Source organism: Chlamydotis macqueenii, chromosome 3 (genome assembly GCF_036417535.1).
Source record: "Chlamydotis macqueenii isolate bChlMac1 chromosome 3, bChlMac1.mat, whole genome shotgun sequence".
NCBI lineage: Eukaryota > Metazoa > Chordata > Aves > Otidiformes > Otididae > Chlamydotis > Chlamydotis macqueenii.
Window position 1 is genome coordinate 62,063,029 of NC_141558.1, and position 72,089 is coordinate 62,135,117.

General features: G+C 42.6%; 1 protein-coding gene across 10 annotated transcripts; it reads left to right on the forward strand.

Annotated features, from left to right (window-relative positions):
- Nucleotides 1-18,398: 18,398 nt before the first annotated feature.
- Nucleotides 18,399-45,732, forward strand: MYB (MYB proto-oncogene, transcription factor). 10 transcript variants are annotated; one of them, XM_086744460.1, is made up of 16 exons: nt 18,414-18,436; nt 22,083-22,200; nt 23,779-23,850; nt 24,505-24,597; nt 25,002-25,222; nt 26,756-26,990; nt 27,758-27,838; nt 28,236-28,340; nt 29,655-29,912; nt 30,962-31,327; nt 32,912-33,054; nt 33,455-33,569; nt 33,656-33,781; nt 34,469-34,579; nt 35,235-35,342; nt 45,468-45,732. In XM_086744460.1, exons 1-16 carry the CDS (start codon nt 18,414-18,416, stop codon nt 45,582-45,584), a joined length of 2,292 nt encoding a protein of 763 aa, XP_086600586.1. In that variant the 3' UTR covers nt 45,585-45,732. The 10 variants fall into 10 exon arrangements, with proteins under 10 accessions (XP_086600595.1, XP_086600586.1, XP_086600589.1 ...); XM_086744463.1 differs by having other exon boundaries at nt 31,172-31,327; XM_086744462.1 differs by having other exon boundaries at nt 29,655-29,864.
- The last annotated feature ends 26,357 nt before the right edge of the window (nt 45,733-72,089 follow it).

Consider the following 72,089-nt stretch of genomic DNA (forward strand, 5'->3'; position numbering starts at 1 on the left):
ATTTATTCAAAAGAAAATTAAGTTCCTAGCCATCATCCTATTTCACTTAATGGCAAAATTTCCACCAACTTCAACAAGACAATGGGCTGGCAAGTCACGTGCATGACTAAAGAAAGTGGGCCACTCCTGTGCAACGTAGAGCTGTCACCCCCTGTGAGCTCTGAGATGCCAATGTTTTGTTTCATCCTAAATCAGCAGGAAAATTTAAATATTGGATTTCTTTTTAAAAAAAATGAAATATGCTGTGAGTATTTGTTTTGATTAAGTCACAACATTTATTTTAGGCCTTGAGGTTTTGGCTAATGCTATAATCGTTAGTATAGAATCCCCTGTATATATATCAATGTATAGAATATGAAAACTGAAATAATGGACCATTCTGGTAATTTCTTGCAAAAGTTTTACAAATATCAGTACATTCCCATGATTTTTTTTTTATTTAATTGAACAAGCACTTCAAGATTTCCACCCAGCTTTCTGTTCATAACTTTTTACAGGCTGTACTTGCATGAATAGGAATTTTGATCTCAAAACATAAAGCTTGAGTTTTTAAAACTCAAGCAAGCTACCATATTAAAAATCTTGCTCCTCCTCATGGAGGAGCCTTGTCAATTAGTTTTAACAAAACTGTGATAGCACCTATTACCTTTCACAAGCTTTGGATCAGGCCTTTGGGAAAAAAAATCTTTCATTCTATGTTTCACCATAGTAAAAAATCTAAAGAGATGGAAATTAATAACAAATAATTAATAGATTTTTTTCACAAGGCCTGTTCTAACTTGTTGTTTAGTTCACTTTAGTGAAATATTTCATTTGTAATACTTTATTTACTGAATGTAAAACACAGTGAAAAACAAGAATAGTGAAAAATAACTTAAAATTAATAGAATATTTTTCTCTGTATTCATAATAAGCTCTTTAACAATTTGCATTTTCTAATTACAGTGCCAGAAGAATAAGCTGTATATTTTTATTGCACATGCACAAGTAGCAGTGTATATGTGAATTGCTACCAAATATTATGATGTATACATTTTTTCATGGTATGTTTGCAAAATTAATACAACATCTCACTGAGTTATTCATCTCCCATTCTGTCCCTTGTACTAATAAATAATGAATAATAAGACAGCATCTCACCAAAATTGTATGGAGTGAGATGTGACCCTGTTTCTTTCCAACTATCTAGGTATTTTTATCAGGCTCCCAGAGCCTGAGCTCCTACAGGAGGGGAAAAATGTCTCAACTCCAGTCACAGGAGGTTGGGTGAGTGCACAGGGAAGAGGACTTGTCTTGGTTTTACGGCTGTAGCATTAGGATGGGAGTGAGTAGGGTAAGAGGAAAAAAAAAACAAGAAACAAGAAGAATGTCTGATGTCATATGTATCTCATGAAAACTGAGACAAGAATGGTGCTGATTATCAGCTTAATGCCAGGTAAGAAGAAATTGCATTTCCAAATTTGGGGCAAAGAGTCAAAATATTGAGATTTGCTGTATAAAACTAATTCCAAAAGGTCCTGGGGAAACATCAAAACAAGTGTATCAAAACACTAGATGTTGGAATATTTCTGCTACATTATGTCAGTTTGGCAATACAAATTGTTATTATTCTTTCTAATGTTTAACAGAATACAGACATCATATTAGCACTAATGTAGAGGTTTTAAAAAATAAAAACATGAATGAAATAACAATGAAGTGGCACAAGAAAGCTAAAATAACATATAGAAGCTGATATTGCTGCTAAGTTTCAAAATATTTTAAAAATTAAATGTCTTGTAAAATATTTGTATATTGACAGCAGAATGGCATTTTCTGATAAAAAATTTCCAATATTTTGAGGGAATCTGATAATTAAGATCATAAGGCAGTGATACATTAGGATTATGCTCATCCTTTGCATTTTTGGGGGTCATTTTGGGTTTTGGACAATAAAATGTGCAACTGGAGATATTAATATCTAGTTCTTTTTGCATAATGGAGAAAGGATATGATAGGATACAGTTTTAAAGGTATTTTTCCCTGTGAATGATCTTTATTCTAAAACAATATAAAACAAATGCCCATCCCACTGACAGTCAGCACTTCTCTACTAAAATGCAGCACCACGTAACATGGTTCTTATTTTAAGAGTAAAGTAAGCTTCGTTGAGAAGTGTGGGAGAAAGTATTTGGAGGAAGGCCAAGCCACAGCTAACAGCTTAAGCTGGACCCTGCTCTGCTAAATGTTTCCTTACACAGGGCTGCCGGTGTCCCTCCAGAACCATACTGCCAGTGATGCTGTGCGAGCTCATACAGTTTCATCCATGTGCCAAAATCTGCAGGGTCTTAATTCCCGTTGTCTCACTGTGGCTTGAAAAGCAGAAGAAAAGGACAGCGGGTAGGAAGTTGCTTACAATCATTCTGCTACATTTTATGAGATTAAATGAGGGAATTTCCCATCAAGGTGAAGGAGAAAGCACACCTGTAAAGACTGAACATCAGCAATAATTTGGCATAGTCTCCTTCCTGTTCCGAAACTTGCTGGAACATTTTTAACTTTTTTCAAGCTCTCTTTTGTGTTACAGCTGAAAAACAATATACAATTTTAAAGCTGTGAAGCTGTACTTTCCCACCTGCTCACGTCTTAACATGACTGGGCTATTTTTGGTTCAGAAATCCTGAAGAACTGTTTTAATACCTCCCTACTTCTTTACCTTCCAATCTTGCTCTGTGATTTATTTCCCTTCGCTCTGTCTTTCTCTCCCATGTGTCATTGTGTTGAGACTTTAAAAACTGCCACACCCTCCGTACTTCGCTACTGGGACAGCCTGGGCTTTTCTCGTGTTTGGATCACTTGCTTGGATGTCACTCTGCTGATAGAAGCCCAGAGTGCAGAAGGGAGATAAAACCCATTTCTCCTATATGAAATAACGGTTGGACAAGAGTTGACCAAAATACGTTCTGAAAGGGCCTGATCAAATATCCCTTGCAATCAATGGAAGGCCTTTAACTGTCTTCAGCGGGTCTCAGATAAGGACCCACATTAATATTATTACTATTATCATTTGTAACGGAGGCTCTGAGCATTGCTGTACAGTATGTTTTGTAAGAAAAATAAATAAATATGGGATGGTATGTTTCTCTCTGCTGTTTTAAACGAACATTAATTTCACGCAAATTTTTGCTTGCTTTGTTTTCTTTGCTGTTTTTATATATCAGATGTTCCCTTGTTAGAGGTCCTCCATGTGTTTTGAGATCTCTCAAGCCTCAACAGAAAGATAAGAATATTAAACATCAACAAGGAAGTTTTTCTCACAAATACTTTGGGCATTTGTGGCGATTAAGTGTTAAAGAAAAAGGACTTGGAAATAATTCAGATGAAAGAAGAAGTTCCACCTTATTTAATTGAATCTCACTTGTATGGGTGACACTGATACCATTATCCCTCATGTTGCATTGTGTTCCAGGAAGAAACAGACCTAAATATCTGATATAAAAACCCAAGCTGAATTTTCTCAGGCTGGAGATGTTGAAGTCTTAAAAAGGCATAAATACTGCTCCCCTTTTAGAAAATTGCCTAAATACTATGTAATAAAAATCTGTAGAGATCAGAAAAATTAATAGGACTGTCTCTGCCCCTCTTGACCTCCACTGCGTGGAAAGGAGGAAGTGGAGCAGGAGAAACTTCTAAAAGAAAGATCGCTTTCAGAGAGTTTTTTGCTTCGATAACTTTCCATTTGATTTATGTCATGATCGTTTCAGTGACTCTCATGAACTTCAATGGATTAACTTTTGCAACGTGATCTAAGGAACAGAACTGTTTTATTACCCCTTGTAACAGTCCTTAAGCTGGACCTGCTGAAGCTAGATTATAGGCTTTGGGTCCTGCAATGGATCAATGGCAGCATGTAGTCCTCTTCTCTTAAGCTCTTTGTCTGACAAGTGAGCTCAGCAACTCCAAGATCACACTTGAGCACTTAAGGAAGTTGTACCTGTGTGATTTGCTGCTGGCCATTGCTTTTGAAGTCATCGTATCTAGAACTTAGCTTCATGTGTTACATTCTGGGCTTTGTCCTACTCTCATTTAGATGATTAGAAAAATTCTTTTAATTCTGCTATTAAAAAAAAGCAGGCATACAACATCATGCAAAGAGCCTGTTCAAGAACTAACAACTAAATTCAGAGTTGCATCTGAGTCTGAATTCCGTCTAAACTAATGTATATGTACTTACAGATCCACGTATGTACACATCTTTTTCTATCAGTAACTAACAACCTGTTTCTTACACCACTTTACTCTTTCACGTCCTCTCCTTGATTTGCTACATGCCCTCACCCACTACCTCTGCCACTCTAAATTTAAGAGAGCTTTTAAAATTGTAGTTTGTGTGCCCAAACCTCAATACAGGAATGAAGCAACTAATCGGTAAACACTTAAATCAGCCACTTCTTATCTCTAAGAAGTATCTAGTAACTCGTCCAAGTACTTTGGCTGGTAGGTTTTACTAACTCAGTACATTGAGAAATGTATGTAACTAGGGAGTTTAAATGAATGTAAATAGTATTATTTATATATCACCAGTGAGGCTTGTCTGTACTAAAAGTAACATAGTTTTTAAATTACACTTTCAGTTAAACAAGTGCAGTAAAATTAATTCAAATCTGTGATTCATATAAATTTTATCTCAAATATATGGTTAAAGCTAAATTAGTTTGAGTCAGGCTGAACAAAAAGAATATCATTTATACCATGTTTTGCACTGTTTTAACCAACTTGCTTTCCAGTGTGATTTCAAGCTGAACAACTTTTACTTTGCTAAAGATGAAAAGCTAAGTCTGACCTTAGTACTCTGAAGCACTAAAATGCTGACTAAGTTCCAGAATAGAGAGAACAGAAGGAATTCTTACAGGTGGCTACCGAGTTTTAATGCAAGGACAGTTAAAGATAGGAGAGAGATTCCTCAGTTTGCAATAGGGCAGGAAAGGGAGAACATTGGTTTGCCAGTCACAGCTTTCCTGATCAAGGAGGGGAAAAAAAAAAAAAAAAAGATCAAAGCCTTGAAAGCCTAAGCCTCGGGAAGCTTATCTATAACTTTATGTCCAAATAAAGCTTGATGAGATGGTAATACAGCCAAAGGGAAACTGTGAAGTAGTTGCCAAGATGTAACTCTATGAGAATAATTAAATTTGAGGCAACCTGGTAACTGTTATTTCTGAAAAGGATCGATGGATTGCTTTCTAGTCCTATGCCACTGGCACTCTAAAGAACACCACTGAGATGACCCTAAGAAATAAGAAGTCAGTCATTTAACAAAGTATTTGAGACAGACATTATGGAAGTATTTCCAGCTAATGAAAGGAGACAGAAAAGCATAGCAGGCATATGTCATCAAAGCAGTAGGCAGTCCTGAAAGACCATTCTTGATTACAGACATGCTAGAAATGCAAAATGCAGGAAAAGCCAGAGGAAGGGTCATTTTTCAGTCATGTGGTGAACAAAAGGCACCCAGGAGAGGCATGCAGAGCCATTCTTCTCAGGCACTATTACTTGTGTCAGTAAGTCTGATGAACCCTGGAAAGTGGATTTCCTACTTCATGGTAAGCATACACGCTTTAAAACAGGCCTGGTGTTTCTATTGTCGGAGCTGGTATACAGTGAACTTTATGACCAATCCAAGCTAAAATTCACCATTGTTGCCCTAGGTTGCTCAGCAGGAGAACTGGACTTGACAGGGCAGATTACAGACGAGACAACTCACAGTGGCTGTTTGCTGAGACCCAGTGTATAGGAAGGGTACAGGTTAGCAGTCTGTTTGAGCTGTAGCACAGTACCAATGCAGCTGATATGGAAATTCAAAGGGAGAGTCTGAAGAATGTGGGTCTCTTGAAATGTGAGGCAAGGAGGATGAAAAGCTGGAGAGGCAATTCCCTTGTAGCAGTGATCTCATTTCCTGACAATATCTGGAAGATCAAGTGCCACAGTAACAGATCCTACAAGATGAAACACAGCATACATCTAGATCAAAACCAAACTGACAAAATCCTGATAGGACAGCAATATATTCAGGTAACTGCTCTCCCAAAGCCAACAGGCAGGCAGATATGTTTCCCCAAGATATGGTATTTCACATGGACTTGAGTAGATCTTCCTTCTTGTAAATAGTGCTTATTTTCTGGTTTCTCCATTTGGCCAATACTTTTAATGTTGAAATTATTCCTTTGGTACTGGCAGTATTCTCCTCCCTGCCCTTTACAACACAAGAGGCTAATTCAGGAAGGCCTGAGCCTTTCATACTTCTGTACTCAGTACCAAAACGTGATTAATCAAAAGGAGGCTGACAAGGTTTGAGTGTTTCCTTAAGGTTCATAAGCAGACAAGTGTTTCCCTGAATCAGGGCCTCCATCACCATTACTAATTCAGAGAATGCAGGAGATAGCTGCAAGTGGAGAGCATCTTCCTCATGCAAAGGGAAGTGGCTGGTGTGTTTCGTGCTGCTCTCCTGTGAAATGAGACCAGTGGAAGACACTCATTCTACAAATGAATCTTTTGTGAGTTTCACTGTTGTCTGCAATAACCCTGAGGTCATTCTCCGCAGTCAGCTCATCTGTATCAGAAAGGAAAGAAATACAGAATGATGGGGCCTTTCCAACACCCATTAAAAAAACATTATGTAATGTACCAAATTGCCTGAAAATGTTTCATGTAACTCAAAGAATATTCTCGGTATTGCTACTTTCCACATAAAACAGTCCTCTTTCTTTCCTCCCTCATATGAAACCATGTGAAGCTTTTATGAATAGTCCCTTACACAAGATTTCTGCTAATAGAGTATTGGGGTAAATTGCTCCAAAGCCAGGCATGACCTTGTCCTATGGAAAGTTTTGATAGCAGTGGATATCCTAACCTGCCATTGAGTTACAGAAACAAAAATCTCAATATATTTATGCTGAGGAGGAAAGCACAGACACCGCAAGGTCAGGGAAATCCACAGGCCACTGCTCTTTGGGAAAGTCAAAACCAACAAAACTACATTTGCCTGACCTGAATCTTACAGAGTAGAGTAAGTAGTGACAAAATACCCCGTCTTTTCAAACAGTAGTGAATCACTAGCTACAAGTGAAACAAAGCATATTCTTTTGTAGGTTTAGAGTAATCCCTAAAACCTGGAGAGGAAACTGAAAATAGAAGACAGGATGGCCCTGAGGCTTTTAGAAACTGCTGAAAAACCCCACTATTTCTAGGGTAGCCTACAGCATGTAAAAAAGCCAGAGAATCTCTGAATTCTGACACTTTAGTAAGGCATTAAAAAAAAAAAAGAGTGATTTTCTGATAATACCAGCTTTGTCTGAGGAAGACCAGAAGAGTGGATATCAATCTTTGTGCACTAGAAGGAGAGAAATAGCCAGCTGGGCTAGAATATTAGCCAAAATCCTTATGAACTGTGTGGTTGCCAAGTACAACTAAAATGTCACTGGGAAGGTTAAGAGTATGTTTTCTTACTGGGGAATTCCAGAGGAACTATTACGGGGGAAAAAAAAAAAAAAAAAGGACCGTGGTTCATAGAGCAAGGTTTCAAAGCTTTTTTGGCAAGATATAATTTATATCGCATTATCACCAGCCCTCAAATTCCTCAAGCAAAGGCAGAGACTTGAAGAAACGTGCAGACAAGATGATCCTTCCTTGGCACAGTTATGTACAGATCAGCTCCTGTCATGTCAGCTAAGTAAAACAGACTTTACAGAGAAGCACTTGACATCTCAGTGACTGATGCTAGAAGCAGCTCTGTCTGTCTGTCTATTTACCTATCTATTTACAGAAGATAGAGGTTGTACAGACTCTGTTATGACAATGCCCAGCTGTCTTTGAAACATTTAGATTTAAATGGGAATTTAGGTGAGGAGCAAAGGTGAAAACTGTCTGCAAAATCACAGGAAAATTTGTCTCAGCCAAATTGTGTGAGTGCTTTTCTACAAATGATGCTAAAGTATTACCAGGAGTACCTAAAACTCGGCATTTAAACAGAATCAGTAAGATTGTCTCTATTGCTTGCAAAGCCGAGAGGTATCTGAGGTTAAAAAATCACATGATTTGCCACAGAAACAACCTCTGGTAGTGTGAAAATAGGTTTAATACATATCTGCTTCAGTTGAACATTTTTATCCCCTACAGTTGCGTAGTCACAGGAACTTGGGCAGTATGAGCTGGTACGGGATTTATGCCTGTGTTTAAAGCAGCCTGAAGATGCAGTTCCTGTAGTCAGCTCATGACACTCATTTGGCCAAGTCTGAAAACTAGAGATGGACCATTTAGACATTGTCATTGACTACTTCATCATTTATATTAGAAGATTAAAAATGTTCCTCAGTTCTGTCCAAACTTCTCCAGAATTATATTTCTTCTAACCCACAGTAAATGCCTTCAGCTTCATTCTTGACCTCTAGAAGGCACTGGCACCTCAGAGGAGAGAATTTGTGGGGTGCGTGTGTTAGCTTACTCCATTGAGATTTAGAGCATCTGAGGTTAATTTTAATGCCCCTTCCTGCGTAATCAGATAGCTTCTACATGTCTGTCAATAAGACATTTGTCACAGCTCCATAATGGCGCTTAGCTGGTGTGTTGCCACTGTTGACTTCTAGTAGCTCACCCTAAGAGTCGAGTCCTGCTCTCCAGTTACATTTGGGCAGATAGTGGGGCTATAAGCAGACATTGGCCTCCTCATCAAATTAAAACAACATCTGACAAGTGATAGATTGGTAAGGATGGATGCTTTACTTATTCATATGCACCCCCCAGCAATTTAGCTGGTTCCCTAATTGTCTTATTTAAGAAAATTGAGTTGCCTCTACTTGTCTTATATTTCTACCCACAAAGCACTAAGGATCCATCTCGTTTTATCATTCTCAGAGCTACTAAAGGTACTTTTATCTACTTTCTTTTTCCTTCTCTTTTGCACAGCAATCACATCCAGTGCAAGACTGCCTCTCTGTTGGTGACCAGTTTAAAGTCAGATACTCAAGAGGATGGAATTGTTCTGTAATTTTGCCTATGTAAAATAGGTGAATTTTAAAAAATCACCCCCCAGAGTAGCTATGATCATACCTGTATTTCTAATTGAGAAAAGGGAATATCCCTGAAAAATTGCAATTTACCTAAAACTGGAATAAAAAAAAAAATGATGAAACTTCTATGTGAAAACATAGAGAGGCAAGGCACTAACAAGTCATATATGATTGCAAGTGAATAAAAAATGAACTGAACATGGTTTATTCTTAATGAATCCAGTAGTAAATATTTTATTACAGACTTAAGACTAATAGGTGACTAAGTAAAGGAAAAGTTTTCCAATAATAATGTTGCATGACAAGTCCTTCAGCCAGTTTTCACAGGAAGGAAAGGAAGAAATATCCAACTTTGACCTAAAAGTACAGACCAGAAAAGCTGTCTTTGGCTGCATCTGATTCTAATCTAGCAAAAATATCCCCATCAAACTGAAGTCCAAACAATCGCCCCCACAGCGAGTTCACCTCCAACAAGAAGTTAAGTTCTTTAAATGCTCAGTTTCTGTAGCATCTCCAAAAATAACTGAGGAATCAGAACCCAACCGCTGACCTGGTGGTAGAACAGGCAGATGAAGGGCCAGCTCCCTTTTCACGGCTCTCTGTGTTTTACAGTGCTGACAACACTAGAGCTTGTTTTCGTCAGTGTACTATCCAGATATGACTCAGAAGACATATGGAGAATAGATATGTGCTCTGCTAAGATTCAATTTTTAAAGTCACTTTTCTGTTCATAACCACACTGCAAAAAAAAATCCCAAAACAAACCAACAACCACCATACAACAAGAATGTGCTAAACTGACAAAAACTGTCACTAATAGCTGTCTAAATCATTAGCTGGTCATCTCCTGTCCTCTAACTTCAGTGAGGATGAGAAGGGAGAAAGGTGCTTGATGTATAACTGTGAGAAATGTCTGTTTGGGGAAGACTCTTAGATTAACAAACCTGAACACTGTTTTACAAAATGAAAAACTGTAGGTTTATGGCAGCTGAGCACATGACCCAAATATATTGGTTACTATTCAAAAGAAGGAAAACAAGAAATAAGATTACAGTTTGCTACGGAGACTTTTGCATCGCAGTACACCTGGAAAATAAGAAGTGCCTATAAACAGGAGATTAGGCACTTGTGAGGTCCACCTTTAAAGCTATATGCATAAAATGGCCATTTGCTGGGCGATCTGTAATCCATACTAGAAAGCAACAGTAGATGGCCTACTTTTCACAAAAAGTGAGAGCTAGAGAAAACCACATTGTGCCATAGGGAGGGGAAGCACAGGCATAGCCTTCATTATTAATTGGCATACACAGAAAGAGCAAGCAGAAACAAGACTCGTGAAAGAAAGAAGGGAATTCTCCCCGGAAACATATGGGAAGCACGGAACAAAAGTAATAAAACATTAAAGAACAGGGATACAAACACCAGCATGTCCAGAAAGTGCAATCATTAGTAATGAACGTAATGAAAGCACTGGAAGTGTGAATGCAAAAGTTAATGGCTGCTTTTTACTCGTGTGAGAGAGTGCATGGCAAGAGACTAGAGCATCTAAATAAGAAATGTATGAGAGAGTCTTCCAAGTATCATTTTCTATATAACTCACCAGCCTTCACTAAAGGGAGAAGTAAAGGAAAGCACAGAAAATTCCACTTTGACACCTGTCTTTTAAAGCTGTTTTCATTTTCACAGTTTGTCTTTGTAGTTCCTGTAGAGCTGAGCTCCCAAAGCTGAGCACTGTCAGCAAGTCACTCTGGCCACAGACTTGGTTTTCTACTCACTTATGTCACCAGTCCACTGGACCAACGCCTTTTTATAATTAGCCACCAAGGCTAATTTTTTCAGGCTAACCTTGCCATGTAAACCCAATACAGGCTCAAATCCCTAGAGAAAACTAAGCACCCAGCCACTGCTGATGTGCCCTCTGCTCAGGAAGATGAGCATAAGCCTTCTCAATACTTTTGACTGTCCTTTTCCTATCTGGTTGAGCTCTCAAACCACAAGTTTCTGAATGCTGTCAATCATCATTTGCAAGGTACCTCAGGAAATATTTTTGCAGGTCCGCAAAGCATTTCCAACCCTGGAAAACCATTGCATGTAAATGAATGCAGACGCAACGTTACACGCAATTTGAAGAGTTACTGCTAAAAAACATTTGGTGAATGCATTTTCAAACAGGATACATGAAGTTTGTTGGACACGAATACGCAGTAATAACATAGAGATTGCTTTGGAGTTGTCTAAGTGAAAGCAATCACCTATTTGACCACTTAGGCTTCTAGTTAGGATCCAGCAAATTTATTTCAAAAGTAAGGGTGTGATGTAGGACTAGCTTAATTGCATTAAATGGTGGCACTTGGGGCACAAGGAAGACAGGAAGGAGCACAGCATTATTTGTATACACGACCTTACTGCAAACATAATTTGACTAGCTTTTGGACAGCAGTGGGTAACAAGGGTTGCAAGGTATAAAATAGAGGTGATTAATTCTGTCTTGGCCTGAAAAAATTACTTTTCTTGCCAATCTGTTGGCACCTCCTACTGACTAATACAGATAGGAGTGACATAGGGCCTGAGGACATAAGACAAATATAGTGAGAAATGAAAAGTTTTACCATCTACTAGCCTACATTAGGCTACCACAGTGATGGGGTAAGTTTGAAGGAAAATTAAAAAAGAAAGGAGATATTGATTCCAACTTTACAATATTCAGTTAGTCCAATGCTGGGAGAAAGTTTGAGAGGGGGAAGGTTATAAGCTTATAAAATATTGGATTTTAATAAGATGATTATGGACCAAGTGGGAAATAGGGTTTTGTGTGTGAAGTGTAAGTGTCCATGATGAATCTGCAAGAGGGGATTAATAACAGTTAACCTATAAAAGGAAATCTGTAAGACAAGTCTGCAACCAGTGATTTAGGACCACAGAAGGCAACATGTCTCCTTTACGTATGTTCCAGTACAAGGAGAAATTAAGGAATTTTACAGACAATGGGCTTGACAAGATGAGAGTCTGCCCACCCTTTTATTTAAACCGGTGTAAATCAAATTTATTTCCTTCCAATGTACCAAGTCAATAAAACAAGAGGGGAGGAAGACTGCTGCAAGGGGGAACTAGGCCTCCCCAGTGGCATGACAGTGAAAAAAGGGTAAACGTAAGCAGCTGGTGTTTATGGGAAGCTGCTATGTTCTGCATCACACAAGTAAGTGGCTAAACTCACTCACACGTGTTTACCCTCAACTACACTGCTATGGTTTCTCAATTAAGCTCTGCTTTTAGGTACAGCCGGGCATACCAACAGCCCCTGAAGAAACATCACTGGAGTCACATTGGACCTACAAGAGGAAAACCAGGAGAGAAGCAGCAAGCTGAATCCTCTGTTAAACCAGTACAAAGGTGCACCTCTGACAGAGGACACTTTTAAAAGCAGCTACAGAACAAAAGCCTCTCTGCTTGCCAGCCAGGCATACATTATAGTAACCACACCCTTCTAGGTAAACCATGTACACAGAGCAAATCACTTCTTTTGTGAATAGGGTTTACTTTATCATTTTGAAAGGCATATTGCTATTTCTTGACATATTAGTATGCTTAAATGAATCACTTAAGAAAATAAACTTATTTGCCTATGTTTACATTTATTTGTCCTATCCTCTGTTATTAATCAAATTTGTCTAATATTTTTATCACATTGTGTTTTAAATAAATAAATAAACACTACAATTGCCTTTGAAATACTAGTTGCTAGCAATAAAGTAAAGGCAAGAAATCACACAGTCTCCTGTGTGACCAGAGTAGGTGGAAAGGATGTATTGCTCCAGGTATGCTGATAACATACAATGTCAATACCCCACCATATTGTTATTTTTCTATTGCTTTGAATCTCGGTGCCCTGCTACAGGTTAAAAAGATGGAACTGCATATGCAATGAATGCTTCTTATTGTTAGTACTGTGCTTTAAAAAGAGAAAAAAATCTGTGTGATGATGTAGGTTTTTACATGGAAAGGGGCTAGTTTCCAAGGGGGACACTGCGACCGGAGCACCACGAAGCCCACCGCGCTTGGGCAGCCCACTCGATGCGTGGTTCTGCTGGTGTCCAAGAAACGGGTGCCACTTGCCACAAGCCTCATTTTGCACCTACTATACCGTGCCTTTTCAGAACAAATGAAGTAACTGCTTTTGTACAACATATATTCAGTTCCTATAGCACTCTCATTTTTGCAGTTGGAAGGCCTCAGGCATTGCTCTCCTTCCAAGCCAGACACAAACAAAGAGGGTTTACCACAAAAAAAGAGCCTCTGCTGAAGACTGTAAGGTTTACCTTTGCTCCCTCACTCAAGATCCTAATTTCATCAAGTTATGTCCCTTCCTTTCACTCTGTATGATACAGCGGTAACCTACAGCTTTCTCCCAGCAGCAGCACAGATCCCTCTTGATTTTCCCTCACCATTTAAACTGATGGGATCATCCAAGACTTTGCCATCAGGAAAACCTAGATGTTACACCAGAAAGGAAACAGATCTCTTATTCTGTTGGTAATCCCCTTCATACAAAATTTCAATTGATTCAGTCTAACCTTGTAACTGGATTTTTATTGCTACCAGATCTGGGCTAAGGCCAACTCTACTTTAAAAACAAATAAACAAAAAGAAATAACACACTCAACTGCTAAATCTGAATCATTGCTCTTATTCCAGAACATGCTGCAGTGTAGGTTCTCTGGTACAGTCACAGGGTAACACTGGTCTGGCAGCCTCTGGAACTCCATGTGCTGAAACCAGATGTGCAAACCTGAAGACCTAGGCTGTGCCATCTGCACAGCTGGAGCAGGAGCCAGCAGAGCATCTCCTCCTTTCTCTAAACACATGCATGCACTGCAAAGCCTGACAGGGAATGGCAGTCTAATCCCGCAGCCAGTGCAGGAGAGGTCCCAGCCCATGCTCTTGCTGTCCGTATGGTTCAGCCAGGAGGGGCTCTGTGCAGCCTTGCGGGGATCTTGTTTCCAGCTGCTGAGACAGTTTCCTCTTGGCTTGTTGCCCTTTCTCTGGCTTTTCATCCTGGCTGCAAGAAAACGTGGGTATGGTGGCGTGGAGGTAGCCACATCTCCGGCTGCCCCCCAGTTTGCCATCTCTTTTGGCCCTAACCAGGGCCACACAACGTCCATTTTCAGAGGGGCAGGTGGTTGCCACTCACAGCTACGTGTTTGCTGTTATCAGAGTCCCGGCGCACATGCAAATCCGCGTGGCAGCAGGTCCAGCTACCTTTGAGGCAGGTTCCCCTCAGGAAGGCAGCAGAGCAGCCACCAGGCTGGCCCCTCACGCGCACTGCCTTTTACTGGAACAAAAATGTCGATGCACATTGTTGGACATAATTTGTATCTATGGGTAGGGGAACTTGGCTAAATAGGTGGCTCTAAGTGACTTGGCATGTGAAACAAGCGGCATTAAACCCCAGTCTCCTGCCTCCCTCTCCAGAGTTTTTAATCAACCTTCTTATCTTCTTTTATGAGGAACTTACACTAGGAAGTCTACATTAAAGGAAAATATACATTTTTATTTTGCTTCAAGGGTGTTAATACTATTTATTGAAAATATTTCTGGCCAAGATATATTAAAAAAATCTGATTTTCAATGATAAAAATGCCACAATTGCATTTGAAACTTTACAGTAACTACAGTCTAAAAGTGAAACTAAAAAAGTGAAAGTTGCTTGTTGTTTTTCGCTGCACAGGCTGAGAGAAATGCAGAAAGTAAACAAAAAAGCCCATCTTAACGTGCATTTATAAAAATCCTTCTGGCATTCTAAGCTGCCTTCAGACCGGAGGGAAAGAAAGGTGGCTCTTTATAACACTTGTGATAGAAAAAAACACGTGTGTGTGTTCATGCAAGTAGTTAGACACTGATTTCACAGTATTCCTTGCAGATTCTGTGACAAACTCAGCAAAAGCAGGAACAACAGATAGGTAGAGATTGCTGATGGGATTTTCCAAAGTCTAAAAAGAATTTATGCAACTACATCCTATCCATTTGGAAAATCCCAGTGTCCAGGCTTTTGCTGTTCTTCTTCTCCCAGCTAAATTTCCTTCACGATCCCTTTTCTGTTTGGTTATGCCTAGTTAACTAACGTTGGCAATACTCAGCCCAAGTCACGCCAGCTAAACAGCAGATCGCAACAGGAAAACATTGAGGATGAAGACAACGCGTCCCGGATTTGATGTTTGACTAGGATTCTTGAAACTTTTTTCACATGCTTTTAACTCCATTTTGAGGTTTGTGTTTGTAGTGGAGGTGCAGGAAATAAAGTAATTCAACGTGTATTTACCATTTATATAATTACTTTTATGAAACTTCTTATATAATTTGTGTAAGTAAAAGATCACCAGAACATGCACTTACACTGTTTACAATTACTCTGTCAGTTGATGCAATTACTATAAATAGGCTCAGAGACATCACTAATTAATGAACTTGGAAGGGGTAATACAAGAAGTCATCTGCTACTGCCCGTCTAGGGCATATGATCTGTAAGTTCAGCCGCAGAAGGGTGATTTCTTTTTCTTTAGGGCTTTGGCAAGGATATATCATAAAGAACCCTCACACCCAAATGTCCTCAGGCTACAGATGGTCGGGAAATAAAATAACGTAGTAGAGTCATGGCTTATTTTTAGCTAGATTTTAAACATTAAGAATGAAGCAACACCAGTGGAGTCTATGCACACACCTTACTGATTTTAGTGGGTTTTGTACACGCAGGGTTGGGGAAGACTGATCTTTAAACCTGGAGTGGAAGTGTCATTTCCCTCTTTATTTTGAACACAGTGAAAATACATTTTATTTGCAATTTTAAATATTCTTATAAACCAAATGTGGAGGGTTTTTTTTATCTGGGAAGAAAAAAAGTATTTATTCAGAGTCACTGGAGAAGAAATGTAGTCTCACACAAAACCTTCAGATGGAAATTGTGCATATTAACAGTTCTCTTGAGAGCAGTAATAGACATTCTTTGCATTTATTCAGCAAATTTACATCCAAATGGGGAAGATGTTGGATTCGTCTCAGTTAACATTGAAATATTTGCAAAAATCAACAAGGGAGAATGTTTCCCGCAGAAGCAGGAAGAGATAACCTTGCAGTTTCGTTTATACCTCTGTGGGAAACTATAGGCAACATGACCACACCGCTTCAGTGAAATGTACATTTTCGGTCGCAGAGCATGCAGTTACTGCCCTTGACAGCAGATCCAGGGAACCCTGCCATAGCCTTACAGCTGCAGGGGCTACAGGCCCAGCTTCAGGCCTCCTGCCTGCTTGAGCAACACTCACTGGCAGAGCAGCATTCAGAAATCTCTCTCTTAAGTACCTTTCTGTAAAGGATTCACCATCGGATCCTAACAGAGCTATAGGAGTATCATTCCTGTTACTGTAATGAAAGCAACATTTACACACATAAAAAATTATATTGTTGTGGACTATTACCGGGTTTGATTCTGCATCACTTACTGTCCTTTTCAAAGGAATTAAATGTAACGTCCCCAACACCCGGCCACAGTGGCTAGCTACGCTGTGGACATGGAGGTCTCTTCCCATCTTTTCTCTGGCCTTCTGATTTCCTTCATTCCCAAAATACACCTTTACCAGAAAAAAAAACCCTCAAAAATCTGATGGATCTGAGTAGCCTTGTTCTCTGCTGATGCCAGACGGCACTTTATAAAGTTGACCGGGTGTAGAGCAGAGCTGGATTAGTCTTTGCTTTTCCAGTTCTCCCAGTGCCAGTAGCACTAAAGCCTACCCTTCCTAGCAGGGAAATGCTCTGCAAAAATGCGAAGACGTCACCCCCACCCTGCACTAGTGCCGGTCCCCCGCGCCGCTGACCCATTTTACAGGTAGGCAAATAGAAGCCGGGAGGGAGGGCAGCTCCTGTCGCAGGCGTGGGTAGGGTGAAGCAGGAACGACGCGCACCCTCTGGCTAATTTGAGACAAGGTGTGAGCCCAAGAAGCGATGCAGAGCTCGGGGAGACGGCCCCAGCTGCCAGCGCATCCCGGCGCTGCCAGTGCCGGTGAATCCCGTTACAGGACCTACGGAGTCTACGGGACACGAGAAATTCGACGGGGCGGTGGCGGGGCGGTGGCGGGGCAGCCCGCGGGCCGCACCGCGCCCCACGCACGGTCCCCGGCCGCGCGGGCCGCTCTGCCTCTGGGGGGGGGGGGGGGGGGGGCGGGGGCAGCGGGCCCCGACATCGCCCCGGCCCTGCAGGAGCGGCGCCGAGGGCTGGGGAGCGGCCCCGCGGCCCCGCCCCGGCCCGGCCCGCCCCGTCGGCGGCTCATTGATGAGCCGCGGCCCTTTGAGGAAAGGGCGAGTGCACCGACAGCCCTGCAAAGCCCCCTTTTTTTTTTAATATATATGTATATTTTTTTTAAGCGGCAGCGCAGCCTGGGAACTTTGCATGTTTCGCCATTTTTTCACATCCTGACTCATTTCGGTATCAAAAAACGTGTTCTCTGGAGCTCGTCGGACACCCGCCGCGACGGCGGCAGGCACCATCCACCGCCCGGCAGCGGCAAGGGGAACTATAGCAAAAATCCCCCGCGCCGCGGCAGCCGCAGCGACGCACCCAGCCCCCTCCCCCGCCCCCCCCGGAGTCCCGCCGGCATCCCCTGGTCTCCCGCCATCCCTTTTTATTTCCCACGGGAGGGAGTCGGGGCGGGGTCGTCGCCTCCCGAGGGCTGCTGCCGCTGGCAGCCCGCACGCCACGCGGGAAGCGGAGCAGGTGCACCCGGAAAGGGCCCCCGCCCCGTCGGTGGGAGGCACCTACGCGGCCCGGTGGCGGTCACCGAGACCCCCGGGAGGGCCGCGCCGCCCCACGGCGGGGCTCCCCCTTTCCCCACGCGCCGTGTACAGAGGGGAGGGTTGACCCCCCGGACCCCGACGGCTTCACCGGTGAAAGCCTGGCGCCGCGGGGAGGCGGGGGCTGCGGCCAAGCCGTCTAGGGGCCCCGGGGCTGACGCGGGGGGACGGGAAGGAGGGTGTCCCGCCGTGGAGGGGCGGGGCAGGAGGGCCCCCCCGTTGGGCTCGCGGCCGCGGTCCGCCCGCCCCGCGCCCCGCCGCCGCGGCACGGGGCCCGCCGCGCGGCGCTCAGGCGCCTGCGCACTGCAGGGGCGCCAGATTTGGCGGGAGGGGAGTGTCCAAGGGCCCTTTGTTTGATGGCATCTCTGTTTACAGAGTTTACTCTTTAATCTCAACCTGTTTCCTCCTCCTCCTCCCGCGGCTCCTCGGCACTCCCGTGCGCGGCGGCGGAGCGCCTGGGCGCAGCCCGGCAGCAGGGCACGGGCTCCCCCCCCCCCAACCCCCTGTCCTCCTCCCCCAGCGGCCGGTGCGAGGATGGCCCGGAGACCCCGGCACAGGTAACCCGCTGTCTGCGGGCGGGGGGCGGGCGGACCCACTCCGCGCCTGTCAGGCGGGGCGGTGGAGAAGGGGAGGCAGCGGCGGGAGGGTGGCGGGCAGCCACCCGCCCCGAGTCTTCCGCGCACCTGGGCTACTCCGCCCCCGGCCCGCCGGCGCAGGGCGAAGCGGCCCCGCTTCGCTCCGGAGGCGCCGGGGGAGCGGCAGCCCGGCGGGACGCGCGGCAGAGCCGTCGCTGACGGGGCGCCTGCCGGACTCCGCGTCTGGAGGGGAGCCGGGGCTCGCTGCCCGCAAGGAGCCGGCGCGGAGCCCGGCGGGGGCTGCGCGCCCCGCAGCTGCAGGGCAGGACGATGCCGGGCTGGCTGGGCGGCGACAGGTAGCGCGTCCCGTCCCATTCATTCATTCATTCCCGGCGGGGTGGGACGGCAGGTGGGCGGCGGGCGCGGGGGCTGGGCTCGCTCCCTCGTCTTTTTTCTTTTTCTTTTTCTTTCTCCAATTTATTCTTGCACTGGCGGCCCTTTGGCCCTCGGGAGCGCGGCTCTCCCCCGCGGGGCTTGGCTTTTTCCCTGCACACGCCGGAACGCGGCAGGGCGGCCAGCTGCGGGGAGAGGAGGGGGCTGCGGCTCGGACGGGGCGGTCGGCCGGAGCTGTCACCCGTGCCCGCCCGCCCGCCGCTCTCCCGGGCGAGGGCGATCCCCGCCGGGCCGGGGGCCGGGGGCGGCGGGCGGGACGGGAGCGGGACGGGGCTGTGGCAGCGCCGCGTGGCCGCGTCCGTGCCGCCGCTGCCGGGCGGGCGCAGAGAGCGAGGGGGTTGTTGTCTAATTAGCCGGGGACGGCGGGTCGGACACGTGGAGGCTTTTTTTTTCTCTTTCTCTTTCCAGCCCGGCATCCTCCCCTCTTCCCCTCCCCTTCGGCTGGGCTGTGACAGAGCAGAAAGTCGCAGCTCTGCCTTTCCCCTGCCCGGCTGCCGGCTCTGTCCGGCGGGACCGGGGACTTTGTGTGGGGGGGTCTTTTTTTAAGGAAGAGGGGCTCGCCGTGCGGGAAGAGGCAGCGGGGCGAGAGCTGGGCTGTACTTGCAGTGCGGGAGCCGGGGTGCCGCTTGGGGCTGGCGGTGAATCACCCGCCCCGTCTCTCCCGAAAGAGAGGGACAGCAGCCGCCTGCCTCGCGGGCGCCTCCCGCAGGGACGCGGCGCTCCGCCGCCCCGCGCCCGGCCGCCCGCTCCCGCCGCGGCCGTCCGGTGTCCGCCTGCTCCGCGGGGCGCGGCCGGCGAGCGGGGCCGCCCCGGCGGGAGCGGGCGCGGGCGCGGGCTCTGCCCGGCGGGGCTGGCGCCCGAATTCCTTCAATCACGGTAGCAGCAGCGAGTCATTTCCTCTCCACCCCCTCCTTTTTTTTTTTCCCTCTCTCTCCCTTTTTTTTTCCCGATTCCCCCGTGTTCCGTCGCACAAGTCGGTTGTCCAGACGAAAAGCGCGGGGGCGAGCGGGAGGCTCCCACCGGCTGCCCCAGCCGGTCGAATCGCCGAGCTGTGCCGTGCCGCTCGTGGGGCGGGGGGACTGGGGGCTTCGGGGCCGCGGCCGGGGGTGCACGATAGTAAAAAGTTCTAGAGCAGCGCCGAGGGCCCGGTTGGTTGAAGGAGCTACCGAGCGTCCCGAAATCCCAGGGCCCTTTTCTCCTGCTGGAGAGCACAGGTAATAGAGCGGGGTTTGCTCTCCCTCCTGCCGTGCCAGCAAGGCTCGAGTTAGTTAAATAAACCGGTTACGTTGCTGGCACCGCACTTAAATAATTTTAACCTGTTCGCCGCGGCTGTTCTGCTGCCGTTTCTCTGCTGTGCCTGAAACACGTCGCCACACAGGAAGCGTCGCTGATGGATGCAGTACCTGGTGCTTGTACTGTCTGCGAAACTCATTTTCAAAATGATACTTGGAAATCGAGCCGCAAAACTTCCTTGGGCGTATGGGCAGACACACAGCTGTCTCAGCCTGTCACTTAGAAAAGTGAATCTACCTCGAGCGGCGGCCGGGGAAGGAGCCACCGCGTTGGCAGCAGCTGGAGCGTGTGAGCTTTGCTCAAGCGCGCAGCCTGGGAGGCTCCAGCTGCGAACGAGGGGTGCGTGCAGAGTTGAAGCTTCAGTCAGTGTTTGCCCCAAACAGTTACATGGGATGGGGAAATTGGGGGTGAGCTGTGGGGCCAGGTAGGCCAGAGGACGATGGGCACCGTGGGAGTGAGTTGAGGGTGGCAGCGATGGGCTGGGTGGGTGAGTCAGGGGCCACCCGCCAGAGGCTCGGGGAGGGCCACACACATCACGGCAGGCTGCGGAAAACTCCCTGTGCGTAGTGTAGTTTTTCGTGGCATGTGCCACAGGCCAGAAAACAGGGTTGAAAACGTGTGGTGTGATTAGCCCAGTGTACTTCAAAAGAATATGTGCTTCACAGTTTGCCTTTTGGAGGGGTTTGCCTCTGGACTAATAGTCTCTGTGCTTCACAGCAGCTTAACTTAAAAAGTGATCTCCTGAAAACAGGTCAACGGGATAAACAATGCCAGACGATTTTATTACAAAATAACTTTATTTTAATATCTTAGTCATACCTTGACATACCGCAGCATACCATACCATCAGATATATATCACAGTTTTTAGTCTCGTAGCATGACATTGTCTCCTTTTTAGCACTTGTGGTTGTCATCTCTTAGCTGAAGTGTTAGAACTACTGCCCGTATCTTAAAAGTTGAAAATAAAATACTGCCCACCAGAAAGACGGCTCTTGTTGCAAAACACTCTCTTAGTCTCAGTTAACTGGGTAGAGCAAGTGCTGTTTGTGGGAAGAGTAACAGAGTCCTTTTTACCCATAGATAGCCTCTGGGGAAATCCCTTAGTCATGAATTAGGTGAGTAGCAGAGTATTTCAAAAACAGTATTTAGAAATGGAGTAGAGGTAATGAAGTCTTAAGGGTTCAGTCATTCATTTGTTGGTTGCAGGATATTAAATATACTTGTCCTCAGCTCTTGTCTGTCCAGACCCATAAATGGCAGGCACGTTTTATATTGGAGCCCATTGCATATTAATGCTACCACTTACTGGCTTTACTTAATTACAGAAACTTTTGCCTTAACATATAGGGTCCATAACCATATTCTCAAACAAGGTTATTATTGGTCAGCTTCTTGTGTTTATACAGAGTCTGTTTTGTTTGGGAACGATATAACTATCTGCTCTGTAAGGCATATGAAAACACTAATAGTTTTCAGAATGTACGGCACGAGTTAAAGATTTTGAACATGTGCTTGTGTAATGGACACAGCCTCTAGTTCTCTTTATTGTCCCAAACATTGTATTTTAATTTGAAACCTTCATTGGTTGAAAGTTTGCCAAATGTGTAATTCACCACTGATCTAACAGTGAGAGCAGGTCTAGACACGCACAGTAATACGAAGGTTGCCAGCCCTTTGCTTGTATCTGTGGATACCAAAAACAGCAGAACCAGTTCAGAATACTAGAGCAACAGAATGCAGAACAAAATCTTGTTGTGCAAGTTTTAAAACTTTTATCTGTGTAACCTTTGTAAGGATTGTAGTGGGTTTTTTGTGCTTTGTAATTAAGTAGCTCAAGTCCTCACGTTCCGCTCTATGTCTTGCTGTGTTTCCTCCTGCAGTATCTATAGTAGTGATGATGATGAAGAAGATGTTGAGATGTATGATCACGATTACGATGGTCTGCTTCCTAAGACTGGAAAACGTCACTTAGGAAAAACCAGATGGACCCGCGAAGAGGTAAATCCAAGTTCACTCATCTCCTGCGTGTAAAAAGATGGAGAGAGCATGGATCACGTTCTTCTCTGAATTGCTTGTCTGCAGACTAACTTCAGTGACAGTTCCATGTATATGAATGAGGACAACGTTTTGACCCATTAGCTACATTCAGTGTTTTATTTAACTTTGAGAATCATTCTTCTCTTTTAAATAAAATGCATAAACACCATATTTTTATGTCCACTAAGGTCTGTGTTACAGGTATGTGAGTCTCCGTGTAATCCCTGTTGGAGAAACCGATTAAGAGTCACCTGCAGCAATGCTTCATTGCTACTGCTGCCTCTTTTTGTTTGAAAACGGTTGCTATGCGAGAACTGACGTGTGTTCAGTGTCCCACAGCAGCAAACAACTGTGGCAGAAACTACTGCAGTCCTTTTGTGCCATTTGAAATTTGCACTTTAGTTGCAGCATTCTGATTCTGAGTGGAAATAAATTAAAAGCTGGAAGAGGGAAATCCAGCAGTACCAAAATTGAGTTCAAGATGTGTTTTGTTTTTGAAGGTCAGAATGTGTTTTAGTCACCGTACCCTTGTGCTGACTTTCTGGATAAATTGTGATATCAAACTCCCTTGCCAGGTGGATATCCTGTTGCTATTTAACTGGTTTGAGTTTATTGTGAAATACGTTAGCACAGTTCTAAAGCTATGTTTTGACTTTCTCCTCTCTTACAATGTATATTGATGTATAAACAGTAACAGGTCACCTCTTGCAAACATTTTTAAGTCATAGTCTGCTCTTACAGACATGTGTTAGTGACGTGGCCTGCGAGGATGGGATGGCCGTGGAGCCCAGTTTCCTGTCACATGAACTGGGAGCATACTGGGAGGCGCTAATAGGGGAAGGGGAGAATTGCTCCCCTCCTCTTATCTCTTGGGGCAGTTCTTGCTTGTCTTACACTATCTCGATCTTTCCCAGTACATGAGATTGGTTTCTTTTGTCTTAAGGGTCTATATTTCTGGCCTTATCATTAAAAATACTGGGCCAAATTTCTTGCTATTGCAAGTATGCAAAACTCCCTCACGGTGATCAGGAGCAAAAAAGAGCCATTAGTTTTATTGTGCATTCATTGCACACATATAGGCAATGAGCAAATTACTGGAACTCCCATTACTTGCAAGACATATAAAGCTTGAGGCTGTGATTTTCAGAGGTCCCTAGACAGCTGGATGCCTGAGTGTTACTGAATTTCATTGTTATTCTGATGCCTGGCATCTAAACATCCATGCTCTCCTAGTAAATCCCGTACAAGAATGTTATGTTGCTTTGAGCAGTAAAATGGGAATGCATAATGCGAGTCAAAGAACAACACAGAAAAAGTCAGTCTTTCTCCTGCAGCACAGTAAAGAACCTACCAAAATCCACAGAAGTAGGAAAATGTCCTGATTCAGGCAGTTAAAGATATGAGAAGACCACAGACCACCTTGCTTTACACGCAGGATGCAGAAATAGACATGTAAGAAGCTAGAAGGAGGCATTTTTTTTTTCAGTGCATTTCATTTGCGATATTAATTATGTCTGTTATTTTTTTTTAATGATTCAGGATGAGAAACTGAAGAAGCTTGTGGAGCAGAATGGCACAGAAGACTGGAAAGTCGTTGCCAATTTCCTTCCTGTAGGTGGACATTGGTTTCTGTTTCCAGTTCTAGTGACAACTCTTTATCAGAGGTTTCCAAGTAAGGGAAAGGGGAGTGGTTGCTTTATAGTTACATTTTTGCGGGAGATATAAAACCTCCACAGATGGAGACCTCAGAAACTTAGATAGAATATTGTGGAAACCCTTGCCTTAATTTTCCTTTCATTTCTCAGAAATGGTTGGAAAAAGTCAAGCAAGCAAAAATGGGAGTTGGAGGGGTGTTGCACAGTAGGTGGTCAATGTGACACTGAAATAAAATGTCTCAGCACAGGGTAAAAATAGCTTTGATGACTTGTAAGTGTGGTTTAGAAGATAATTGTTTTGTGAACACTTCGACTGTTGTAGAAATACTGCGTGTGAAAGCATGACAGCTATTGTGCCAGATGGTGAAGATTCAGTTTGTGTAGTTTTGGTGATACAGTCATTACTGCAGGAACGATGGAAATATTATCTAGTTCAGTGAGTAAAGTGATAGTTGAGCACCTTCTTCTCAGACCTATTGTATCATTCCATATGGTTTAGTAGTCATTGCTGAAATAGGTCAGGAACAAGCGTACCTAAATAAGAGCGTTATCACTCTACATTCACCTTGTCTAAAGAATGACCTACTTTGCATATTTTACATTTCGCTAGAATCGGACAGATGTTCAGTGCCAGCACCGGTGGCAGAAGGTACTAAACCCAGAACTTATCAAAGGTCCGTGGACTAAAGAGGAGGATCAAAGGGTAATCAGTTTTCCTTTCCATCTGATTAATGCCTTTCTAGCGGATTTCATGTGTTGGGGCAAAACTCCTAGAGACTTCACCAGTCTCAGGACTAATATGGCCAGGAGCAGACTGATCCTATAGTTTCAATGCTTAGTATTTGTGTAGCTTTCTATGCAAATTAATTAATGTTCCTTTGCAGCACTGTAACGTAGAAATGCAGTCTAGAAATGTCTTTAAATATTACCAGATTTTTCCTTTCGGTTAAAAGTGTAAGGGGGAAGCGGGGAACCTTAATTGTGTGTTAGTTTTACCGTGGCAATTTTGAGAAATGTCGTTGAAAATATTGCTCCACCACAGAAAAAAAATTCATTGATTCATTATGCATCATTAAATACAGGTAGTTTTTATGTCCTTCTTTGAAGGTAATAGAACTCGTGCAGAAATACGGTCCAAAGCGCTGGTCTGTCATTGCTAAGCATTTGAAGGGAAGGATTGGAAAACAGTGCAGGGAGAGGTGGCACAACCATTTGAATCCAGAAGTGAAGAAAACGTCCTGGACAGAAGAGGAAGATAGAATTATTTACCAGGCACACAAGAAGCTGGGAAACAGATGGGCAGAGATTGCAAAGTTGCTGCCTGGACGGTAATGACATGTAACTTTAGCTCTTAAATAGGAAAAAAAGGAAAAAGCTGCAGGTCTGAGCAGTTTGTTTCAGTTGCCTCAGGCTGCACATTATAAATAAAAAAAAAATTGGAATCAAAACCTGGAAATCCAGTGACATAGGTATGCATTTTTCTCAGTGGGGAACTGTGCTGCTTGGTCAGTACATGGAACAGTACACTATTTTTACATGCTTTTAATGTTTGCCATAGGTAAAAAAACCTCAATAACTAGAGCAAGACCGTAACAGTTTCCTAAATGTCTGTGGAATCATATTTATGCTTGCAATAACTGTCAAAATTCAAACTGATTTAACAGTGAAGGATCAGGCTCTACAAGTGGAACATCATTTACATTCAGCTGAGGGTATACCTTCAACATGAAATCCGGCCTGTTTATTCAAAATGATTTAAGAGAAGGCTGCTTCAATATTTATAATTGCTCCTGAGTCCTCCAGATGATTTTGACCTTTTAAAAATCCATGTATAAAACAGGAGAAACTGACTTCCTCAAACTCTGGTCCTGGGAATACTTGTCACATTGAAAACTTATGCACAGCTTGCATATGATTTCAGAGATTCAGTGTCTTATTTGCTCTGTACTAAAAGTCACTCAACAGAAAGTGTAGTCAGGCAAATAATGTGAGCAAGGGAGAGGTTTCCCTTCCCATTTTTCTTCCTGCTATTTGGTGAAACATCTTCCAGATCTAAATATAATGCCCGAGATCATGATGGTCTTTTAAGCAGGCGTTCCATGGGCTCTTTTCACCTTCTAGAAGAAAACAAGAAAGGAATTGCCCGTTGGAAAGTTTTTCTGTAGCTTCCACATATTGCAGATAACGCTTTGAACAATACTGTGTGGTGGTGATGTTTTTCAAACAGAGAAGCTGTTTCTAAGCATACTCTTAAAAGCTCACAAACTTGATAAGTTTGCTTTTTCTGACTTATGTATGTGAGAATTTGCATCTCAGTTTTTCTGCAGCTAAGAAAAATCCAAACAGCTTTGTTTACTGAATTTGTGTGTATAGCATGATGTTGTCATTGTCTACGTGGCCAGTTGGAAAGTTGCTTGGAAGTTAGTCTTTTGACAGCTGTTCTCCAGCAATGAGATACAATAAAACTCAAGTGCAATATTAAGATGTAGGAAGGTGATGTTGGCAGTCCTTCAGGACACCCTCAAAGGGGTGTTAGCCTTTGCTGTCAATTCACCTCATGGGAATGAGGAGGAGCTGAAGTTACTAATTTCTTATCGTTTGAGGACCTAAGGCTTAGAGATTGCTTCAAAAAGTATACAAGCAACCGTAGCCCATTTGTATTTTTTTCCTTAACTTTCATACTGAGCATCTTAAGTGAGAAGTTGAGAGTAGCATTGATAAAGTTGGGGGCAGGAGGAAGGTCAAAAAACAGCTCAAGGTTTAAACAGAAATGCTAACAGCAGTTTCCTGCCCAGTAATCTCAGTCTGAACTGGAAATACATGTTTTTAAAACTCCTCCAATGGATGTATTTGTGTTGCAGAACTGATAATGCTATCAAGAACCACTGGAATTCCACCATGCGCCGAAAGGTTGAGCAGGAGGGCTACCTGCAGGATTCCTCCAAAGCCTGTCACTCTTCAGTAGCCACCGGCTTTCAGAAGAGCAATCACTTGATGGCCTTTGCTCACAACCCGCCCTCTGCACAGCTGCCAGTAGCCAGCCAGCCACCTCTGAGCAGTGACTACCCCTACTACCACATCTCTGAGCCACAAAATGTAAGTGCTGGAAAATGTGGGATTTTTTTGTTTTGCCATACCTGATTTCAGGAAGCATGAAGGGTTTTCTCCTAATCTTAGTGGACCTGTATGTTTCTGACGTCAGGCGAGGACCACTTTGACTTTGACTTCATTCCGTGATGAAAATATGTACATTTCAAATTAATTGCCAGCATTCAGGTGGTGGAATCAGGTTCAGCGTTTTTAACGTCCTGTAAGCAGTGAACTGTTTCTTACAGTGGTGAATATTACACTTGTTGAAAATCAGTTGAATCTGGTTAATTCTGTGTTCTACGTCAAAATCTCCCACGTTTCCTTCAGTAGTATTCTCTTTGTGGGTTGCCTGTTGGAACCAAGTAAACAAGTAATGTTTTTAATCTGATTCCTTTTCTATTAATGATTAATAATGAAACAGACTGCTGCTTCAGACAGTTACATTGTGGAGTTTTAGATGGTAATAAGTTGCGTCTTTTGCATTTTCACTTCAATTTAAAAAAAATCCTACAAATGCATCTATGAATTGTTCAACTTTTCTCATTCAGAAAGAGTAGGTATTTCACACATGCATTTTCTTTCTTCCTCAGTGTCGTATTCCTAAAAAACTCTTTACTTTTCTTGTAAACATTGTTGATTTTTTTGCTATTTCATCTCCATAGATTATTAATATTAAGTGCCTAAAACCAATGTATGTTTAACACAAATTCACAATGCAGACAGACAATATGATAAAAATAATATCTTTTAATGTCTTTTGCTTCTTGGCCTAGGTCCCTGGTCAGATCCCATATCCAGTAGCACTGCATGTAAATATTGTCAATGTTCCTCAGCCAGCTGCTGCAGCTATTCAGGTAGATAACTTGAACATCATTTCAAGAGTCAATTTGTTAAACATTTGATAGGTCAAAATGCAGACTTTGTACATTAAGGAAACATTTTAATGTAATAAGTGTGAAAAAAGAAAATGGGGAAGGTGGGGGAGTTCTAGCATGGCTAATAACTGCTTCTTCTGAAGCGGAGTTAAAACACAGTAGTTGACACCTGGTGTGATAGCTTTCACTTTCTCCATTTCAAATGTCTATACTGAAATTCATCAGGGACTTTGGTAGTGGAAAACACAATTGACGTTTGTTTCATCTTTGAATCTAATGTGGCTATTATAACCACAGGACGGCAAGCCATAAGCATTTTAGTTGCTACATCCTATCAGACCTTTATCTTTTCTTTTCCCTTAACTCTTAATTTCAGAGACACTATAATGATGAAGACCCTGAGAAAGAAAAACGAATAAAGGAATTAGAGTTGCTACTAATGTCGACTGAGAATGAACTGAAAGGGCAGCAGGCATTACCAGTAAGATTGTCACTGTGTGCTTGGATGGAGGGATAGCAGCATTACCCCAGTGCTTGTCTTTCTAACTTTTTACTCCCCCTCTGCCTTCGATACTAATCAAGGCTCTATATTTCCGTTTTAAAAGGATGAAACATAGCACATATATAATCTATATTTGCTTCGTAAATTCTTACATTGAAAAAAAAGAGGCAAACAATTTGCAGGTATTTTACTTTGCAAAGTGGGGGCAGGGCTGGGCTCTGTAATGTGACTTAATATTGGAAACACGATGATTATACAAAAATGAAAAATCCCACAGATCTTAAATCAATGGGATCTGCATTTCTGAAACTGTGCAATGGTTCATGTGATGAAAATGTAGTGCCTGTACATTAGATTTTTCTTTTCTGTTGTATTCTTTCCTTCAGCTGTGTTTTATACACTTTGTAAGTTTCAGACTTGGTGCATGTTTGACAGTTTGTTTTACTTCTCCAAATAATGTTAGATCCTTCATAACTGCATGTGTGGAACAAATGCTGGCTATTACTGAATTCTCACACTTTGTTGTGTATGCTATTGATGTTGATGTATGAAAATCCCTACATAATTCCTTAACACCATCACCAAAGCGAAGAATCCCCGAATCGTTTTTGAAGATAGGTGATAGCCAGCAGATTCTTTTTTTTGGGTAATATTTAAATTAATAGTAAAACAACTGCATGCATGATACGTTAGTTTGGCCACTTTTTAACTTTAGTTAATGTTTTGCAATTTCTTCTGTTGCATGATCACACTGGAAAGAAACTTCTGTTAATTTGTTCTTCTGCTTTCCTAACCACGTTGATTTGACAGCCTCTTCATTGCATTGGTGTAAGCTGTAGCATTAGACAGGGACAGAAGAAGAAAAGGAGATAAGCAAACAAAAGCAACTCTAACTCTTAAACCCTTTAGCCTCCTGCAGTGCTGAGCGCTCAGTAGGGAAACCTTGCCATTTCTTGCTTCTCACAGAAAATGACTTGCAGACACTTCTTGAGCTTTTGGAGTAACACAGTATGAATTGATTACGTGTTAGAAATGGTATATGCTCATAATCCTGAAAGTAAATTATCAGGTAACTTTGGGATAACAAATACAATGCCGATATTACTTAAAAGGAGATCTTGCACTGATGAAAGGAAACATCTTGACAATTGTTTCATAGGCATAAGCTTTTAGTTGATGATGCAACTACTTTTATCTTTCCTCCAGTGGCATCTGACACCTTGTGCAATTTCATTGCTAAGTTCCTTCTGCCTTCCCCCCCCCCCTTTTTTTTTTTTTTTCTTCTTCCTTTAGACACAGAACCACACATCAAACTACCCCGGCTGGCACAGCACCACAATTGCTGACAGTACCAGGACCAGTGGTGACAATGCACCTGTTTCCTGTTTGGGGGAACATCACCACTGTACTCCATCTCCACCGGTGGATCACGGTTGCTTACCTGAGGAAAGTGCATCCCCTGCGCGGTGCATGATTGTTCACCAGAGCAACATCTTGGATAATGTTAAGAATCTCTTAGAATTTGCAGAAACACTCCAGTTAATAGACTCCGTAAGTAGACTTGCCACCTCAGGTGGATTTGTGCGTGGTCAAGGAGTAAGGGGAGAGGAACTGGGACCGTCCTAAATGTGTTTCTTTTTTTTTCCAAGTAACTTCTAATTGCTACAAGATCTGAAGCTTAGCTTCTGACATAACGAAACGCAACTGCTCATAAATGAAGCCCTCAAGTATGGATGTGTATGCTCTTTATATGTGTCTCCTTTTCCTCCTACATCTTGGAATGGGAGTGTCATTTTTAGCAAACTGCACAGTAGGAGCTTGAAACAATTTCTTGATATTAAATTTCCTTAAAATAAAATCAGAGACACCGTGAAAGATTTTAAAGAATGAAATGATGCTTATATATATATTTGAAGTGACACATGCCATAGGTTTATGTGTGGCTGCTCATGTATCTGTGTCATTTTCTAAAAGTTTTTGTTGTAGCTTCAATAGCTGCTTCTCAGAGTTTAAGGAGCTTGCCCTGGCATATGTGAAGAACTGGAAACAAGCATTTTAAATGCCAGGGAGCTCACCGACATTGGCCTTTTCTCATTGTGGTCTCTGAAATACTGCGTGTAACAGAAGCGGCACGTTGAAATAGGTTTGTTGGTGGCACCCTCCAAACACCAGCAAAGGTGTCTGCTTAACATAGCGTCACGTCCCATTCAGCCCGTCCAGAGCAGGAATGCAAGTTAGGAGACCAGTCTTGGTTTAGAGCCCAAGGCACACCTTTTTGGTAGCGCAGGGCACTGTCTTCATATCAGGCAGAAAACCCTGGGCAAGTAAATAGGAAGGACATCATTTGACTCATTGTTTCTTTAGGGACTCAGTTGCTAGCAACACTACTAGGATGTTAGCCAGTTTGATGTAATCAGGGTATACACTGAAAACACAAATAAGCGTTCACAGTGTTACTACTCAAATAAACAGGGTCAAGCTGAATTGAACTGGGAAAGACTTTGTGGTTGTTGTTGGTTATGGGCATATCCTAGTGCTGTGTTTTCATGAGGTGGCACTATACACTGTCTTATAGCTCCGTGCCTCCCACGTTGTTTCAGGATCCTTCATTGTGGGGTGATCTCAGCAGTTTTGAATTCTTTGAAGACACAGACACTTCGGCTAGCAAAGCTCCCTCAGACAAAGTCACGCAGCTTCAGCAAAGAGGGGCCAGTGCTTGTAGACCTCAAGGACACCCCATCACAAACTTGAGCAAAATCATGTCGAGTCAGGGCTCTCCTGGCTCACCAAAGTCCTTATCTGCCTCACAGGGCAGCGCAGCTCCATGGGTCCTTCTTCGCAAAAGGAGAGGGCACTCCAGCCCCTTAGCCAGTGGCCACAGTAGCACCTTGGTCCTAGCTGACGTCAGCAGCTCAACTCCTCCTAAGTGCTCCCCTGTCAAAAGCCTGCCCTTCTCTCCCTCACAGGTAGATCAAGACTTCTGCACAGATGTTACTAATTCTCAAAAGTCACCCCAGACTTAACAATTTAGAAACTAATCCTTTGGAACAAATGACTAATTACCGTTGCGCTTGTTGATTTCACTCCATGTTTGAATCTTCTCACTGCTCTTAGTCTTCACCGCTGAGTTTAGATCATCAGCAAGCTAACTGTTGATTCTCTTCTTTTAAATTCATCTGTGGGGCTTGGGTTTTTTTTTTTATTCGGATCACTTTTGTAGGGGAATACGATTGCTTCCTTTGCTCTTGCTGTTAACTCCTTCAGCTACTAGAGTTTAACATTTCTGATCATTTGTAATATTTTCCATCTCTGTCCACTTACAGTATGATTCATTGACCTAGAAAACCCCAAACTGCATTTAAATAGCATTCAGATTGTGAGACAAACTGACAACAACCAGAAAATTCAAATCATGGCTCTCCATCCTCAGCCTAGGCCATGTGGAGTGGAGCGGAATAGGAATGAGGAGGAAAATGGCCTGTTGAAATGGCCTGGCGTGCACTTCCAAATTCCTGTCGATGGTTGCTTTGTTTCACAGCTGTAGCACTATTTAAAAGTGTTTTGGTTTTTTTGTTTGTCTGTTTGTGTTGGTTTTGCCTTGGTTTGGCTTTAGTCCTTGAAGTCAGAGAAACACTGTTTCATGAAGGATAGTAAAAGATTGCACGTAATGATCTCCCACTGTATCTTCCATTACCTGTTTAGGCATTTTAATTGTATGCCATTTATCCAGTGAAATCCATATTTTCCTACATGCCATATTTTTATAAATTGTATTTTAATCCAATGCAAATTGAGTCTAGAAGGTAATATGATGAGTCATTGTCAGAGTAAAGGATACCACTACACTCACAGATTTGTAGATACTAGAAATTGAAACAATATTTTAGGTTACGAAGTAGAACTCATGCAAAAGCAATTTTCTCCAAACGAATACTGCTGTCTCCTTTTCGGTCAGCTGTTTTCATTCCAAAACACTCCATGCACCCATCACAGGTGGCAGTTTTCATTTTATGCTGTGAAAATGGAGCACTTTAGTTTGAGAGAGACGATAGGAAATTTATTTTCCTGTCATAAACATTTTATTTACTGCCTTAAAAGTGCCTAGATTCCTTATATAAATCTTTGTGGAATTTAGCCCCGTTTCCTGTGAGTTTATTTCTGAAACATCCCTTACTCAGTTTCACCCAGTTCTTACTTGGGCACACTGCTCTTAATATTAGTTAAAATTTATTTATGCAGAAAATCCAATTTGGGCTTTTAAGATTTGTCTCTTAAAGTGGCGGAGAGTGTTAATAACAGAGTGTCATTTTCTTTACAACTTCCCTTTCTTGAAATGGTCGTTTTGGCTTCCTGAGTGCTCCAGCCAAGCTGTTAAATATTGTTTTGCCACGTAGTTAGGTACCCCACACACACCTGCCTGCATCGTAGGGTTGGGAGATTCACTTATGTCAATGAGAAAAAAGGAATTTATTTTGTTCAGTAACGTCAGCTTAAGAAGTCAACCTTGTAATCTGGATGTTCCTGTTGATTTTTCCTTTCACTACCTGCAGTTCTTAAACACCTCATCCAATCATGAAAACCTGAGCCTGGACAACCCTGCACTAACTTCCACACCAGTGTGTAGCCATAAGATGGCTGTTACCACACCGTTCCACAGGGACCAGACTTTCAAAGCTCAGAAGGAAAACCATGTGTAAGTCTGTTATCACGATGTCTTGTCAGATTCATGAGGGTTAATTTCTTCTGGTTTGCATGCAACCAGAATGCTGGGTCACAGTATGCTTCCTGCAGAGTTGTTGGCTAACACATTCAGATTTCTCTTAGTTTAGAGTAAAACTTCCACTTTATAACTGCAGAGGTAGGTTATTACTACAGAACAATCATGCATATAGCCTCACTAATTTTTTAAATAAAACCATTTCATCTTGTCACAGTTAAACAGATGTTCTGCCAGAAAAGCAAAATGGATTATAGGATTGCAGGAAAGTATTTGTCCAAGTCTTACAGCAACCACTGCCTGTATGCAGGTATTTCTGTAAAGAGGTAATATTCCCAAGAATGTTCCTTTAAAGTTTTTCTTTCTCTTTTTAAAGTTTCAGAACTCCAGCAATCAAGAGGTCGATATTAGAGAGCTCTCCAAGAACACCCACTCCATTCAAAAACGCACTGGCAGCTCAGGAAATCAAATATGGTCCTTTGAAGATGCTGGTAAGAAGGAAACAATGATAAAAGTTGCTTTGATATTAGTGCAGAGGGATGTTCTGGGACTTGGATATAACGTTTCTTCCTTTCAGCCTCAAACTCCAACTCATCTTGTAGAAGATCTGCAGGACGTTATCAAGCAGGAGTCGGAGGAATCTGCAATAGTGGCTGGGCTACATGAAAGTGGACCCCCTTTGCTTAAGAAAATCAAACAAGAGGTAAATCTCAAACTTACCTGAGGCAATTTAATTCAGCATTCTTTGCTGAGAAACTTATACCTGTACCTTTTCTGTTAAAGAGCTGCGTCTGTTTTTCTTTCATGTGAGCCCCAAGACCTTAGTGTTGGTTCTATATAGTATACTAGGCATGCCTAATTCATCTCCCATTGATTTCCATAGAAGTCTTTCTGCTGTTTTCAGCAGGGGTTTGCTTGGGCCGTTCTAATGCAGTTTTCATTTGAAACTTAAAAAGAAAAAAAAAAAAATTAGACAGGAATTTGGATTGTATCTTTCTAATATTGGTGAAAACTATAGAAGAACCCCACGGGGACCAAGCGCCATGGAGTGACTTAGAAACCTGAACATTTAAGGACATTGCATTATATTACTTTGTCACTAAAGTTCTAAAAATACATATATTCTCAATCCTTTCTAGAGGATTAAACTCCTGAATACTGACAGAGCGCTGAGTGCAAGTATTCAAAGTTTTATTTGGTGAGGATTTTTTGAGAACCTTGAACTTTTTTCTTCTGCAAAGAGCAAGGATGCAGTAAAAGACAGTACTGTAAACATTCATTATGCATGGTTGTGAAGAATATTTATTTGATTTATTAAGGAACTGACAGATAAACCTCCTTCTGGTCAGTTAGGTACTGGTTTTTATCATGGTGTCTTGCCTACTTTCAGGTGGAGTCTCCAACAGATAAAGCTGAAAAATTTTTTTGCTCAAATCACTGGGAAGGAGAAAACTTGAACACTCAGCTCTTTACACATGCAGCTACTATGGAAGATGTGCCAGTAAGTGCAAGTTTTCACACCACCAAATGTTTTTTCTGCTTTACATCCCTGTTCAGTTCTTAAATGCGAGAGAGAAGATATTTTGTCTGACCTTCCTCACAAGCAGGCATTATTCATTATTTCCGTATCGTTTTCCTGTGTTAAGCTTAAGAAACAAAATCCCATTCTTAATTAGATCACTGCAATGCCTATAGAAGGTAGCAGAAGTTGCAGTCATTGCACAGCCCAGTCTTTGTAAAGAGCCTGCACTTGGAGGACACCTGCACTTGTGTATAGAAATGACTAGGTCACAGACTTCAAACTGGTAAAAGAAAGAGAGAGTCTGTTTTGCTTTGTGCAAAGGAGACCTTGCATGAGCGCGGTTCCCTTTGCTTCACTGGAACTATTCAATGTTACCGTTATTCTTGCACTTGGGAGTTTCACTGGATGAAAAACCTTTGCACATGACAAAGCTCCTGCAAAGCCCAGTCCCAGGGACCCTAGGCTTAGGTCTGCTCCCAAGCTGAGGTCTGCTCCCAGGCTGAGTGCTCTGTCTGTGACCGTGCCCAGCATTGCACCCTCTGCAGTCAGGCTGAGTTTGCTTTTAATATGTTTGAATTCAGGTTGTTCTCTTGAGTTACTGAAAACTGTTTTTTTTTTTTCTTTTTCTCTTCAGAATCTTCTTACCAGTTCCATTTTAAAGATGCCTGTGTCAGAAGAGGATGGTAGTTTTCACAAAACATTTGCAGTACCTAGGAACAGACCACTATCTAGTCCACTGCAGGTAACTATTCTTTGATGAAAATACCCTTTGTATATAAAAATGCATATATATTGCTTTCTCACAGACTGATTTTAAGCTTTGGGTATAGAAGAAGGAAACGTTCAGATGAACATGGTTGAGGATCTCACTTTACCTGTGGAGCATGAGGACACGGTGGCTGCAGCTGTGCTAGGAAGCTCAACAGGGGGAAGCCCCGTGTGTGGTGCGTTGTAACTCAGCTGGCTCTGGTGTTATATTGGTAGGATTGAGAATTAACAGGGGCCAGGGGCTTTTTCCTGTAGACTTCTTGTAGATGGCTCTGCTGTTTTGGAGAGCAAGAGAGCTGAATGGTGTGATGGTGGTCAAAACTTGTCGCTGGCCTTGGCACAATAGCAGAGACTCTGAAACTGCCCGGCTGGCCGGCACAGATGCGGCCCATATTGGCCATCCAGCCAAGCACGGGGATGTCGTTCCCCTGAGTGCAGGCTGAGGTCGCACCAGAAATGCGGTTGGAACTGGTGGTCTGAAGGGGCATTGTAACGCCCATGGCCAGTTGTATGTCTTGGGATCCTGAACAGAGTTAAATGTATGACTGTTTTAATGTAAGCCAGATGTGAGGCTGGGTTTTAGGTATTTATGTTTTTTCCAAGTGTTAACAAACACATAGATTTGCTATATTTTAAAATACTTGGATACCTACTACATAGGACCTGATCCAAGCCCTTCAAAGTCATCAGCAGCCTCTTTGTCAACTGTTGTGGACAGAAGTCATTCAGAGAATGAAGCACAGTGTAGATAATGATTAGTTATCCTTCCACCACAACTCATATTTTTGAAGTAGATGAATAAGTGACTTTATATCCTTTCTCCACATGGGCTAATTGAGGGAAAGTGTATCATTCCCCAGGGTGAGTCACTGTCAGAAAGGAAATTATAATTCCGTAGTTCCCGACTTTCAGACAGATAGTCCACATGGCTAATCCTTTCTTTCCTCCCTCTTCCCAGAATTTACACCAGGGATTATTTACAGTAGGAAGGAATGAACAAAACCTGGTTTTGATTAAGCATCTCTAGCCAGACATTATAAAGCAAGATATTAACATTTCACACGTATCCCCATTTGGCACAGTTTGCCATGGAGTAGGTTTGTATATTTCGCATTGCAGAATCATCTGATTAAAAGCAGCTTTGGAGAGCAGGGACTGTGTCTCCCCCCTGCATGGAGGTGTCCGTAAGGGCCAAAGACTCACACTCCCTTTTGCTTATTTGCTCTTTTCTCACGAACCTTGTTTCATAGCTGCACATGGTAGATGGCTAAGAGGAGGGTTCCCACTACCACTGGGTTAGGGCAATTATTTGGGGACTGAATTCAGACCGTCTTGTGGCAAAGGAGCCCAGGGCTCCAGCTTTGCAGGGAGTCGCTGGAGCGCCCCAGCTTGTGCCTGGGAGGAGGCAGCGAGCGACCGCGTGCTCAGCCCTACTGCCTTGCCGGTGCACTGACGCCTGGCCATCTCCCCTGGCCGAACTCCAGGCTCCTCCGTAGGTTTAGGGCAAAATTTTCAGGTAGCCAAACAGAGTATGTTGTTGGTTGTCCTGTTAGTGGTAGTTACCTGCACTCTGCCTGTAATAAAAACGAAGCACCTGAGGTGACTCTAGAATAGGATCTTTTGATCTTTGGCGTAACAGTGTTATGTTTCCTGCTATCTAAAAATAATTTACAAGCTGCTGTAAATGCAAGGGCTTGTTTAACCTTCTCTCCTCACGCTGATTTTGTTCAGGAAGTTTATGTGAGTCAACTTGGGCCATTCTGGATCCCATTCTTCAGCCATTGCTCAGGAAAAGCCTTTAATTTTGCATGTTAAAAGTCAGGTATTCTCATTATTTGGATAAAGATTACTTTTCTTTAAGTAGGAACTAAGTTAAACATTACTTCCCAACTTCTCAATGTTTAAAACATGTTGAACTGAAAGAAAAAGCAGTTGTAAAAAGCCCCAAAATGAATACTTAGTATGCAGCTTCTTGGTGTACCAGTATGAAGGTAAAATTATTCTCTCTGCCAGTGAAGAAACACTGAGTGTTTCAGCTGAAATGTAATCCTAAATGAAGAATGAGGCTAGAGGTTTCTGTGACGGTGGCACAGAGAGCTTTTTCAGAATGAAATACAGACTTTCTATAACAATGTGGTCTTGTCTGGCAATTCCTGCGCTCTCTGATTTGGACTCAGTGTCATGGTTAAAGGCAGTATCGTATCTGCTTCATCCCTGGTAAGGCTGCCTGGCCTTACTGGGGAGTTTGGCCCAGTACAGCTCAGAAAGGACACTCCGTCTGGCTTGCTTTCGTGCCAGAAAGTGCTGCTGCTGTGCCTTAACGCTTCTCCCTCTCTGTCCCAGTGGAGCTGGATGTTTGTGATGAGGACACAGCATGTCTAAAGGGCGCAAAGCTGTTGAAAATGTTAGCATTTGCGCTTACTTTTGACTGGTAGCATTTTGTACGTGATCATTATTTAGCATGTTCTCGTTCTGTGCTTTCTGCTTTATAATGTGGTATTTCGCCCGCATACATGTACACACACCCACACGAACACTGGACTAAATCTATTGATTGCATGCAGGTAGACATGAAACACCAGGCAACGCATCTGGGTGAAATTTAATTGTGTCTGCATATGTTTACATTGCTGCTGTTAATATTTTGGGCCTGATCCAACTGTTCTTACTTAGGCAAATTCTCATTGACTTCAGTCCAAGTAAGAATTATAGCACTCTCTGCACCTTGGGATGAGTGCATGGAGAGGAAAGAGAAAGAAAGAGAGCACTAAGCTTATTGTTTTTTAAAGTATACTTGGTTCTTAAAATTCCGTTTTCTTTTAAATTTGAACTTACATAAGAGGGAGGTAGTATGTTTACCAGCCTGCAGTATTTTTGATTGCTTTAATAGTTTTAACTGCAATTACATAAAGAAAAATATATTTGGTTAGCAATAAACTCACCAAAATGCCTGATGACTTATTGTTTTGCTGTTAGATTCCAAAGAAGGCAAGAGTAACAAATGTTCAAAGCAATGTCTAAGGATATTTTTTACTGCATTATGGATACAAGACTGATCATATCCAGCTTAGCAAATAGTCGGTTAGCATATCAGATGGCATAATATGATTCACCATGACTTAGGAGGAAGAGCATGTTGCATCATTGGGCATGCAAGGTCAGGTAGCTGCATCTAACTGCAGTGGGAGTATGGTGGTATCAGTGTTGCACTAGAGCAGTGGCAGAAAAAGCCCCCTTAGACCCAAGAAGAGTTTGGGCTTCATCCTGATTTGATTCCCTGGTTAAGTCTCTGTAGAACATTGGATGTAAAGGCAGCTCTGTGTGGAATCTTTCTGGTAAGGTATGAAGGTTCAGCTGGCTTTTTTGTCCCGTATGGCAAATCTCACAGTTGCGCACTGGCTATTCTCTTACTGGTGGGGATAGGAGATGTCTCACCAGACCCACATGTTGCCTTGGGGTGGACTTACTCTTACTCTCCATTGCATGGATCCCAAATACTTCTACTTTATATTGGTGGAGTTAGTTACAACCTATATTTCTGTGCCCTACATTTTTGTCACTGAAGCAATACCTAGTTTCACTGTAGCGAGTTTCTGGCCTCACTAGGAACTTTTCCAAAGGTTAAGATTAACATATGAAGCCATTATTGAGGCAAACTGACGATCTGCACTGAGCATTTGCTTGAACGATGCCTTGTAAGAGGTTATGTAAAAACTGTGTTTCTGGCCCTTGCTGTGTGAAAATTATATGTTCAATAGCAGTAGCAGTACGTAATGCAAACTATCCTAACATAGACATTTTAACACATAGAAAAGTAGGCTAAATCGTAGACCAGACCATCCACCTAACTCTGCAGGCTATCAAAAGACACCATGAAATGGAACCTTTTAAGAAAATAGCGCTGCTTTGATATCTTCTTCCTCCAGTAACAAAGGAAACAACACAAGGTAGAAGCCCTGCAAGCTAAAGAGAATGTTCTTCAACCCCTAGCTCCTGTCACTTTCCATTTTTTAACCACAGACTGACATGTTTCAGCTCAAATTTCCTGACTTTCAGTGGTTTATGTAACCATTTTCTTTAAAGACTAAGTTTAAAGGATTTTAAAACAGTTACTTGGTTAACCTTTTCAAGAGTGTGAGCTGTCAATTAAGCTTAATTTTCTCCATTCAGAAAGTGAAATGTGGAATTTTATTTGCAGCTGGTTGTCACAAAAAATGTATAGATGAGGCAGTGCGTTCTGCTGCAGCAGCAGACTTTATCTGGTTTTTCTCCATGGCTTTTTTGGGGCAAGAAGATCCCCAAATCTCATACTCTCTTTGTTTAATGAAGGGAGAGGGGGAACCATGCTGTACTCAGGTCCCCGGAGGTTTAAGATTTGCACAGCAAGGGAAGGTGGCCCTGCGGGTTTCCCTCACTTGTGTTGTCCTTTCTCTTGCCAGTGGCTGGTATGTACAGGAGCTGTGCTTGGCACAGCTGAGGGAAGCAAAAAGAGATTGGAAATTACAGATCAGTCATTGTATGTTTTCCTCTGAGGGCAGCAGAATTTAGGTTGCAAACAGATCAGGAGTTACAGCTCCTACTACAGCAGGCAGTAGTCTCCCAGAAAGAAGAAAAGTGATGGCTTGCCTGTCAGCTATTTGCAGCAATATGTTCTGATCCATGAATAAAATAAATGACTTAAGGACAAAACTAGGAAGGTACTAAATATCCTAATGTGAGTTGCAGGTGCTCAGCCCATTTCTATATCTCCCCCATTAATCTTACTTGGAAAGTTCATACATCTCAAACAGGAGTTTTGTCTGAGTAAGGGCTGCAGGGTTAAGCTCTTGAAAGTGCCACCAAAGAGCTCTTTCTAGCACTGGTATCAGGCTTATAATAAAACGTGAAAAGTTGGATCGTCTTACACTCTCACATTTAGCAATCTGTGTTTCTGAGCAACTGGGGAAGCCCCAGAGTTTAGGAGAAGACTGTCCCATGCCCAGGAGGAGAACCAGCAACATGAGCAGAAATCGTGCTCTGCCTTAGCAAATGAAGTAGAATTAATTTATGGTCACTTGAGTTTTTAATTAGTCTTTATTGTCTTGTCTTGATAAGTAAAAGGGCTTCTCTTGCTTCTCCATCCTTATGGAATAGAAAGCTGTACTATTCTACATGATAGGTGTCATATTCTCCTAGGAAATTGCTTTGCTTAGGGCGTTGATTGTTTTACTGTTTCAGAAGGAGTGCTGCATTTCTGCTTCAAGCCTTCTTTTCAGCAGCATGTTCTATGTGTTATTCATACTGTGTAATGTAAGGGAAAACTGGCAAGAAATCTAGCTTTTTTTGCAGTAGAGAAACACGATAAGATACCTTCTAATCACCTGAGCCTTCTAAATATTTTAAACATTTTGGCTTTTTTTTTTTGGTTTTAAATGCCAGCACAACTTGGCTAAATTAATAGCAATGTATGTAACACCAATAACTTTGCTGGAGTTGCTGAAGATGCCTGCCAGCATAGCAGAGATTGAAAATCTGTCTTTTACCACAGTTCTTTGCCCAAAGATTTTTCCCACGCTTCCATCAGTTTGGGCGCTTGGTACTGCAGGACTGCAGCAGCGTTTGGTTTTGGCATCCACTCCTGCCAGGCAGGGTGGCTTAATGCAGGAGCTTTCTTAAGCTATGCAGACAGCACATGAGAAGGCAAACCAGGCTCCGAGTGCAGGACTAGTTCTGTTAGAAAAGCACCTTTCCACAGTCTTTTCTTTCCTTACTCTGGGCTGTTTTCACTAGATGGTCCAAGTTTTTATTTTTTAGTGCTTTAACTGGATATCCCCCTTGCAGCTTTGACAGTTTGTTTACAGTTCGCATCTGCCTGAGGGCTGTTGAAGGCACGTTACAGGATAAGTAAGTGAGGTAGTTTTGCAGCCAGGAGAAGGATGTTGGTAGGATTACTGAGGTTAAAAAAATACGAGCCAGGGAGAATGATATAGCTGGAATTGTACCATGGGTCTGTAATTTTATCCTATGGGTACTCATAGTAGTATATGTTCTTCTCCTCCCTGCTCCTTGTTTTAACTTAAAGAGAGAAAACTGCTGTGTGTGGAAGAAAAAAATACAGCTGGAGGTAATAGCTGAAAAGGCTTATATTTTTTTAATTGACAGCAAAACTGAGAGTAGTCTCCTGCTCTTTGAGGCAATGAAAAATAGATGTATGGAGTGATTTGTACTGTGGAAATCCCTTTCTTTCCCCACTGGCTAGGGATTTAGGTGCCAAAATGAACACCTCGCTCTTAGATCACTGAATTTAAGTGGTATGAATCCACTGAGTCAATGAAGAGATGCCCATCAATTTTGGTGGGGTTTGGGCCAGGCCTTTTGGCTTCTAGTTACAAAGCTTTTGTGTTTCCATCTGTTGATTTGCAGAGTTGGACCTTACAATGTGATAGGGGAGATGCAGTGAGCATTCTGCAAAAGGAGAGGTTTGACTTTACTTTCTGTGCTGTTTTCCTCTATGCCTCTAGCTTTCTGCCCACATTATAGAATCACAGAATGGTTTGGGTTGGAAGGGACCTTAAAGATCAACTAGTTCCAACCCCCCTGCCCAAAGCAGGGACACCTTCCACTAGATCAGGTTGCTCAAAGCTCCATCCAACCTGGCCTTGAACGCTTCCAGGGATGGGGCATTCACAATTTCTCTGGGCAACCTGTTCCAGTGCCTCACCACCCTCATAGTAAAGATTTTTTTCCCTATGTCTACTTTAAACCTACCCTCTTCCAGTTTAAAGCCATTCCTCTCTTTTCTCTTTTGATAAATTCGCTAAGCGCTGCTTTCTGCAGGGCGTTGCCACTTTCCTGTAGCAGAGCCCTGTCAATACTCACTACGGTGCTGATGTGGAAGGAGGTGTTGTGCTTTTCCTTTTTTTAATGAGGGATCCCGTAGCTCTGTGTGTGTGTGCAGACCTGGCAATGTGTTCTGCCTGGGTCACGGGACCCGGTGCTCTCTGCCAAGGAGGGAAGTAAAACTTCTCGCATCGGGATGACTGTGGCACGTGCCTTTGGCGCTGTGCTGCAGGGCTGGCAAGGCAAAGGCATTGTGCTTTGTTTTGTGTTGGCTACTGAGAGCCAAGGCTTCAGACAGAAAATGTTTATTAAAAATACCCGCTTCAAATGTTATCTGAGTTCCCCAGCATAGAAATTAAAGTTGTAAATACACTACTTCAGTAAATACACTACTTTGGGTCAAATTCAGCTTTCTTCACTGAAGCAAAGCTCTCACCACTGTCAGTGAGCCTGCAAAATCAGTCTCTTTTTGTAAATTTGTTATACGAGGAAAAAAATACAGTGTGATGTGTTTCTGGTGAACTAATACAAGGGTCAAAACTCTGTGGGGAAATTCTCCTGCGCTGTCTCTACGGCAAAACTGGAGTAAGTTTTTGCAAGCAGGCTCGAGTCGGGGGTCTGGCTGATCCTCCTGCTGCTTGCTGCCTCTGCTGCCCAGTGCTTCCCCCGGGCACCGGGGCGGCCGAGCCTGGAGGGGCGGCAGAGGGTTACTGCCTGCCTGAGCGGCTTCTGCTGCGCTGACATCAGGTTAAACGAAGACCAGGCTTTCCGTGGAATGAGTGACATGTAGCAGCCTGCTGAGATGTTGGAGATACCAAGATACAGATTGATTATTTTTTCTTTTCTAAGCACATGGCTGTTAATACAAAGAGCTCAGTGTAGATACTAACAATTAAGCCTAATTTATGAAATCGGGACACTCCTTGCCTGAAGTTAGTTCTGTTTTGTAAAAATTGACGTACTGTGACAGACGGACTTTTCCTTACATGTTTTCAGTTATTTAGGGGACTGCTGATCTCTCATTTCTGGACCAGTGTATTGAAGCTTTGGAGGATCACAGGGAAATACCAGCTGCACACATATTTTTGTCCTTTGAAATCGTGGCTATTCTGGAACGACCATAACTGCTTTTGAGATGTACAGGCCAAATCTAACTTCTAAGTAAAATGAATGGCATTGTACCAGGCATTAATTTGGTCCCTGGTGCAAATACCTGTAAAACAACAGGGTAAAATATTCGCAGGTGCCTGAGTCCCACTGACCATCAACAGGAGGCTGTAGGTTCCCAGCTGATGTAGGGGCCTTTGAAATAGTTACCCTGGAAGCTGTTTAACCAAAACATGAAAGAAGCTGTGGCATGTCGCGTGCATGTTTGCGGCATGCAGAAAGTATGTCACACCTGCTTTTTGGCTGTGGTGCATGCCCTACGCTGAGCCTCAGCACAAGGTAGACAGCCAACCCAGGCTGAACCACTCTAGAAAAGAGGTGCATAGCATCTTTGTTCACACACAGATGCAGCTTTCCCACAAAAAAGCTGCAGAAACAGAATGATTTGAGGCCTGACCTGGTTCTCCTTCACACGGGGAACTCCCACTGAAGCTCAGCAGGAGTTTTGCCTGCAAAAAGGCATCAAGAGCAGAGACAACATTTGGAATGTATCTACAGAGAAGAGAAAGCCACGTCTAGGGAAGCCTAGCAGAAGTTAACAGAGGACTAACATGCTTGCCCTCATCTTGGCCAAACTGCTTACTTATTAATTGGTTTTGTCTCTTTTAGATAGTAAGCCCTCTGAGGCAGGGAACCTTGGTCCCTGTGTTTGTACCAGTGCGCTGATTAGGGCATGCTATGAGAAATTATCTGTATTTCATATGTTGCCCAGCCTTTTACTATCCATATGTCCGAGATAACTCAGTTTATAGTCAGAGGAGCATTCTCTAAATATTTAGGCCAGAGAATAATTTAAGGATCCTCCTGCACAGTTAGCAACTAGAAGGGGTAGCATGAAGAGCCATGGGCACAGTGGGACAGTTCTGCTCTTAGCAGACGGTTTGCAGTCCACTGAATTACGCTTCACCCAGTGCCCTAGACGTTGGGAAGCCTTTGGCCCTCTCGATGAGTAATCTAAGTCTTGAACTACAAAGATGATCCTCGTTGAAAGCAGAGGAAAATAGAGAAGGGTGTCCCCTGACTTGTCTTTGGTGGTGGATCTTGGTTGATTGACCTTTTCAGTCTTCAACAGTACTGGGATCTCCTCGCTGGCAGGCAGCTTTCTACTCAGCGCAGTCCTGTGTGTTTTTGGAATGCCGGGTATTCATGCGACCAGCTCCATAATAGAGTTTTTATTCATGGCTTAGTGAGTATCTCAACATGGAAAAGCAGATACACTGAGTAAGGGAAAGAGTTCAATAGAACGAAAAAATAAGCGTGTGTAAATGTGTGTGTATACCGGTAAATTCCAGGAGCTTTGAAACTTCATTACTGTTTATAGCTCAAGGCAATGAGAAACATCTCACATGTGTAGTGAGTAAATAAATACAGTGCGCACAGCCCTCTGCAGATATGTTTATCTCACTTTCACATTATACTAAATGGTGTCTGTAACCTCCATAAATACCACAAGAAGTGAAATGGCTTATACGATAATTAAAATGCTGTTTCTGCTGAGAGTCGTGTCCCCCCCCGCCTCTTCTCTTGCTGGAGGAGCTCTGCTGATGGGCACGTGCTAATCGCTGCGCACAGGTGAAAGCAGCTTTGAACGGGGACTTTTTGTTGGCTGTGGTCAGGCTGCCAAGATTGTCAGGTTCCTTTAGGGAATGCAGGGGCAGAGCAGCTGTATTTCTAGAGTGAATTTGTGCGTGGTGAGAGTGCTGAACGTTTTAACTGTGGGCTTTAACCTGTCTGTGCCCTGCTGACTGTAGAGTCCACCTGCAAATAAATTCTTTTTTTAGACCTTTCATGGGAAGGAAAGGTTAAAAGCAAGGCCTTTATGACCTCGTAGAGAAGACACTGTTTGTGAGAGAAGTGGGGATGTTTGGATCCTAGCTCTCATGGTGTGCCCCTCTGCAGGTCATCTGGTCTGCAACCCCTCCGGTCGCTAACTGAGAAGTGGGGGTGATATTTCTTTATGTGTTGTGGTGAGATTTCAGTTTCTCTGGGGATGAGACAACATCCCACTGCGTGTTCATGCAACACTTGATCACAAGCGGGTCGGGCTTCAGCCGGGGCTGTGAATAAATCACAGGGTGTTCACCCCCAATCTCTCTGCCTGCTTCTCATTTAGCATCTGAACAACGCCTGGGAGTCAGCGTCCTGCGGGAAGATCGAGGATCAGATGGCCCTGACAGATCAGGCGCGCAAGTACATGGCCGCCTTCCCCACCCGGACTCTGGTGATGTGAAAGGGTCGACAGACAGAGAAGCATTATGGTTTTGAGAACACTTCACCTCCGCTGGGAAATTCCTGTTCCTCTGCATGAAAACTTTTCATGAATGGGAGAAGAGCCTATCTTTGTTGTGGTACAACAGTTGGGAGCAGCACAAAGTGCATTTAAGTCACTCAGCATATATATTCTTGTTGGATTTCACCCAACTTAAGAGGATTTTTTTTTTAATAAATGATACTTGCCTAAATTATTAGGTATTAAGTTTGAATCAGTAATTAATGATCTTAAGTGCAGACTTACAATCAAGGTAATTTTTTTGTATTTTTTGAGATCAAGCAGACCTAATACACCAGTATTGTTATTTCAGTGATGTGCTAGCCAGGGGTGGGGTTTTGTTTGTTTCTTTTTTTATTTTTTTTTATCTTAAAAGAGCAGGTACTCAAACTGATATGTTTTAAATCACTGAACAAAATGCATTGGTGTAAAATACTGAAGTGAAAAGCATTACTACAAACGCTAGTCTGTGCAAAGGGGGAAACCTGATGAAGATTGTGAATGCTCAAACATCCATGCCTCTTGAAATACTCTTTCATTCTTTTATGGTTCTAGACCATTATACATTGTGTGTTTCTGTTGGGGGGGTAATTAGCTTGCTTTAAAAAATATTACTGTATGAAACATAGATTTATGAGAAAAATTATATTTTTATTCAGTAATTTAATTTTGTAAATGCCAAATGAATACTGTGTTTTGCTGCTACAGACTTTAGCGTGTAGACATGCTGCTAGTGTAAAAGGAGCTAAGTAGAGCTTTGTATGGAAAGAAAACAAATGTTGATGTTAGCTAATTGACTATGCACTAGCATTTCAGACCTTTTTTTTTTTTTAACATCGTTTATATTTTTTCCCCTTTTTTATAAGCAATATTTTTGAAAACTGTTCCTGGGAGATTTTTTTTTTTTGTCTGGATGTGTCATTTTGTTTCTCATTGGTTTGTAACAGCATGCATTGCACCTTCATATGTTTGGGAGAACACTGTCTTGTTCATGTTGTCTGTTTTGTTCCATGTCTAGCTAATTGTTCCCTAACTTGGGTCTTGTGTACCAAATCAGGTTCTTAGAAATATATGGTTCTTTGTACTGCCATACCAAATCTATATCGATATGGCAAAACACTGATTTTATTTTATTTTTTTATAGTTGGTTTTTTTTTGTAACAGCCTCTGACTTTGCTGCCTTAATAGCATTTGGTGCAGCTTCACCTGCACTTAATTTTTTATACGACAATGTACTGCCTTGTAGATAAATAAAGTGTGTTCTTTTTTACTTAAAGCTCCGTGGTCTCCTAATCTTGTTTGTCTTTAGTGTTTTGGCAGTGTTGTTATAGGCAACAATCAAGCCAAGAAGGTTTTTTCCAGCACTGTTAGATAAGTAAGAAATAGAGTTTTGCACACCACAGGTAGCCTCAACATCCTCGGTTCTCATTGATTGTTAAGGAAGTGAGGGGAGCACAGTACAAAACAGTAAGCATTTAGCATGTGGTGGACTGGAGGCACATCTCCAGTGACACTGAAGTCCAGGTCAGCTTCAGCTGGTGGGAGGCTTATTGCACAGAACTGCTGTTCTCCCAAAATACAGGATAATTTATTTCTTCATCTAAGACCATCACATCAGGAACCAACTGAGTAAGAGCAAAATATTCTTGAGTTCCTATGCTGTAGCACAGATTTTTCCAAACTTGCCTTAAGAAACCAGAGGAGAGAATACACTTTGAAACCTGGTGCATTATGCTGCACAGCAAATAATTGGGCAGACCTGCAGAGCCTCATGCAGCAAAAGCACTGAGGACATTCAGCCCCAGGAATGCTAGAGAGTAAAAGCAATTGCCGACAAAACAAAAAAAAAAAAGGAGGAAAAAGGAAAAACTTGCATTTTATTTAGCAGCTTGAAAAGAAATTGTTTGCTGAAATGTAAGTTGATGGAAGTGCTTCAAAGTCAGACTGATATTCTTGGGAGCCCCCAAAGGCGTCTTCCAGACCTTTTTACTCCTTTCCCAGCAGCCTGCCTCATCCTCCCAGCTGAAGCCACGTGCTAGCCCTCACACCATGCAGTGCACAGAAAAGGAGGAGCAAAAGGTCCTTTTTCACCCTCTGCAAGGTCCCTTCTCGTGTGCTTTTGGCTTTCAGGGCAAGAAAGGACTGCAGCACCCCCGTCCAGGTTTTGCCTGCGTTTCCCCACGTGTGGTTTGGGCTCTCACAGAATGCTGGGGGACCTGGGGAGAGCCAGCCCTGAGGTAGTTTGGGAGCAGTGGTGGTGGAAGCCTGGTGCAGGGTATGGATTACAGAGAAGGGGAAGTCAGCGGGAGCACTCGCCTGTGGAAAGGCTGCGGGCTCACGCCGAAAAAAACACTTGTGCAAGACGCCAGGGAGGACTGCGGGACTTGATGGTGTGCAACTTGGGAAGAGGGAAAGGTCTGCCTTTGAGGCATGCCACAGCTTAAGCAATGCGTTACAGTTTAAAAGAAATAAAAAAAAAAAAGAAAAAGAAAAAGAAACACCAAGCTTACAACAGGTCTTCGAGGCAGAGCTCTTGCCCCGTAGGGCTCCAGTTGTAACTGCACCAAGCGGCGTTGACACACATCATTATCTCGTGCCTGGTGCGGGGCAGCGTCGGGAAACATGGAGGCTTACCCTGCAGGTGCCCAGCATAAGGACTGGAGTTTTTTTCCCCCTACACCTTCAGTCGCTTTAAAACCCATTTTTAACATGCAAAACCATTGCAATAATTGTCTTGTGGATGGGCGCACTCAGAGGTAATACAGAGGAAAATGTTTCTTTTTCCCCTTTCTCATTTCATTGAAAATGCAAAACACTGTAGATTAAGGCTGATTTGCATAGGTTTCTGCATGCATGTGGCGCTCAGCATGTGCAAAGGAAGAGGCTTTGTTTGAATGCTGTAGCCCAGGAGCCTGATTATTATTTTTCCCCCACCAATACTCGCTAAGTTTCCCTTGCAACAAAGTGCCACCTCCTACATGTCTTTCTCACACAAATGTCCCCACGTGACCCTGCTCTGCTTGCTGTCTGAAATGCACAACTTCTTCCTTTCAGAGGTCCAAGCTAAGTCCTACCTGTCTTAAATTCCTCCTTGAGCATTGTTCAGGCAAGACCTGTCCTGAGACAGGTCCACGTAAATGGTCTCGGCGATGGCTATTTGGCCCTGCGGTGGCTTTGGCACGGGTGTGTGGCCATCCCAGACCCGTTTAAACCTAGAGTAACCTACCAAAATGGAGGGAAAACAGGTTCAGTCAAGTTCTCTTTTAATGGAGAGCAGATATTTGGCTCAAATTCCTATTAACCTTTTTATTCACTGTAATTATAACTTAATAATGTTGTCAGTGGGAATACTTCTGATTTCTGAAAAGAATTTAAATTATCAGTTCAGCATGTGCCACTAATTAAAAATGGAGAGGTGAAGGAGCCAGGGCAAAAATAAAGGAAAATACCAGAGTGTGAGGTGTTTCCCAGCTAGACCCTGTAATTCTCCAGCTCTCCCCAGTAAAGCATACTCTGAGAGTCCCAGGGGTTGAGCTCCCACAGGTCTGACCTACGTAACAGCTTTAAGCCTAAACTGAAAATGTGCCAGAGCTTGGACTGGTGTGGGAAAAAACATTACAGCCTGAATGAAAGAGACATACTTTGTAGTTAGAAGCCAAAATAACGAGTCTGCTGAGGGTAAAGCACAGAGCGCAGCACTGAACATTTTGTAGCACAGAGTGATCCTTCAGAAAAGCCATAAGAAAAGGTTTTTTCTCAGTATTTGCAGTCTTGATCCTCTTCCAGGCCAGCTAAGTCAATGGCTGCCAGCTCTCCCTCAAGCCCACAGTCAGGCACGTAAGCAAAGGGTGTTTCTCTAGTGTTGTAACTGGAGCATCACAATCGTCACCTCCTCCTATTCCTGGCACATGTAACTGTATTTCCACCTCAGCCCTAATTTGAGACAGGGCTGATGGCAGACAGAAAAACACCTTGTTCCTAGAAACCTATTTAAAATGTTTAAAAATAAAAAAAAAAAAGGGAAAGAGCACGCTAAAACTATTTCAGCTCAGGAAAGAATGATTTTGAGGTGCTGATCCACATCTTGCTTGCCTCCTTGTTCCCTAGCATGGGTGGATTCCGTCCATAGTCCAGATGTTGCTCAGGAGCAACGGTGACATTTTGCCTGGGCAAAAGGAAAGACACTGGCCGCATCTTCCGGTCACCAGGCTAATGTCTTGATTCAAGCAGAAGTTGTGTTTCCTGACCAAATGCACTTGTTCCCTTTGTTTGTCTCTTTAATTTGAACTTGACTTCGATGGTTCAGCAGTTTTCACCAAAGACCCTGGTACCCACATAAACTTGTCTGTGACTTTTTTGCTCTCAGTGGCTGATGAGGGTAAGATAATAAAGACAGACCGAGGTCCAGATTCTTCAGCCGTGTTTGCAAGCTGGCAGTGGTTATACAGCTAATTGTTAAGGGGTGTGAAATGTATTCACTCTGCTATTATTTTTCCATAAATTATTTGTGATCAGTTTGTTGTTTGGTTTTTTTTTTTTTTTTTTTTTTTTTTACAATCTCTCTTGATACATGATATTTCTACAAGGCATTTTTCCAATCCACTTGAGTATGAGAACAATCACTAATTTTATTCTTTTTTTAAATGAGCCTCCTCTATTTAGCCTGCATGGATCCGCGTTTACAGATGAGCTCAACTTACACCTAAGGAAATTTCATTTCATGGGGAAACAACTTTTACTACTCAATGAAATTACTACAGCTCCAGGATGCGCGCTGCGCACACATCTGTCAGAGAAACCCTCGCAACCGGCGAAGAAGAAAGTTTCAGGAAGCTCTCCCCATACAGGTTTCTACACTAACCATAGAGACCACCTCTGCATCTCCCAGTTCCTGCCGGCCCAGCTGCGAGGCTCGTGGCCCTCCTGATAAAGTCAGCCCTGAGAGACTCTTGAAAGGCTGCCTGCAGGTGTGCTTTCCTCCCCGTGCCTATCTCTCCCCGCTGCCTCTAATGTTTCATTAACTCTCTCATCAGCGTACGTACATCAACATAGGAGTTATCTGAAGGCGAAGGGAGGCCGTGACTATTTAAGCGATGGGTTTTCGGTATCTGTGTTCCTACAAGCTCAAGGCGGAGACCTCAGAGGCGCCGGCTCAGCCTTCCTGTGCAGATAAAGGCGCTGGTAGCCCGTGCTGCTGGCAGGGAAATGGAAAACTGCACGGGGTTACAGCTCCTACCTGCCCAGCCAAGCCTCGCTGCACCTAAGAATTCAGCAGAGAAACAGCTGTGGTTTGCTGCAGTCAAAGGCCTAAAATACCTTTCAGTGTAACAATAAAGAAAAGAGATGATATTTTGCTTTTCTTTTCTGCTCTGTTCATCCTCCTGGCCATCCCCTCTGCCCTCGTAGCTGCTTCTGGTGGGTTCAGCTCTGAAGGGGTCTGGCCCAAACCCCACTGAAAATTTATCGAAAAAAGCCAGTGGTCTCCGTGACATTGGTGAGCCCAAGCTTGCGCTTTGTCAGGGCTAAGGACATGGATCATTTCCCTGCCCACGGGTGACGGGTCCCTGCCACTCCCACTCAGGAGAGGCTCTCACGGGCTCACAGCGGTGCTCCTGTTACCCCCAGGTTCAGGATCACCTTCACTGAGAAGTGAGTTCTGATTGTATCTCAAGTAATATCCTCCAGTCAAGCCCCATCCGTACACAAAAGCCTCTCACTGGAGGTGATTTGCCCCAGGCTGGGAGACCCATCAGGAATGGGCAGGATGGGCCATGTTACATTCAGCTTTGGCACCTTCTCAGCAGGTGCCCACCTGCCCGGGACAGGGCTAAGTTCTCCTGCTGCCCCATGAAGGTCCCGTGGTGGCACCCTGGGAGCAGCAACTCACAGGGAGACCTCTTGAGCTAGTGCCGACACAGGCACACCCTTAACTTTCTCTAATCAAAGAGGTTAGAGTAATTCTTTCCTCACCAACCTCTGATTTGTGGCCACATCCTCTAACAGAAAACCCATAACAAATACAAACGTAGTTTGTACAGTGATAAGCTACAGAACCAATGTGATAGTCACCCCTCCATCACCGCTCTAAAAACCATCGCTTCCTAGTGCAGATTTTCATTGCGTCCCATTGGCATAGCTGCTCTTCGAATCTCAAAAACAAGCCCCACTGCGACAAGAGAGGAGTCAAGTCAACCTGACACACACCTGCCCCACGATTTTGACACAGGCATCACAAAGCAGCAAACTTGCTTACATGATGATTAAAATAACCTGCTGGGGTTTTTTCCCACCTCATAGTTAAGTTTTCACTTCTGAGATTTGCTCAGAACATCCAAACCATACCTGTTACCATCCTCTCTGGCAATTGATCAATGGAGCAACTAACTTTTTAAGTGACAGCTTGAATGGATTGAATGTCAGATTTTTAAATTATACTTTGGTTCTTGGTTTGCCTTCCTAACTGTCAGAGTGGTACAAGCTCTTCTTCCTTCCTCTTTAACACCCATAACCAACTGTTTTCAAAGGATTTCCAATAACAGAAATCAGCTTTTGTCTAGAGCACAGAAAGTTGTCCAGAAGGCTCAACATCCCAAGCACGCTCTGGTACGCTCTTGCAGCTGATGCTGAGGATGCTACAGCTTCAGCCTTGCTGTGGTTTTCATACCCTAATCCAAATTTCCCAGTAGAACCAGGCTTTGTGGAAGAAGGAGAGCCCAACAGCTACATGGGTGGGTTTGAACTTACCAGATCTCTACTGGCTGTGCACATAGGCTGGCAAGGGTCATCCTAGTTCTGGAGCAACGTTCAGGTGTTATAGTCATGAGGATGTTAGGAGAAGGTGCAGGTAGAATAACACAACTGAGCAACACAGCGTGTGCTGTCCTTACAGTTTCCAAGACCTCGAATCACCTAAGGAAGTTTGCAAGTCAGCAAAGGAGAAGCATTGACTTCCCTGAGAGGTGGTGATTTTCCTTTGCATTTACTCATGTTAAGTAAGTGCATGCAAATATATCCATGTATCTGTCCATATATATATACTTACTTATTCAATTAAAAATAAAGGAAGGATATTTTACTGAGGAAGCCTAAATCCCAACCAGCAGTCTGAATGTATCACAGGATGCGTATTGTGTGCTTGGGTCACGGAGGCTCTTGGCCACCAGAACAAAAATCTTGAAGGGCAGAATTCAGACAAACATTAGACTCCGTGCTCAGAAAAAGAGAGAACGATCCAAACAAGAGGTTGCTGTGAGAACATCTTCTGTGATGAGAACTGAAACTGCAAGTCACTGGTTTTCATTGAAAGCAATGCAACCAAGAGTCTGAAATCAGTCATGTCCCCCAACTGATGAGTCGTCTGAAATCTGCCACCTTCCAGAACACATGGATCCTGAGATCTCTCAGCTTCCTCATTTGTGATCACAGATTTCTGTAAAAGGGTATTTCATTATTAAAATCAAATTAATAATAGTAATAAAGACACCATGGAGAAAAGCATACACCGAAGTTATCCGAGGTGTTTTCTTTTCCCTACTGAATAGTGGATTAGTTTTTGAATTTATGTTGCAAGCAATTTCAGACAAAGCCATATATCTTAGAAGTTAGTTAGTTGTCAGAGGGTTGTCCAGACATAAGCTTAGAGTGGACTGGACTTAATTTCACAACTGTGTTTTAACCTAATTCTTCCACGCCTGACGCAAGAGTTTCCAGCCAAGTCAATGGGAGTAATCATGTGAATAACACATGCAGGTTTCAGCCTGAAAATCCCTACCACCCTCATTTGTGGGTCAAGGTTGGTCTGCCTGGGGAAAAGCACAATGCAGTGCCAACAGTGAATGGCCTTTGCATGGTCCATTTCCGAGAGATACAATGATACCACCAAACCACCAGGACTGTATGCACATAATGAAAAGTGACAATGCAGTCATTTGTGAAGGATATAAGACAGCCATGGTAGTTAGGGCAACATTTGCATAATCACATTAACTTTAAGGACCTACTTTAAAATTGACCTAACAATGGCTGTCATTGTTTAAAGCCACAGCTGTCCATGCTGATCGGACAACATGCTTGGTCAACTTGTGCCACAGCCATCTTCAGGAGGATTTAGAAAGTTTGACTGGAAAAATCATGGGCTTCAGGACATCCTGTGAATGTTTGGCCTCCCATTATGGTTCAGGTATCTGGGAATCCATGGCTTTCAGAGCTGCACAACTGTTGCATTTTTGTTGGGACTGATGTAACTTATTATACAGCATTATTTTCCAGAATTCTTCATCAAGGCTGTGTGAAAAAGCACACACAGATTACTTATTAGCTGCTAAGAATATTACACAGTTAGTCTAAGCCCTGGTTATTTTAGGTTTGCGTGATTTACTGCTGAGATTTGAAAAAAATCAGAACCTGTACTCCAGACATGACACTTCAGCCACATGTGCCTTCTATACACAAGGAAGAGTGGACCATTTTCATCTTCATACGTGCCTTGTACAATCGTTCCCCACTGCAAAATTGCTGATATTCAGCCGAAAATGTACCTGGTAAATATTCTTCAGTAGAAAGATATTTACTTAATTTATCAATACATTTCAGGGTAGTTGGCCATATGCAAAGTTCTGATGAAAAACCAGACTTTTCTTAGCTAAGGTTTTTTTTCTTTTCCTCATTTGGTTTAGAAAGGTGGCCTTGTCCACCTTGAAAAACATGTTTATTTTAAGTATTTTCAGGATTCTCAGACAAGCAAGGTGGTACTAGATTAGCTGCAGGGAACTCAAAGTTTCAGTTAGAGTGTATTTTCTTTGAATAACACTAACCACAGGTAGGAGAATGACTAGAACATACACTCTAGACTGGAAAACAAATAAAGAGAAATATCGAAGAAAAAAAAAAAGTTGTAGCAAAAACGGTTCAGCCCTTTCTGAGAATGAGGTTGAGGAAAACTAGTTTCTCCTTGCCCTGGTAGGCCTCGTTCGCATAGCTGCTAGCATGAGTCCATGAACTTTAACTTGACTTTTTGTTTTGCATTGCATATACCTCTGATTAAAAATCCATTTAGGCTCCCCACTGTTATGTGGTCTTAAACCATGATACCCAGTTAAAATATTTTTACATTGCTTTCAATGAAAAACTCTGTGACCCTGCGCCTCACCATAGGGGACCGCGGTGTCACACAGCGGCTCAGCTCAGATGCCTCGGTCACTAAGGGCATCTCCTGGCGCCCCTTGCTGAGCCAAGGTTACCTGGCATGAATGTGGATAAAGAGTAAGGTGGGTGTAAAGGCAAGTTGGAAGCAATGGGAACTACCGGCTAGGAGCCAGATGTAAATGTGTGTCTGAGTGTGTGCACACACACGTAAATGTGACTGTGTAATTAAGATTAGTATTATAATCCACACAGAAAAAAATGGGGAGAGAGGGGAGGGTGAATTAATTGCATGGAGAACCTCAATTCTGACTCCACTAATTTTGAAGTACTGCACTCCCAAGCCTTAATGATCTTTTAATTTAGACTTTAAATGATAATTTACCTTTTGATTATTCAAAAGATGGGCAACTTTTTACACCAACACTTTACATTCAAGCAAAGTAATTGAAAAGATGCAAATGTCTTTAATGAACAGATATGCAAAATGCCCTTCTGAGTTAAGCACAGGTAGAGTGAACGTGCATATTAATATAGGCAAAGCTTCGCTAACCACACTGTTATTTATATTTTAGGCACTTAGTTCATCATGAGGATCAGCATTCTTTCCTCATACTCATATCTGAACACATAAGGCTACTAGAATAGTTCAATAGCATTACAAGAGAACTGCAAGTAGAGAAGGATAGGGATGAGATCTGTGAAACTTCTTGAGAAATGCCTATGCTCTTTCAGCATTTCTAGACTGTTTCAGTACTTCAGAAACCCCTATACTTTAGCACTGAAAGAAAATACAGCTTCATGTCACTTAGAGTCACATACATTTCCCACACCAAAGAAAAACACAGAGGTGAGTACTTTTGAAATTAAAAAATGCAGTGGTTGTGCAGTACTGTCTTCTGACAGTCAAAATCCACCTTTTGTGGGAAAAATTATATAACACCTTCATTTGATCTTATTTTAGGTGTCCCAAGAACTATGGCAGTCCCTTTGTCTTAAGCTGATGTCAGGATTCATAATGTAATTTTTACTTTTGGAAATCAGCATTGTGCTACTCATACGTTCCCATGGATTTGGTTATTACTGAATGCCGTTCTATTGCAATGAGTTAAGTAGGTATTTCATTATACAAAAAGTCCTGCAGAGGATTGTGCAGAGATCCAGGATCGAATGGACGTTTTGCAATATGGCAAGGATGAGAAATTAGCAGCCCTGGGATTTCTATCTAGAAAAAAGAATCTTAATATTTCATAGGAGAGACCAAAACGTGTAGAGCACAAAGCGATGAATCCATTAACGTGCTCAGTAAGCAGAGTACCAAACCCCTCCTCATCATCAGACATGTCCAGTACTGCCTGTCTATCAATAATATATCTGCATTCGCACTACAAAACACATGTGATCAGATGCTGCTCCCAGCACACCTTCTCATACAATCCCATTCAATATGGGCTAAAAGCAAAGCTTACCAGGTGAACAGCTAACAACAAAAGAGCATGGCATTTAACTCAGGCCTTCTCCACTAACTTGGCCCATCCAAATTCTGTATGTCTAAAGACGAAATTCCCTTCAGGAAATCACACTTGCCTTTCAGGCTCAGTCCATTTGAGGTAAAAATGTGCTCATTTGTATAAGCAATCACCATTCACTTTCCACAGTTACCACTATTTGCTGACAGATGAGAATATTTCAGGTTTCAGCTCCACCATTTGTTACAGACTATACCACTTACACTAAATACATGTCTGCATTGGAGAACAGTTTGAAATGATGTCAAATATGAGCTCACAACAACATAAAATTGCCTACTTACAAATAGCATCTATAGTAAAAAATACAGACTGCAAACATTACATTAAATCCAACCTGTCTGTAAGACAATAATTAGTTATTACTAATACATCTGGATGTAAAATGAGGCATATGAATGGCATTGTAACTGCTTCATGTAACTCCCCAAACCAAAGAGAAATACTGGGTCATTTATCTTAATGACACCAATATTCTGACAAACATAAGATAAAACTGCAGTGTGGATAGAAAGCTCCGAAACACATTCAAGGACCATGCAACATATAAGTTCTCATCAGCTATCGCCAAAAGTGACTCATTTACAACAGAGTAAGACAAGGTTTATAGGGAAAGCAATGTTTTTATTAGACTACCTGATACAGCTTCTTAGACCAATGGTTGAACTAATGCAAAGATACTACAGGCTTTGATTTTCTCCGTAGCAGATAACAGAATTTCACTTGAATCTTTAGACCATCGCAGCTCCAAGGGCATTCATTAGTGACGTGACACATGCAGGACAAAGCGGTGTCCCATGACTACATATGAAACTAGTGGTGCAAAATAAGTATTGACAAGACCCTCCTACACAAAGTTAAATGTGGCATTGACACCACATGTTAGAAAGTCCAAATATTGCAGAACGCGTAGGAGCACACTATAATAAACCAAGATCCTTGGTTCACCTATTATCCTCTTTTGCCTTACATAGCAAGTGGTGGTACCTGATGCTGTAGAGACAGATGAGATCTATCTGCAAACCAGATAAGTATTTTCCGCGGCAGTGGAGAAAAGGGAAAGCCATTCTTTTTGGGATACTACTTGTCTCAACATGTGAGATTTTGTTAATCTTTCTTAATACCAAGTGTTATTTTATAGCTAGCTACTCATGTTAAGCACATAAACATACACTGCTTGAAGACAGATTAGCATTAGAAGGTCATAGGCAGCTCAAAATAAAATGAAAAAAAAAAAACAACCCAGCTACCTCCTTCAAAGCCCCCACATATTTCATTGCAAGATGCATACGAGTTATTTCCAGCTGCTGTCACTCGTTAATCTCCATTTAGCAACTTCTGTATTTTTTTCCTCTTTTTATGGCACTTTGAAGGCGTGGGGCTGTAGAGCAGTGATGTAAAACAACAATCTCAGAAAACAACCTAAACTAAGCATCTGTTCATATCATTGAAAAAAAGAGGGAAAAAATCAGATGTCTTTTGCTTCTGATAGTGTTTTCAAAGCCCACAGAAACAGTGCATAGCTCTAACTTTTCCATTGGATGTTTTGGGGTTTTTCCACCTGCTAAAGGTCCTTTCATGGAGACTGTTATCCTACAAGTCTTATATTTCAATCATATTTAAATATCTCAGCTCTCAATACTGCTATTAAACTACTCTTTACTACCACAACAGCAGTCAAAAATGTCAGAGAGCTCTATTGTATGACACAGTGTAACAACCCAAGAAAGTTCCCATTGTGCCAAGCAGATTTTGCTGTTATAAGATTTATTTAATAGCCATGTCATGAGAATAGATTTCATCCCTTCAAAGAGTCCATGCGTTATCTGCTGCTCTGCTACAGGCAATGAAGTTACCTTCACGGGCAAATGAGACTGTTTATTTTCAACATTTCATCATAGCCCATGATGACATAAATCTCTAGGGTCTCTTTGAGAACTTCTTTTGTGGTCATACATCAAGCTATACAGTTAGAACTCCTGAGGGACCCTTTACCTTGCATTGGATTATTGAAAGAGCTAGAACAGCTCCTCTGTCGAGGAACTACCCTAACAGTAGAGACAAGGAAAAAAGTTTTTTACAGTGAGGGTGATGGAACACTGGAACAGGTTGCCCAGCAAGGTGCTGGATGCCCCATCCCTGGAAACACTCAAGGTCAGGTCGGACGGGGCTCTGAGCAACCTGATCTGGTTAGAGATGTCCCTGGTCCTTGCAGGGGGGTTGGACAAGATGGGTCTAACCCAAACTATTATATGATTCTAATAATATTGCATGGTACATGTTATACAGTGGTGGCTTGTCCCTTCTGCATATGGTCACTCAATTTGAGATTCCTTCCATGCATTCACTGTGTCCTTCAAAAGAAGGCAAAAAGGAAAGAAAGAAAGAAGGAAGGGAGGGAAAAATCTCAAGCTATTTCTTTAGAATCGAGATGTCCACGCAGCAGCTAGGCACACGCAGCCTGTTGCCTGTTTTGTGCTCTGCCATGTTATGTGTTATGTGGCAATGCAATAACTTTGATCCCTGGGGAGGTGAGGCGGAAGTTGGTCTTCATCATTAAATTTTTTTTATAGATAGCAAAGTCCATCCTTCCACCTGCATCCAAAGCACTGAGGCAGCTGGCAGAACAAAGCACTAGAGAAAAATAGTTGACCAGAATCTATCTGAAATTGCCAGCATACAGGTGCAGTCTTGTTTTTCATCTCAGTCCCAGCAGTCCCTAGTGATTGTCAATGTTTTACTGAGACTAATTAACCCTCTAGGATAGACCAGAGGAAAAAACACAAGAAGAATCACCAACCTGCCACCCAAGCTTAAAATTACATGAATAGTGAAATGAAATAATCATGCCTAGACCAGAACAGTGCCACAAGTTAAAAGGTTGCAACAAAAGTAAAAAAGAAACAGCAAAATTATTGGGAAAACTTTGCATCTTGGGATAATTGAGATTGTTCCAAGGTTAGCATGTTACTTCTAACACCTGAATGAGGTGGTAAAGATAAACAGAGAAATCACCCACTGCTGAAGCACCGCCAACTCCTGAGCGTAAAGGAGCAGTTGTTAAACAAGGAATAGTAAAACTGAACAATAAACTTGGATAAGCACTGTAGACAGGAAGTCAGGAAATATAAACAACTGAAACTACAGATAAGAATTTGAGGATAGATAAGAATTCCCAAAGCTGCAGTTCGGCTGAGCTGTCAACATTAAACATTCCTTTGGATCCTCAAGGAGAAGTGATGGCCAAGGAGCCTTATGACTTTTAACTTTCTTCCTCAATGAAGCCAGAGGAAATCCAAGTGATCCGTGCAAAAGGCAGCACCGCTCCCTGCAATGCAGTGCCTCGTGCTCCTTCTCTGTCTGGTTGTTCAAGTCCTAAACTATGGGCTTCCACTATTCCCCTGAGGAGATGATCCCACAATCCCAACGTTAGGATATTTCCATTTACATTTAGTCTAATTTTTTGCTTCTCATTTTCATCTCATTCCTGCTTTTTATACTTCCTCCATTAAAAAGAAAATGTCCATTGTTATTATTTGTGTGTTCCAAATATTTATCTCATTTTCACGTCCTCGCTAGCTAACTGGCTGTCATTACCCAAGGTATATTTAGTTCTCTGACAGCCTCCGCAGAAGCCACCAAATGGTGACAGCAGAGTTGTTTTAAACCCCTCCAGCAGTCCAGGGCCAGGCTCAGCATGGCTGCAGAGGGGGAAAGGTCCTTGCCTCCTGCCTTGGTCGCCTGATACCTCAACATGGTCCTCTCAAAATGCACTGGCCTTTTTTTCCCATTGCTGATCACACGATGAGCACATGTCTAACTTTGCTATCAGAGAAGTTTCTTCCCTTGCGGCAAGTATATTTGGTCCAGGTTGCTTTTTCCCTCAACATCAGTTTTTCCATAGCAACTTGAATTAGACCTAACCACATCTCTGATTTGTCATAAAAAGTAATACACTGACAGCTTCCTATCCACCACCAAAAGCCAAGTGATGGCAGGACAGAAAGACCAAACAGGCAGGCAACATCTGGGCTTGTTTTCACCCTCATTCTTTGGTGTGACCATGTTAGGAGAAGAGACAGATGTATGAATTAAAAATAAGGGAGATGCTTGCTGCCTTGCTCTTCTTTTCTGTCAAGCTTTCCGCTTTCATGATTTCAGTGCCTCAGTTTCCAGGGTGGAGAGCTTGGAAGGACACTTTGTGGCTGCTCTCCAGCTGTGACAAAACCCAAGAGCATGTCAGAGCATCTGTAGCTGTAAATAAGGCAGTTTTGGTAAGCAGAGAGTAATGCATAGGTCTGGGATGAAAAGGACAAGGCAGCCTGCAAGAGAGAGAAATACTCAGTCATGCTGGCACAGCAGGAGTTCAACGCTAACATCAGAGCTGCTGAGCCCTACCTGATCCGCTTCAAACAAGCCAGTTCAAAACACCTCGCCAGCCCGGAGTTGGGGATTCCTGAGCTGCAGTTGCATTCCTGGCCCTCAGCAAAACCGCCTACTCTGCTTCTCAGGAGTAGCGTCAAGAAAAGTGATGCCTCCAGACCAGAGAGGTGGAAGCCTGCCATGGGGCTGGATCTGCTGGAAAGCCGGGCTGTGATGCAATGCTTTGACAATCGCCAGCTGTGCTGCAGTTAGGCTTGCACGGCTGCCCAGTTGTACCTTCTATATCCCTGCTTTGAAGGATGCCATGCACACTCAGTGAAAGGGAAAACATTTCCCTCACCAAGACACTTCAACAGCAAGCCTTGGGCATTTTGTTGTCTATAAAAATAGGAAATACAGTTGGAAGGCATCTCAAGAGGTCGTTACGCTCATCTTGTGCATTTAGGCAGCATCAAGCCTAAGAAGCATTCCTGAAAAGATTTGTTTAACCTCTTCTTAAAGAGGTCTTCAGTGGTGGAGATGTTCAGTTTCTTCAGGCCTCTCTGTTCTTACCTTGATGGTTTCTCAAAGTCTTACCTGTCTTCCTTGCTGCAGTTCAAGCCTAATCCTTCTTTTTCTATCGGCGTAACACATGGACAACAGTTTGTTATTTTCCTCTTTACGCAATGTTAATAGTTAGTATTAATGAACAATCATTGTCTAATGAAATGGAATAAAATTTAGAAAAATCAGTCATTAGGAGCCTTCAGCTGAAAGGCAGTACAGCTTGGTAATGTACGACAAAACCCACTCTCTGGCTGTAAAGGGCTCTTAGGTCGAATATTTCCGCATTTAACTGGATTCACACTGTTAAATTGAAATTCCACAGCAAATGGAATTCTAGGCTTGCAAAATGACTTCCTCCCATTCATAAATCATATCATTTTGCATATATTTGAATGGTCAAACATCTATTTAGTCCCTGGAATGATTTGCTCTTTCATTAATGGAGACTAGATGAAAGCCGCAGATAACAGCTCATAGTGATTGAACATAAAGTGAAACTCCTTTATTGTACTGGATCTGCAGCCCCAGCACCATGGCAATAATCTAATGATGCCAAAACTTGGATGCCCTTCAAATGCTTCAGAACAATAGGTGCTGTCAACATGACCTCCAGGAAGTATCAGCAACTGGGAAGCCAGAGTCTGAAGTTACACTTTCCCTCTGCAGCCGAGGGCAGCTTGGAAGGGCAGTGCCTGAGGGGCACCCAGGAAACGCTGTGCATGCAGAAAGCTATTTGTGCTCCTCTGTCTTATTTAGACTCCCTAAAATCTGGCTGGCATCGAAGCCGCTGCTAAAACGCTCCCAGAGGTGAATCAGAGCCCTTGTTAGGATACTCCGGGGCAGCAGCTCCCACTGAGTTCAGTGGAACTTGCTTAGCAATGAAGCATGTAAATATTTACACTTGCAGAACTTCCACATTTTAAAGCTAACAGGGGCTCAGCCTGGGTAAGGAGCGTGGGATGGAAGTTATCCCTAAAGCTGCTCCAGCACTTCGGAGCAGACAGTAGAGGAGCTTTCTCAGGGCCAAGCGTGCAGCACACTATGGACAAGAAAATATGTTGATTGCCTGCATTCAGCTGTATGTCAGCATCTCCTTTAGAAGAAATGTCCAACTTCCATTTGTCACCAAACCTCAAATAATTTTAATGACTGGTGGGACTATTCAACGTATATGCCATAAAATCCATATGCAGTCTGTGTAGCATAAAACTAAGATACAACTGAAGTGAATACATTTTACTCGCAGGCAAAAATGATTCCTCAGACTAATAATCCTTGGAGTAGATTTGGTGCTTTCAGGGGGATGTGGAAATGGGAAAGGGTGGGGAAAATAACCCAAGCAAAACACGGTGTACTTTGTTTCCTGACTATTATTTCCCTCCTTTCCGCCAAATGGTTGCATTCACTGAACAGAAATAGTGTTAATTCTGAGTTGTGGAGAAAGATTCCCTCATTGATAAAAAATATAAGATCATTACAAACCAATCACCAACTGAGATCACAAAAGAAGAAGAATGAACCTGAAAAAAGGCCCAGTTCTCCAACAATGAGACATTTCCAATTGGACTGCGGTATTTATTTTAGTGTAAACATATTGCCCAGTGAATGAATGAACTGAAGGTGCAGGGGTCAGGACCCACCAGGAACACCCTCCTCTCCTATCATAGGCATATTTTTCAAAAGCCTTAGTGGTTACAGCCTTTATTAGTCCTGTTTCTATCTAAAGATACTTCCACTCCTTAACGAGGGCGTGCTTACAATTGAGACAAACACTGGAATTGCAGGACGACCCTCGGGATCTTTTGATTTGGCATTATTATCTCACGTATTGTAAAATAACCACGGTCTCCTCAACGTCTTCTTAACGCATTTCTGCTTTGTTATCAAATCGGCACACCATCCTCTATGCTAGGCAGGCATTCCTGCTTGTGGGGGACAGCAACTTGGGTCCTTTCCTTGCCAGCTTATCCAGCATTTATCTTCTTTCTCTGTTTTGATGGTAATTATCACTTACGAATGCAAGAAACCTGAGGGGAAAGTAACCTCTCTTTCCTTGCCATGGAACATACTTAAAGGCTTTGAGTTTTTCTGGCCAGACTCCCATCCCAGATTTCTGGAGCTCCAGTGGGGCTTGGTCTAAAGTCTATTATAGCTGCCAGGGGAGAGGGTATTGTAATAAGTTATAATCTCCAACTACAGCTGAATAATCCACCCTTACAAACAAAGAGCTTTTTCAGAGCTTTTTCATCTCCTGTCTGATATTGCCAGCCCAAAAAATAAGATAATAAAAATTGCCTATGCAGGCCATAAGACTGAAAAACATCAGTTTACAAAAGTATGTTAAAAAACCCTCAAAACTTAGTCCCACCATAAATATGGACTATTTGCCAACTACTTACTGAGTCATATAGGTACGTGACAGCTAAACGTTTAAGATTCTGCTGGACAAGGGCTTGAGGACTGTACATTGTCAAGGCAGTCTTACACAGATTAGCTCTCAGGCTGTCTGCAGGAGAAATATTAGTATCTCCAGGTAAAGACAGGGAAATTGAGGTGGAGGTTCAGTTTACCCAAGGCCATGCCATAAATCATCGGAAGAGCACAATTAAAACTGAATAGCTGTGGGCTCATGAGTTCTGGAGAAAGATTCAGGGTCAGGATTTTTGCTCCAGTTAGAGATATATGACAGAGGAGATAATGACTAAAACACTTTCACTGCCATTTTTTCTCAAAGAACAGTTGTTAAGCACCAACACGGATCTAGTGGGTCTCACAGATGCTATTTTAGAGGAAGAAAAAGGCAACTAATAATAGTACGCATAACACAGAGAAAGAAAGGAAATATATGATCATCTAATTTAAACGGTCCCAGAAATACTTCTTTTTGCTCTGTCACACTGCTGTCAGATAAAATGAAGCTTGTCCACAAGCGAGAGAGAAAAAATAATAGACACGCTTTGTAACAAAATCACATGGACATAGATCATTCCAAATAGGGCTGCCTCACCTCTTGCTTTCTGTGAAAACCTATACACAGTTAAGCACTGCTATGGTGTCTCCCATTCCTTATCTCGTCTCTACACTAAAAAATCCAATTCCTTGCACATCCCTCATCGGTTTTTAAACCTCTTGTCACCCCTGCTGCTGTTTCCTGGACCCTCTTCAGTTTGTCTACAGGTTTCAGTATGTGGTGCCCAAAACTAAAGCAAAGTATTCCTGCTAAAGCTTCAGTAGTATAACTTGGAAAGAAATAATCATCTTCTGATCTTACACATTTCATTCCTGTTAATAACAACAGTCAGATTGAATTTTTTTTCAACAGACATAGAGTGTTGTGGATTCATTTAGTGTTTGAGACTATCAACTTTACCATTTTTCTGCAATAAAACTGAAAAGGCATTTTATATTTTTGCCTTTGGTTCCTTCTTCCTCTACTTTGCATAAATCTTGCTGGCTGCTATTTTACTGATTTGCATCATTACTTCCATTTTCCAAAATAATTTTTAATTCTCATCATGCCCTGCAAAAAGCCTGCAAACTCCCGGTGTCACGCACAAGTTTTATAAATAGTACTACATCGTCCAGCTCATTAATGGAAATAGTGAATAGAAGTGACAGAGAACTGACCTTGGGGACCTCACTTGCAATATCTCCCTGATATAATAACTAAACTTGGGTAACTCTTTTTTGAATGCAGCTTTTCTTTTGTAATTAGTTATGCATCAACTCCTTCTGATAGTTTCATCTAGACCATATTTTCCCCCTTTCCTTATTAAAAATATTATATGAGACAGAATAAAAAAATCTTACTGAAATAAAAATTTGTCACACTTATTATGCAGTCTTATTCACTTAGACCATAAAAGAAACAAATTCATTTGAGTATTCAACATCAGTGTTTTTCATACAAAGACTGTTCCTAAAAAATGGTCTTTAAACAAGCACAGAAGTTCTCTATGAAAAACTGTCAACATTGTCAACATTTCCTGTGACAATGTAATTACTATTTTTTTTCAAAATTATTGTGAAATCACTGCTGGTATTTTTTAGTGAATACGGGTAAAACATAACTTAGGCTAATGAATTAGGTCATTGAGTATTTAGACAACAGTTTCAGAATGAAGTTAATTGACCTGATTTCAGTTAAAAGTCACAAAACCAGCTGTAAATTGAACCCAACAAAATGGCAACAAATAATCAGTATCTTTTGACAAAGTGTTTTCTTGGTTTTCAGACAGCACTAAGATTGCAGATCACAACTTTAAATTCACCCTAGAGCAGATACTTCAGCACCTTAGGACAGAAGCAGCAAAAACCAGTTCTACTCACACCTTTCTAGTCAAAGAAAGTTATAATGATAGTGGCAAACAACCAGCCAACCAACCTAAACAAAAAAGCCAGCCTTCAAAAGGGCCGGTACAAAACAAGGCAGCTATATCAATATTTGCACAAATTTGTCGAGGAGTGAATAAGTTCTTTGAGTTACAGAAGGCGTGAGTGCATGAAGAAGTGAGTCACCCCGGGGATGGATGGTGGGGTGTCTGTCAGAGAGACAAGTGGCGTTTGATGCCCGGGCACCTGGCATGCTGCCACCCATCCCATGTCTCCATTTCAGCTGGAGTTTTACAGAGAAGGCAGGAGGCCAGCGGGGAACAGAGGGCGGCTGGGAGGGAGAATGGGAGCAGCACCACAAACTGTGTGTCCTTCCAGGAGCCCTTAATCCCGTGTGACATTTGTCACTGCTTACAAATCTGCATTTGGAAACAGGGCCTGTTTTCCACGCTGCTGCACCGTGCAGTGAAGAGACTACCACTGCGCTGCTCATGCACTTCTCCACTGGCTTTGCACAGGTTCAAATGACAAACAAATTTTCTTTTTCTCTTTCTTTCCCACTGAACTCTTACTCAACTCACAGGATTCAATCTGACCCTGCAAGATGTACTCTTGCCAAGAAACTCCAAGTCACAAAGGAACTCTGCAAGTGAGGTTAACCACCATTCAGCTACAGTTTCAGGCACAAATACATGCATCTTCAAATTTGTAAGCCATCTTGATCCATAATCAGGTCCTAAGAAAGCAAGTATCTAACTTAACTGCTGCTAGCTCTAGGAAAAGACATCCATGTTCCAGAAAAAGATACCAGCAGTTCAAACGAATTAGGAACAGGTTTCTTCAATGATACAGAGATAAGTTTCCAATATGTATTACCACACATTCAAAAAAGGAACAAAAGCAGAAAAAAAAGATACCCCAAAACATTCACAGATGTTACAGCGCTGCTCTTAGCGTGGGAAACTGGCAGAGTTCAAATGACTCAGTGAAGCAACCTCAGCCTACAAAAAGACAAGACTTTGACAGCGTTGACCAGTGTGTCAACCCCACTGTGCTCAACTAGTCACTCTTTCGTCTCCGTACAAAACTCTTTCCTAGAATAAGCAACCTGAGCTAAACATCAGGTTTATCATCTTTGGTGGCAGGCCTGGTCTAAGTACACTTAGGCTGAAAGGGATTTGATTCTTACAGCTTTCTCCTCCAAACCTCCCAGTTTTTCATAGCCCAGGAAAAATATTTGTTGGTAGTGGTACGACCTGACACTCAGCATTACCAGTCCTGTATCGTCTCCTGTTTCACTGGCATGAAAAAACACCAGTGGGTGCCAAGTATTGTAGAAAACATCAGCTTTCCTGATGAACCAAAGTGAATCAGGCTGTTGGTAGACGATAGCACAAACCAACCAGGAAATCGTACCTCAGACCACACAGGCCTCTGTCCTTCCACACAGAACCTGACCAACAACCAGAACCTGGGAATAATCAGATACCTTTTCTCAATATGAACTCAGGCTACTCAGGGACCTAACTGGAGGCAGCCAAGTCTGTAGGCCGTGGTCTACACATGCCAAAACCACCGCCTCAAGTGATTCTCAGCAAAAGCCAGGTAACCAGGTTTTCAAACGTGACCTGAAAACCTACGCTGTTTCTTGCCAAAGAGTATAAAGGGCGAAATGCCAGGGACACTGGACTCAAAGAGCTGCTGTCGAGGGCTTTTTCTGCTTTCAGAGAGAAAACCTAACCCTGACTTAAAGAACAGCAAGAAAAAAGAAGTTGTAGCTACGTCTTCACCCAAGCACATGGCAAAAAGCACTGTCTGGAGTTTCCACCCTCCCTCCCTGGGCCGGCTCGATGACTGGAGCGCATCCCTGGGGAGCAGGAAGCCTGAGGCCTGGCCTTGCCCAGTACCAGCCTGCAGCCCCCACTCTGAAGGGTGAGCATGCCCTGGCTGCTCCCCCCAGTTCTGAGGGGTGAGCGTGCCCTGGGTGCCTGCTGACCCATCCCCAGGGCAGCCCACCCGGTTCTCAACCAAACCTTTGGATGCTGGCAACAAATGAAGAGCTTTGGGGTCTAAATTGGGAGTTCCGGATTCCGGGATGTTTCCTTCGGTGAACGGGACCTGCAAGGCCGTACCTGTTGCTGGGCAGCGAGCCAGCCAGGCAGGCCATGTGTTGCTCCACACCTTCGGTCTGCCCACGCACGTCCATGCCGCATCACCGCAGAAAGCCGCCACAAGACATTTATTGTGCTGTAGCATTCTGCCTCAGTTAACAAAAAAGCCATTTTTAGTCACCCTCCGTTGTAACCCGGACCTGATCGGCTCTGGCCATGCTGCTGGTTAAACAGGAGGGATGGCAGGAGCCCTCGGCCACACCACTGAGCACATTTACTGCCCCTTCTGCCCTTTCCCTGATGTCACTTTCTCATTATGACATTATACCAAATCACAATGGGGATTAACCACCCCTGTATAAGCTTATTACGGGCTCATGCAGGCTGCTAGAGCTTGGCTTTAGGTGGTATTTATTTTAATGAGCCTCGGGCTGATGTCACTACTACACTCATGAGTGTATATTCCCGTTAAGTGCTAAAATTAATGCGGAACATAAAATTAAATGACTTTATACAGAGTCTATACAAAGGTGTCAAAATCCCAGTGACATATACACACAAAAATGGCTGATGATGCAATGGCAAAAAAAAAGAGAAAATCAACATGGAAGTGGAACTAAGGGAACAATTACAGTCCATAATAAAAAACTACTGCCAAGTGAGTAACACTTGGTGATGATAACTAACTGCATTTACTTTGCACCGCTCACCTGCAGCAAGCGATACACAAAGGCTTAACTTGTGCCCATTAAAACAAGCAGTGCAAGCAAGGAAGCAAACCAACCTATTCTACTTATCAAAATTGGAGTGGGGAGAAAGATGGATTTTCTTCAAATTATAGAGTTGTGCAGTACTGAATTGGTTATATTTAGCTGTGGATTAATAGCAGGGTATTCAAGAAAGAAGGTATTCCCAGAAAAAGATAGAATTCAGTATTTTTTCATTTGAAATGAGAGCCAAGGCAACAAATTTAGGATAAGCAGTTGAATGCAGAGAGGACCCACTCTAGTCACCTTTGTAAGAACTAAGCAGTAAGAGACATTAAAAAATTGATTTGTGAGAAATTTGTATGAATTATTTTTTCAACTCAGACAATTTCATTGGAACTCTCTATTATTACACAAAACAGAGTGTCTTTAAACACGGGCAGAGAAACAAAAATATGGACTGTTCAAGAAGAAAGTTAAACCGGCACTGAGTGTCTCAGCTCTACTTACTAATTTCATCACCAAAACACATGGCTAGGGCCTGCACTGACTCACAAAATGTGTGAAAAGAAGTTCCTCAGTTTAACATGTCTACAGAATTTCATTAACTCTCCTTCTGACTCCCAGAAGAGTAGGATCTAAGCCAATATATTCTGCAACAATTTCCTTTCCAGCTAGTACCTCTGCCTGCACTGACTTTGCCATGGACACTCCATGATGTTGATGAATATGAAAAATTCTAGATTCACAGAAATAATGGTAATATTGGGCTCTCTGTCTTTTTCCTTTCTCTCTTTTTTTTTCCCATTCCAGCTATACCTGCATTTTATGTGACTACAGAGTTTTCAAACAGCTATATCATAACAGTGTGTCGCAAGTGTATTGGGTGTTTCAGTTTGCCAGACCTGTCATAATAAATTAATTACAGGATGTTGCAGAAGTGGCTGAGTTCCAGCAGCATCTTGCACAGTTTAATATAGCCCTATTTCCCCATTTCGATGTATTTGTGGTTAGATAAATCCTCAGAAAATTTACAGCTGCTACACACTAGTTTATTATACTCCCTGCCTGTGCAGGCGATATAAGTGCAACAAAAATTTGATGTCTGCTCAGAGTATAGATTTTACTGATACTGCTTTACTGGTGTGGAAATATTTGTCCGCTAAAAGTGGCATCTGCAGTTTCTTCTGAATATTCACATTTGAGCATTAGACAGGACACGTAAACTTGCTTGCCAGAGCCAAACACAGTACAAATTCATTTGGCCTGACATAGCTCTCACAAAAAGTCAGGTGGCTACAGTTTTAGATGAAACACAGAGCCATCATTTTCATTTAGGAGTACAAGCTTGAAAATATTTTTACAGTCTTTACGGTTAGTGTACATGAACGCATAAACTACAGCCATGATGTCGCTGCTGACAGCCTAATCCTTACTGATATTGCTGGAGCTTTGAGTATCAGGGTCTGTTGACTCCGAGCATCTCGCAGGACTGCGACTCTACGTATACACGTCACTGCTGGAAAACAGACCCTTCTGAAGGGGAAGGCAGCAAGCCACCGGCATACAACAGAATGAACAAAGGACAAAACGGCAGCGAAAACCACTGTGAGTAGCCCACATCTACGTGTAAGAAAAGCATTAGACGATATTTAATGTTCAAAAGAGCAGCCAGATGCTTGGTGTGAAATTCTCATCTCCACTCCAGCTGTTTTGCACCGGATGAGGAGGCTGGAGCGGACTGAATCTAGGCAGAGGTGCATATTGCAATGGAAAACAATTATAGAAGTGCCTTCTGAAGACCTGTGCCAGAAACTAGGGAACCAAATCTCCATCTGTCCCAGCAGCACTGCAAGTCACAGATGATCTGGACCTTTCCAGGGTGTAGCTCAGAGTTAGGACAGTGCTGAGTTACGACTCACTGGAGAGACACAGGGGAATATCCCTCATGGGTTCTAAGAGTTCATTCAAAAAGCTCCTGTAAATAGCACAAAACTTAAATGTATTAAAAAGCGAAGTGGTTAAATATCTTAATTTCTAAAGTCTGCAAAACATGTCTGAAGCCACCAAAGCTCTGCTATAACACGCCTTCTCACTATCTTCTGTTCCTTCTTCTGAAGTTCCAATTTCTAGTTGCCACATTCTTGCAAGTCTCCCCCAGACAGCAGTTTTCTTCTCAAGTTGCTTATTTCCCTCTCTCAGACCTCCTCTCGTTTCTATTCCTTACGTGCAGCAGTTTTGTTCCTAATTTTATACTCCAAGCAATAAAACTCCTTGAACTAACACAATACATTTTTACAAGTGCAGGTGTACATCCATAAATTCATTTGTCTAAAACATTCTGGATAGTCATTGGACAGAATGCTAAGGGAAAAACCCCACAGTACAAACTTGTACATGAACCCTTCTAGCCTCCCTCCACTATTTGGAAAATAGTTCTATCCCCTCCCAGTTTCCACATCCATAAAATAGGTTGCACTGCATACATACTAATTTCATATGTGCTAGAAAAGGATCATTAAAAAGCCCCACCACTCTTTGTGTTTACCAAACAAGTGTTTTTGCTTTAGTCTGTTCCCGCCTTAAATGAAGTATTTCCTATTCACCTTAGTAATTAGAGCAGAAGGATGTAGTGAATGAAGTGCCTCATTATCAAGTTTGTATCCATGGTCTCTGCAGAATGGCTACCATGCCGGCTATTTTTCATAGCTGTCTGCTTTTGCTTGTAATGGGCCATTGTTAACCCTAAATGATCCTGACATTCAATTCTCTGTCAGACAATCGGGTCCAGCCGGCAGATTTAGTTCACTAGTCAACAGAGACTCAGTTGTCATGTTCCTCTGTGTTCTCATTAGCCCTTGTTTGACTGTGATCCATCCCCTACTGCCTTCTGAATTAAGTGATGCTACAAATACACTTATTGTGTTGTTTTATGATGCCTGTGCCTCAAATTATTTTAAGGAAAAAAACTAAATGCAAGCTGCTGGCTATTGGGAAACACAGGAAAAATGTGCCATCCCTTCTTTTTCTATTTTGTTAATCTATGCATCGCTCTCAACGTCTTTGCCATATCATAAAAATGTAATAGGAACAGGACATTGTAACCACACACACAAAAACTTAAGAACACCAGAACAATGAAAGATCTACTGTGCCATTATCACCAAGCAGTTATAAATATCTAATATTTACCCTTTCTTAAACAAGGCTTTATCTGCTTTGTTCCAGCAATGAACTTGTATCACCTTCTAAAAACTCTTCAAATAGACTTTTATAACTGTTGTATTTTAATTCATGCCCCAGGGAGCAATTTTGCAGGGCACTCACATTTTAGGATACTTAATGTAGTTCTTCAACTAAAAAAAAAAGGAAAGTTTTCAGTAGGCAATCAGAATCCTTCTGGAATTCTTTTCTTCCACTGAAATTTAAGTCCTTTAAATACTCGGCCGATTTTCAGCAAATGTACACAATGTACATTTAAAAGTGATTTTAAAAAATATATAGGTTGCACTAAAACAGAAACAAAAAGTATTATATAAGGTTTAATTTTAAAACTTGTTTTCTTAAACCATTATGCTAATTTCAAACTGTTTAAGAGTTTTATCCTTTCTTGTAAGTTTAAAACCCCAACAGCAATGTCTGAAGAACAAATAATCTGCTAACACTGAAGAGAAAAGCGGTTTTTCTTAAAATTAATATATTGGCCATATTTCTGAA

Excerpts from the sequence above, each read along its gene's own strand:
- MYB (XM_086744459.1), top strand. The coding sequence starts at position 18,785 with ATGCCGGGCTGGCTGGGCGGCGACAG. Across the intron at positions 23,851-24,504 it reads TCGTTGCCAATTTCCTTCCT|AATCGGACAGATGTTCAGTG; the intron begins GTAGGTGGACAT and ends ACATTTCGCTAG. Across the intron at positions 31,328-32,911 it reads TGCCCTTCTCTCCCTCACAG|TTCTTAAACACCTCATCCAA; the intron begins GTAGATCAAGAC and ends CACTACCTGCAG.